The following is a 72,089-nucleotide window of genomic DNA, read 5'->3' on the forward strand; positions in this document are numbered from 1 at the left end:
GCAATGGTTTTACAATGGCATATTTCAGTCTATCGGGGAAAACACCCTGCTCCAAAGAGGTATTACATACGTGGCTGAGAATCCTACTTATCTGTGGGGAACAAGCTTTAAGTATCTTGCTGGAAATGCCATCAATTCCGTAAGAGCTTTTACTTTTCAGTGAGTTTATTATTTTACTGATTTCAGAGGGAGAGGTTCGTGGAAATACAGTTGTTTCAAACTGCACAGGTATGGCCTCTTCTATTAGAAGCCTTGCCTCTTCTGGTGAAGATCTATATCCTACTTTCTCCACAACATTTAAAAAATGATTATTGAAAATATTTCCAAGGTGAAACCACGTTCAGACGCCGTTGGGCTGGGCGGCCACCCCTCATTACAAATGTCGGACGCCGTAGGATGGGCAGACTGGTAAAACAGGATAGGCTACGAACTGTTACGGAAATAACATCATACTTTAATGTTGGGCAGGTTACAAGTGTGTCTGAACACACAGTGCACCGAACACTCCTAACGATGGACATCCACAGCCGATGACCCATGCATGTGCCAGTGTCAATACTACGATATCGGCAGCTACGACAGAAATGGGCACGTGACCACCGGCACTGGATTTTGGTGCAGTGGCAGATCCTGATACGTTCTTGATCATGCAGATGGGAGGCCCGAGTCCACCTTCCAGGGGAACAGCTCCTTGACACCTGTATTGCGATATGGAGATAAGCTGGCGGCGGCTACATTTTGCTAAGGAGAACATTCACGTGAGTATCTGTGGGTCCAGTAGGGCTCGTGCAAGGCACCTTGATGGTCAAGGAGTATTGTATGCTGGTTTGCGGACCACGTACACCACTTCCGGATGATCATGTTTCCCAACGGTAGTGGCATTTTTCAGCAAGATAATGGTGAGTGTCCCAAGGCCAGACGTGTGATGGAGTGGTTCGAGGAACGCAGTGGCGAGTTCCATTTGGTGTGCTGGTCCGCCAGCGTGCCGTATCTGAACCCAATCGAACGCATCAGGGATATGATTGAATGTGGGGTCAGAGCTCATCCTCTCCCTCCCTGGAATTTACGAGTACTGGGTGACTTGTATGTGCAGATGTGGTGCCAACTCCCTCCAGCGATCTACCCAGGCCTCATTGCTTCTATGCCACGACTCGTCGCCGCTGTTATTCGTGTCAAAGTGTGCATACCGGCTGTTAGGTCGGTGATTACAATGTTTTGGATGGTCGGTGTAGTTGTTACTGTGGTAGGCATTTATATGTTCCTTGCATCTTGTTGGATCATCTGGTTTGGCCTACAAAGAGGATTTTGCAACTAAATACTGTTTTATAGATGCCTGATTGTGTTTATATGTGCTAATACTGTGTCTCAGTGGGTGTTACAGTTTGTTACGTGTTGTGAAGACGATGTTAAATATGTGGTCTGAAAATATTTGTTGTTTTGTAGGAGAGTTTGCCTCTGAAAGGGATGCAAGCTGTGAATTTATTTTTCATTTATTGTGGAAGCTGGTTTTTCTACATACACTGACAAAAATGTGAAGCACCTAGAAGTGGAAAGGGAAACAAAATCAAACTTCACGTATTGAGAGAGTCTGTGATGTTGTTTCAGTGATTACAATATCGAGTCAAATTGGCAATGGACTTGGCAGTATTAGCTCACTTACCAAACTGACGTTACATCCCCTATGACCTGGATGCATGCACAGTTTCGGTTGGGAAGGATGTCATAAAGCCATTGTTTGCTCACATGAGGCAAGCTGGACCATAAATGTTGAAATAAGTCCTTGATATCCTGGATACCGCCAATGGGACGAAGTTGACGTCCGAGCTGGTTTCACACATGTTCTCTGGAGGACAGATAAAGGAATCTTGTTGACCACGGCAGTACCTCATCACGCAGACAGTTCATAGAGACACGTGCCATGTGAGGACGAGGCTGGTCCTGTTAAAAAATGACACCAAGATAGTGTCGCATTAGAGGCGACACAGGATGACCGTGAGATACCACTGTGCCGCCGGTGCTGCCTCTGTCACTATCTTAAGTTACACACGATGCCTCCTCACACCATGAAGCTAGGTATAACATTTCTGTGCCTCTTTCAAATACTGAAAGAATGGGACCTCTCCCCATGTCGCTGTCCATGTTTTCCGAAGATAGTCATTCGGACAGTACAGAACAACGACCCTTCGCTGAACACGGTGCTATGGCGTTCATCAGCTATCCATGCCGGCTGGTCGTGCTTAACGTCAGCCTACACGTAGAACAGTCATTGCCTAGTCCGGCTGCAGTCAGACTTCGATCAATAGTGCAGAATGATAAAGAATGTTGCAGGGAGAGCATTACTTGTTCTGGGATGACAGACGCACATGTTCTTGATGTAAAATACGGCGTCCTCAATTGTCGTAATCAGATGTGGTTCATCAGAATTTTAACGACGAGTATTCATGCCCTCAGGTTCCCGTGGAGTCCAACATTGGGACATTGTCACACCCGATCGCCCTACAATTATGGGTATTGCTCGATCGTTCAGGCGCACAAGTGGAGGACCACAATGAAGCAACTTTCAAACTCTGTCAAGTGCTGATAGCGCTGTCCTGCACGAATACACAGCATCACAGCATCTCCGGTCATTCATAGCGATCACTCAACATCTAAGGATGTTCCCATCTCTTATATACCATACTAGACCTGATAACTGGACAATTAAGACTAGTCGTCAAATATGGGGTGTCTAGAAAACCTGCTTTCTCGGATCGCTAGAAAACATTCAAACAAATCGTATTAATGAGTTTTATTACAAAATAGAATTCTTAATTTTGTGTTATATAGATGTGTCGCAAGCGAAGGGTGACAGACAATATAAGAAATGTCTTCAGTATAACAATTCCCAAGTCTGTGCTAGATAGACAGTACAAGCAAGTGATTAGAGTTGACGCTTCTATCCAAGTTGCTAGTCTTGAAGCTGCTGCAGAATTGGGCCGCTACCAGTCGGGTGCGGTGCTTATGTCCTCTTAACATATGGGCTGCTACTGTAGTGTTGTCGTCCTGGAGAAGGGTCGTTCTGCGTGCAATTGGCTGATGTCTTCTCATAGCCATGTCTTCTCTCTCGATCACGATTGGCGGGCTGGCGCTTGACTTTACCCCGTAACAGTAACAACCCGTCTGCTGGGATCATCATCTTTTTTTTGGTCAGGCAGTGTATATTAACTTCTAAAAAGAAATAAAAAAGAAACTGTGCACACACACAAAAGTAGTGGTGGTCAGTACGCATATAAAACTCGCTCGTGACCATACTCGTGATCTGGGCAGCTGCTCAGGGGTGGGGTAGCGAGAAGCTCATGGCTTGAGTACTAACGCTCATGAGAGAGAGGACTCGAGCGTAATCACACCAGAAGGAAATCGATGAAAAGTGATGCTGAATGACATACAATGAGAACTGCACACACGACACGTACATGTTTAACGAACATATTATTGTATCACCATAACATACTGTTCAGTTACAGTAATGTGACCAACTATTAAAAGCCTGAATAATCACCTTTTGCCACGTGGACCACTGGGAGATGTGCACGAAGACGGTCAATGAGGTTCTGCAACGTACGGGTGGGGATGTGGAGCCATGCCGACTTCAGTGCACCTGTGGTAGCTTTCTCGGCTGAAGATCCATGGTCCGTACAGCCAAACTGTGGTGGCCCCACAGATTCTCGATTGGATTTATATCCGGGGAGTTTGGTGGCCAATGGAGATGCTCGTGGAACTGTGCACGTACACTGTACGTTTGTGACACGTTGCACTGTTCTGTTCGTATATGGCATCATGCTGAGGGAAAAAACTGTGTATAGAGGTGTACACAATCCACAATGATACATGCTCACTTCTGGTGATCCACTGTACTTTCTAGAATGTCGAGATCACCATGGGGATGCCACGAAAACGTTTCCCAGGTCATAATCATTGCAGTGTCTTTGCCCTCAGTTGTTCCACGCCTTACACGCCGGCGGCCATCTGCCCGTTGGAGCATAAAACCTGATTGATCCGAAAAGGTCATCTGTGCCATCCAGTTGCGCTGTAGGCGTGTGTATTCCAGCCTTCGTCGCCGGTGAACAGCAGTCAGCATGTGTGCATGAATCAGGTGCCTGCTGCGGAGGCCCACACGCAGCAACGTTCGTTGAGGAGACACTGTCGCTAGCCCCTATGTTCATATGAGCGGTCAGTTGCTCACCCGTTACACGTCTTTCCGCCCGTAGACGACTCCGCTGCCGACGTTCACCCCTGTCACCTATGGCCCGTGATGCTCCACAGCTGTTTTGAATAGCGCAGTTTTGCCGTGCACAGTACACTTTTAACCACGGCGAATGGCGAACTGTTTACAAACTTAGCCGTTTCAGAAATGCTTCCATCATTGGCCCAGAAGCTAATGATCACGTCGCTCCGTATCCGCATTATGACAACGACCGCACAGTTTCTCGAGTTCCCAGGAAGCGCTTTATATACCCTCCACTGCTAGTGTCGCCATCTGACGTCTGTGAATGGTTATTGCACGTTCAAGTCGAACATAGGCGGTGGTGTTATTAGGCCGTGTATTTTCGTCTTAGCATTTTCCTCTTCTTGCCCACAAACATCATAGTACAATAAAATAGGAGCACTTTTCGTTCATTGTGCATGTGTCTGTAAGCTAAATTTTTGTCCGCTACTGTCACATTCAATTTATGGAGTTATTTCATGAATGTTCAGCAAATAATCAGTAAGATCTAGCAATGGATGAACACCTCGCATCCCTCTCTTTGGCCGAGAACGTAGCTCACATGACTACAAGAATTTCTTTCAGCTACTATCGCGAATTAAAAATAACATTAGTACTCATGGTTAGGGTTCCGTGCCTCAGTCTCTAAAAACGGAACCCTTGTACACTGAAGAGCCAAAGAAACTGCCATCGTGTAGGGCCCCTGGGAGCACACAGAAGTGCCGCAACACGACGTGGCATGGACTCGACCAATGTCTGAAGTACTGCTGGAGGGAATTGACACCATGAATCCTGCAGGGCTCTCCATAAATCAGTAAGAGTACGAACGGGTGGAAATCTCTTTTGAACAGTACGTTGCAAGGCATCCCAGATATGCTCAATAATCTTCATGTCTGGGAAGTCTGGTAGGCAGCTGAAGTGTTTAAACTAAAAAGAGTGTCCCTGGAGTCAGTCTGCAACAATTATGGATGCGTGGGGTGTCGCATTCTCCTGTTGGAATTGCTCAAGTCCGTCGTAATGCGCAATGGACATGAATGGATGCAGGTGATCAAACAGGATGCTTACCTGTCAGAGTCGTATATAGACGCATCAGGGGTCCCATATCAGTCCAACTACACACGCCCCACACCATTATAGAGCCTCCACCAGCTTGAGCAGTCCCCTACTGACATGCAGGGTCCATGGATTAGTGAGGTTGTCTCATTACCCGTACTCATCCGTTCGCTCGATACGATTTGAAACGAGACTCGTCCGACTAGGTAACATGTTTCCAGTTATCAACAGTCCAATGTCGGCGTTGATGGGCCCAGGCAAGGCGTAAAGGTTTGTGCCGTGCTGTCATCGAGGGTACGCGAGTGGATTCCGAAAGCCCATATCGATGATGTTTCGACGAATGGTTCGCACGCTGACGATTGTTAATGGCCCAGAATTGAAATCTGCAGCAATTTGTGGAAGGGTTGCACTTCTGTCACGGTGAACGATTCCCTTCAGTCGTCGTTGGTCCCATTCTTGCAGGATCTTTTTTCCGGCCGCAGCGATGTCGAAGATTTGATGTTTTACCGGATTTCTGGCATTTACGATATACTCATGAAATGGTCGTACGGGGAAATCCCCACTTCATCGCTATCTCGGAGACGTTGTGTCCCATAGCTCTTGGCACCGGCTAGAACATCACGTTCGAACTCACTTAAATCTTGATAACTTGCCATTGTAGCAGCAGTAGCCGATCTAGCAGCTGCCCCAGACACTTGCTGTCTTATATAGGCGTTCCCTACCGCAACGCCATATTCTGCTTGTTTAGATATCTCTGTATTTGAATACACATGGCTATATCAGTTTCTTTGGCACTTCAGTGTAGGACCGTTTTCTTGTTCGTCTGTCTGTCTGTCGGTCTGTCCGATTGTTAAGAACACCTTTTCCCAAAACGGGTAGACGTATCAAGTTCAAATTTATGACACACTAATGTCTATGGTCCCTTGACGATGGAAAATTTTAAGTTTCTAAATTAATTTAGTCAAAAAAATAAAGCCTTTTATGTCACAAATTTTGATACGCAACGACTCACTGATCAAAACGTCTAGTGTGCTCCCAGGAGAGCTAGAATCACGAAATTTTGCTAGAAGAAGAGTTTCACAGAACAAGTGAAGGGAAAAAATCGGAAATTGTTAATTTATTGTTACGTAACACGAAAAAATATTTTTTGGCATTCTGTATACATATCTGTTCGTCTGTGCATCTGTTAAGGCTGCTTTTTCTCTGGAACTGGTAGGGGTACCAAGTTTCAATTAAGAGTACGTTCTAAAGTCTAAGGTTCCACGGTGATGTAAAAAATTTAAGTTTCTAAGTCAGTGCGATGGAAAGATTCGGCCATTTATGCCGCATGTTCTGAAACGTGCAGTCATTAACAAAACCTGTAGGATACTTCCCGTTGACCTAGAATGATGGAATTCGGCAAGAAGCAAGGTTTCACAACGGAAGTAAAGTAAGAAGTCTGAAGCTTACTAAACTGTAATTAAATCACATGAAAATATCGTTTTGCCATTTTAATATACTTTGGATTCATCATCCGAACTTTACTGTATGTAAATATAAAATGTAAGTAGTGTCATGTTTTAGTGACTAAGTAAATAAAAAATGTTTCATTAAATCTTCTGTCTCTATGTATATAAATTAAAGGCTCATGCTTGCTTCTATTTGTATGTCTAGGCTACTCGGAGAGTCTACTGTAGAGATTTTTGTACTGTCTTGGAATTCCCGGGACCATAATCATGCCGATATCGATAACTGATAATAGCCTAAATCGTCAAGATTCTAAAATCCTGAGTGAAATTTGGTGTATACTTGCTTCGGTAAATAAATAACAGTCACATTTTTCTATAAAATAAAATTAAAGTTTTTTTCAATATCTGTTATCAGAATTTGGTTTACGTTCCAGCTTCTATTTTAACGTTTTTAACGCTACAGCCGGAGATTCCTGAACATTTGTCCGTAATTGAGAACTACCGAGATTTATATTTGATCGAGATAACTTAAATAGGCTGTAGAGTGAAAGAAATGCACCCGCTTTTTAATTATTTTAGTTCAGAAACTGGAAGATGTTTGAAAATATACTTAGGCATTCTCATTTCAAATGGCTGTAAAGAGTGAACCAGGAAAACTTCAGGAAAATCCAATAACATCGGCTTGGGCACCTCGTTGATCTGGCACTAAATGACACAATTTCTTAATAAAACTAAACAACTGTTAGCTTGAATTCGTATCAGCTGGAGCTACCTAGCTCAATCCGACTCTGTTCAGTAGAACATACTCCCGTTTATCAGCTTTATAGACCGTTCTTCTTTGTTGTCTTAACACTATGACATACGGCACTCAATTGTCAACGAGTCATAAAGGGGCCCTCACACGCCTAATATTTATTGCACAATAATATTGTGGCAATATATTGCACGGAGGCACGAAGCCAAGAACGGCACAATACTAATGGTAGAACTGTGCCTTCCTAGCGAATATGTCAACGGAGCTCGCATATATACACTGCTGGAAATTGAAATAAGAACACCGTGAATTCATTGTCCCAGGAAGGGGAAACTTTATTGACACATTCCTGGGGTCAGATACATCACATGATCACACTGACAGAACAACAGGCACATAGACACAGGCAACAGAGCATGCACAATGTCGGCACTAGTACAGTGTATATCCACCTGTCGCAGCAATGCAGGCTGCTATTCTCCCATGGAGGCGATCGTAGAGATGCTGGATGTAGTCCTGTGGAACGGCTTGCCATGCCATTTCCACCTGGCGCCTCAGTTGGACCAGCGTTCGTGCTGGACGTGCAGACCGCGTGAGACGACGCTTCATCCAGTCCCAAACATGCTCAATGGGGGACAGATCCGGAGATCTTGCTGGCCAGGGTAGTTGACTTACACCTTCTAGAGCACGTTGGGTGGCACGGGATACATGCGGACGTGCATTGTCCTGTTGGAACAGCAAGTTCCCTTACCGGTCTAGGAATGGTAGAACGATGGGTTCGATGACGGTTTGGATGTACCGTGGCGCTCACCTGTACTGCGCCAAACACGCATACGACCATCATTGGCACCAAGGCAGAAGCAACTCTCATCGCTGAAAACGACACGTCTCCATTCGTCCCTCCATTCACTCCTGTCGCGACACCACTGGAGGCGGGCTGCACGATGTTGGGGCGTGAGCGGAAGACGGCCTAACGGTGTGCGGGACCGTAGCCCAGCTTCATGGAGACGGTTGCGAATGGTCCTCGCCGATACCCCAGGAGCAACAGTGTCCATAATTTGCTGGGAAGTGGCGGTGCGGTCCCCTACGGCACTACGTAGGATCCTACGGTCTTGGCGTGCATCCGTGCGTCGCTGCGGTCCGGTCCCAGGTCGACGGGCACGTGCACCTTCCGCTGACCACTGGCGACAACATCGATGTACTGTGGAGACCTTACGCCCCACGTGTTGAGCAATTCGGCGGTACGTCCACCCGGCCTCCCGCATGCCCACTATACGCCCTCGCTCAAAGTCCGTCAACTGCACATACGGTTCACGTCCACGCTGTCGCGGCATGCTTCCAGTGTTAAAGACTGCGATGGAGCTCCGTATGCCACGGCAAACTGGCTGACACTGTCGGCGGTTGTGCACATATGCTGCGCAGCTAGCGCCATTCGACGGCCAACACCGCGGTTCCTGGTGTGTCCGCTGTGCCGTGCGTGTGATCATTGCTTGTACAGCCCTCTCGCAGTGTCCGGAGCAAGTATGGTGGGTCTGACACACCGGTGTCAATGTGTTCTTTTTTCCATTTCCAGGAGTGTAGGACTGAGTTGTTTGTTTTACAGAACAGAAGCACATATTATGGGGGACGAAGAAAATAAACATAAAAAGCTTCCAGTAAACATTTTAGTGGGGCAGGGACTCATTCACTGCAGCACAGATACGTAAACCATAGAAATAACTCATTACAAACTACATAAGTGAATTGTGTAGTTTATCGTGGTTATGTGCTGTTTTCTATGAATTTCTGTACTTTAACAACAGTTACAAAAGAAATGAAACATTTATTTACCGACTGAAAGCTTACATGGCCTAATGTCCGTGGTGTGACAACTGTTTCAGGTGTGGGGGGGAGGGGGGAGGGGGGGCACGGGGGTATGTATGTTGACTGGTCAGCTGACCTGATCATATTTGCCAATTCCGGAAACTGCTACAAGTAAAATAAACATTTCTGCTTAGTGTCATGACACTATGATTTCTGTTTCCTCTGCTTTTGTGGAGAACGATGTATCCGCCGTTTCCTAAACGGTCAGGATTTTCTTTCTCGTCGTGGTAACGCATGGTGCCTCAATATACATCCTTCAGCACAGTCGCAAATTTTCTGTCGTTTACTTTTTTCCGTTCTTTATGAAAATTCGTTAGGAGCGAAATAAATTTCCCTCGGTCTCGGCGTCAACTGCTGTTTATTGCGCAGTACTGCAATGCTCAGAATTGCGCAATAAATGTTGACCGTGTGAAGGCCCATTTACGAGCAGCAAGAGTACGGTCCGACATTACAGGCTCGCAGCCCCAAATATTCTTTTGGTCAAATGTTTGTGCGAAGCGGAAACAAGGACTCTCTATAAATTAAACAATGGATTTTTGTCCAAATTTTCGTAACCAAATGAAGAACGGGATATGGACAGACAAGTATCAAATTGACCAGCTTGATGTCTAGATTTGTAAAAATTATTTGATCGTAATTTCTGGTAGACTAGATCTTCATGCTAGACTGGGACACGAACCTGGGCCTTAGTCTTAGGTAGGCCAGTACTACTGACTGAGCGATCCAAGCTCGAAACACTATCTGCCCTCACAGCTCTACTTCCACCAGTGCTTCTTGTTCTACTTTCCAAACTTCACAAAAGTTCTCTTGCTTGCCTTACAAGACTAGCTCTCCTGGAAGGAAGGACATAACTTTGGCAGGTAGAAGACGAGTTACTGGCGGGTGTGAAGCTGTGAAGGTAGGTCGGGAATCGTGCTTGGATACTTCAGCAGGTAGATCTCTTACCTCTTAAAGCAAAGGCCCTATGTTCGAATCCCGGTCGTGCAAACTCTATTAATCTTCTAAGAAGTTTCAAATGAGCTCTCAATCCGCTCCAGAGTGAAAATCAATTTCGAAAAAATCCGACCAGGCTATGGCTTAGCTATGTCTCCACAGTATCCTTTCTTCCATGAGTGCTAGTTTCTCAAGGTACGTAGGATAACTTCTGTGAAGTCTGTAACGTAAAACACGAGGTACCGGTGGAACTACTGCTGCGAGTGAGGGGGGGGGGGGAGGGGGGGAGGGGGGGAGGGGTTAGTGAGTCGTGCTTGGATAGCTCAGTCGTTTGAGAAACTGTCGAAGAAAGCCAAATGTTCCAGGTTCGAGTTCCGGTCCATCACATGGTTTTAATCTGCCAGGATCTTTCAAATCAGCGCACGCTCTGTTGCAGTTTGGAAGTTAATTATGGAATAGTTTTAATTGCTCGTAAGTAATCATGGCGATTAAGAATAATCCATCACACAAATATCCTTTAGTACTCTTTAAAATTCTAAGTTCAACATTGAACTTGAAATTCTCATTTGAGACCTCATTTGACTTATTTTCATCTACATACCGATCGATATTTAAATATATTCCATGCTTTCTGAACAAACATAAAAATTAAATTTGTCTAAAATAAATAAATAAAATAATTAGAAAAACATTTTCCATGCCTTTGAATGATGCTCGAAATCATCCACATCAAATTTCAAATTTTGTGTCCATTGAAGATTGAAATTTTAATTGAAGATTAAAATTTTAAAGAGCATCAGAGGATGTTTGACTGGTGGATTATGTAGATCGTGCAGTCTGCTGTTGTTTGGCCTTGACGTAATTCTGTCTTCTATGCCTGAAGGTGTAAAAAAGTTCAAAACATTTTTTTGATCTCATAGATTTGTAAATAAAGCGGCAGGAAAGAGAATGCGTATAGTTCAAGAAGTAATGTCTCGCTTACAAGTGCTGTCGAAATCCTTGTTCTTGCCCATTAACCTTTTCCGATAAAAAAATGAATATAAAAAATGGAACGAAATGGAACCGTAAATTAGAGAGTAGTTCCAATCGAATTGCGGATTCTAGTTAGTGCCCTTTCCAGGTAAGTATCACGGAGGAGCGTTCCCGCTTCTGCGGTACTTTGTGTATGATTTTGAATATTTGATTTGCTAAGCAATGTCAATCAAATTTTTAATTTAGTATTCGAACTGCTGCACATGATTCCGAGCATCATTCAGTGGCGCGTCAAATGTTTCTCTGACCTATATTATTTCTACCTTTCAGGCAAAACATTTCACAAAACATTAAACAGTATTATCCAAAAATTTTATTTGGTCTTCACAAAAAATGTATTTGGTCTTCACTTTGGGTACACTATTTAGCCGTCAACAAATGCAGTGCTTAGTCTTCAATTACACTAACAACAACAACAACAAATAAACATGTTTTTGAAAACATGTAAACGTTTATTTATTTAAAAATAAATTATGTATGTTTCTATCGTCTTTTGTGACTGTAATAAAAGTCTTATTAAGGCCATATACGTTTCGCTTTATTTTAAACCATCCTCAGTTATTCCGTAATAATATGGGTTATCTTACAATGATGTTCGCTAGGATCATGAGCAGTTCCCATGCCTAACTTACTGCTATAGACAGTACAGATCATTGTTATTAACCACGATTTTTTCTTTCTTTATTGCATTTTTAATGTTGTTCTGCACAAATGCGTTACATGTCGGTACACGACACTTTCACTGCCATGAAATATATTTGCGTTTTTATGTTTTTTACGTCCACTGCCATCTCACTATTTCGTGACTTTAATACTATTTATAATAGTAAGTTAAAGCGTGAGAAGGGTTCATGACGCTAGCAGTCAGAATCGTAAGATAAACAATATTGTTACAGTGACCACTGAAAACGCTTTAAAATTAAGCGAAATGCGTATGTTCTTCATAAGACAGTCACACAAGACGGTGTTAACATATACAATTTATGTAACTTCGACTGCGGAAAAGGAGGCCGAAAAACAAAGAAGGCACCATGTTATTTAAAAATAAGCGAGAAAGGAAAAAGTGATAATTAATTTTTCTTTATACAAAAATGTTTATAAACAATGCCTTACGGTCGTTGCTCTTTGATATAGAAACAGTTACGTTATTTAATCACGGAAATGGTGGTTACCCTATCGCTATAGATCTGTGTTCAGATTATAAAATTACTGACGAAAATAAACCTTACCAAATCTCTAAGATCTGCCCTATCGTTCTGTGGTAAAAGACCAGTACTGCGCCCTGCGCTTTCTTAGCTCTACGAAGAACTGTTTTCTATGTTTCTGTGCTTTGGAGCATGGGAATACGAAATGAGTAATATTTCCAACGTCTGAATATTGCAATCACAAGTGTATGAATTTATTAGGCATTAAAATGACGAGAGAAACAGCTGTGATTAAATCTCATCTGAAGGATTGTAGAGAGAGTTCTGCGGTGTACTGACAAGTTATGACACCAAGGTGCATGAGGTTTGAAGGGTTGAATTCAACCATCAAATTTTCCATTATTTAAGTTGAAGGTTTCTCATTCTTCTTTTCACTGGGATTTCTATTTTTACTTGATGTAAGAAGTCGGTGAAAGGCAACTGGATATCAAGGTAAGCTCTAGATGCAGTAACTTTCTTGGCCAACTCGTCTACGGTTTCATTACACAAAATTACGTGCGTGTTTATTTATCCAAAGCATATAAATATATTTATTTCTCCGAGAGCATTCTGTTACTTCATGTGTTATATCGATAACAGATTTACTACTGTGTTTTCCCCAGTTGCTGTGGTCTATGTCATTGTTGATGCTTTTTTAAATCAGAAATAATCAAAATGTTTTCGTTGTGAGTTAAAGAATACTTAATAGCCTTAATGACTGCCACCGCTTCTGCTTGTGAGTTAAAGAATACTTAATAGCCTTAATGACTGCCACCGCTTCTGCTATGTGATGGTGAGAGCTTATAGTTTTCGTAGCGACCAGTTCTAGGACAGAAGAAAGAACACTCGTCATTACATTTTGACGCATTCTTTGAACCATTAGTTTCGTTTGTAGAGCTTCCTGCTGCATAAGAAGTGGGTGACTATGGGGACTTACACTATTCGTAGTGAACAGTTCTTGTGCAGAAGAAAGCATTGCCATCATTACTTTGTGACGCGATTCTTGAACAATCAGTTTGTATATGTAGAGCTTCGCTCCATTTTTCACGGCGATATGTGCCGGCTATCAAGTTGAGATGCTACCAGCACGGACACTAAATTGCGAGTACCGCACTCGAGCGGAAGACATGCAAAGGAGAAAAGACCATTCATATTTAGACAGTCTCCTCACTTTTATGATAATTTTGCATCGACTTTTGAAGTATGAAAACTTCTGAAAATATCTGAGTATCGATGTAATGTTCTGTTACCCAGAAAAGTGTGTAGCATTTCAAATTTCTCAGCGACTAGATGAGTCGTCAGGGTAATCCTTCTCACCACATATTTACTGGTAAACCATTTGGGTCTAAAATGAAGAGAGATTTCCAGTGTCTCTGCTAACAGCGTTTTCGTGGGAGTTGACGTATGCAAGTCCGGTTACAACTGTTGTAAAATATCTAACTTGCGGATATGCTTAACGCTAGCATTACCGTGCACAGCACAATCATACTCGAGTCTTGTTCTAATTAATGTGTCATATATCCTAAGTAAAACATTGAGACCCTGGTTAATGATTCGATGAAATTCGTGACAGGAGGAGAAGCTTTGATAGTGGGCTTGTGAGGAACCCAGCTCAGCCTTGAATCGAACAACATTGCAAAGAATGTGGCTGACGATTAACATGGAATAAATGATTTCTTGCGTGAAATTCAGTTCGGGACACATGTCGCCTTAAAAAAAATAACGAAAAATGGTCAGAAGTGATTTTAGCTCAGTTTGCGAGCAACCAATGGTCCACATTTATTACTGTCTCGATCATATTGCCGATTGCGGAATCCTCCGTGAAGACAGATGAGTATGAGCTTATATCATGAGCATATTACTGTATTTGAACACTGGAAGGAGTAGTTTCTTAGAAATCCCTACAGTAAAGTATGTACAACTAGTATCTAAGGATCGCTCCCTGGAATAAATCTCTGGGAAGGATCAAAGGTCATATAAATTGTTTCTGGTATCTTACATATACCGTTCTTTTCGCGAGGAAGGTACTAAAACCATAAATCCAGCTGACTATAAGTACAAATCGCCTCAGTTTTTCTACAACGGCGTAGATTTGGATATCGTAAGCTCGAGTCATTTCTGATCATGATGATATTACGAACTTCTTTTCTTGGAAAGCTGAGAGTATGCCAGTGCGCAGAATTGTTATGTTGTGCATCGTTCCTCTATCTTTAACGAAGTCAAACTGGAAGTGAGGTAGTAATTCAGTAATGCAGAGCCACAACTCAAAACGATTTTTGATAAGTGTTCCAAAAAATTTCATCTCACGAGAGACAAGGCAATTGGTCTATTTTTTTTTGTAAAGTGAAAAAACCGCACAACAGTTGCCGAGTCAATAAATTTTTATTGCATACACGGCAGGTTTCGAAACAGTTACAGTTCCATCATCAAGTGTAAACTGCAATAATGAAAATTTTTTTGTGTTACAAGACAATGAGAGGGAAGCCTCAAGTTAAAAAAAAATAGCTCAGATAAGCTCATTTAACCATCTGAAGTCATCCTCGCCCCAGTGTTACTATGAAACAAAAGTTGAGTACAAGAGTAAAAGGGAGGACCTCGAAAAATCCGAAAAAAGCGACATTAAGACCAGACACCGAAAGTCGCGAGAATCATAAAACATGTAAGATGCGATAAAAGGGGGGAGAGAAAACACATTTTTATGGCATTACTTTCACATATTCTGTCCCCCTTCCGCCCCGATCTGGAACACCAACAGGAAAACTATGCAGTAGTAAATACTTGCTAGCTGTGAGCATATAGAGGGCGAACACGAGCCAAACGTCGGCGTGGTATGAAGTAGATACGTGACTGACGAACTGTTTGAACCGAAAAAGCGGGAAGTAACAGCAGGCAGGAAACGGAACCATCTCAACATTAGGACGGAAGAGAGCATGCACATTTGGAAGCAAGGAAAACTATGTTACTAGCAAACCTTAACTTAGCCGAGTAATGTCATAATTAACTAAAATATTTTTGTGGCACAGGACAGTGCGTTCATTAATCGCGTCAAGAGGATGTCGACCTTTCTCTGCAGAATTTAAGACAGTTAGTTTATCGCTAACCTGCTGCAGCTGATGTTCGTTGTCGTCAAATGCGTTCTCAAAGCTGACCTGAAATACACGATTTAAAGAAAACAAAGCCCTGGTCAATACCTTTTCCTTCAGAATGCTATAATGCGTATCATATGCTCCAGGATTCTATAATAGAGGATCGTCATCTGTATTGACAGATAATTTTCAGTGAAACATGTGACAGCGATGTTCCATAGGTTTGAAACTTCATTTTCACAAATGACGCAGAAGGAGAGGCCTATAACTATACTGTTTCTTTATTTGACTTTTAGAGTCAAGTGGCATGCTATTATCTTACCAGTGACCGCAGGCTGACAGCGACAAGCCTGGAAACTTACAATGGGCTGTCGTTAATGAGTGGAAACTCGTATCTCCTAAATGATTGAGGGACAATAGTTTTCTATCCCTGTTGCGACTTTAACAGACCTACAATCGTTTGTGATGTGTCTGTTACAACTTTCAAACAGTGTTCGATCTCTTCTTACAACTACTGGAACGAGCGGAGTTCAGGGACAATGGAGCTGAATTTTCAAGAGTTTTTTTGCGTCTCCTCAAAATGCTCAGTTATTTTCTTCGCCTCAAGGACACTGATATTGCAATAATGAAAAACAAAAGGCCATTATACGGGCACCATAAAATTGGCAGACACCGTTACGATAGGATCAAATATGTATGATACCAAAAGCGAAAATCAGTTTATCAAGGTCAGTTCGCGAACAAATCGCCGTTTCTGTGAAACTCTCCGCTCAAAGTTTAGACTGAAAACAGTCTGCTGCACTAATGAACGCTGACTTAGGTTGTGCCTCATAATGCATGTCTTAGGTACACTGCCCAACATCAGTGCACGGAATACTGTTATATGCCTATAATTCATTGCCTGTATATTTTACTATACCGCAATTTGAAACGAGGTTTCATTTGATTTCACTAATACTCGTACCAAATTCTTACGCTCCTCCTTGAGTCCAGGTGCTAACGCATCAGCACAAATGCTACGGGTAGTGGTATCGCTTTATGGGAATTATTTGAACGATTCTTTAAACGGCTTCCAACAAAGATTGTCTGTTTTATGTACTTCTCTGTGACACGTATTTTTAAAGCAGCTGGTTTTCCAGGTATTCTGTAAATGCCTAGTATCCGCAATTCACTATTTGTACATAGATTATCCAGATTAAAAGTAATCATCACCATTTGAGGTGTAAATTTTTATATTTTTAAAGTAGTTATTTATCGAAACTTACTGGGAGATTAAAGCCGTGTGCCTGACCGGAACTGGAATCCTTTCGCGGACAAGTGCTCTACCCACTGAGCTATCCGAACACGACCCGCATCCGTCGTCAGAGCTGTGCTTCCTCTAGAACCTCACCTCATTTCTTTCAATCTTCACAGAAGTTCTCTTGCATGCCTTGGGGGACTAGCACTCCTGGAAGAAAGGATATAACTTTGGAAGTTAGAAGACGAGGTACTGGCGGAATTAAAGCTGTGAAGGTGCGGTCTGAGTCGTGCGTGGATAGCGCAGTCTGTAGGGCACTTACTCCGCGAAAGACAAAGGACGGGAATTAACGAGTCCCGGTACGGTGCACGGTTTTAATCTACAGGAAGTTTTATATCAGCGCTCACTCTATTGCAGAGTGAAAAATGCATTCTAGGTATTTATTTTTCAGATACGTGAAACAATATTGGTGATCGTGACCGGTTCCTTCTGTAGAGGCCATCTTGTTATCGACGAAAGAAAAAAAAGTGAATAGAATGATTTAAGGTGTCCTGCGCTATGATTAAATATGTTCAGAGTGTTTCTAAAAGGGCTTAACGACATAGAAAATTTATATGACTTGCCGACGTCGTGTTGGAGTCACTATTTGGCAAATGAAAGCAAGTTTTTATCTTACAGTTAAAACAGGTTTGTGGGGCGGCGAAGAAATTGTCGAATGAGTTGTTTGAATGTTCATTTCACGTAACAGACTATTGCCGATGCAACATATGTGGGACGGCGAAGAAGTCGTTGTTTAATGTTGAATGAAAGTTGAACATTGCCACCTTAAATCACGCGAGCCTGGCAACTAATTTGGTGGCCAGTCAGAAAGCGAAGGGAAACTTACTGACCTTAGTTCCCAGTCTGCATGGCCACATTCCTGTACAGCCCAGCTAAACGAAAAATATCCATAGTTCTTCACGAGATTAGGGCTGCTTCAATAAAATTTAAAGTTCCAAACAAGATTTTATTATCTTAAAGGCTCACACAAATTACTCGAAACTTCTGAAAATGCTAAAGACATTAAATATTGTTAATTCAGCCAATCGTTTAATATTTCAGAGGCGACTTCTACAGCAAGTTCCTCCCGAATAGTTCATTACTCTAACTAACGGTGCTCTATTAATAGTTCGCAATAATGTTAAAAAAAAAGATTAATGCTCGCCTTAAAAGTGGAGTTAGTCACCACTTGCCACGCGGAATTATACTTCACACGGACGGCACAATAACAGTTTGTTACCGAAGTCTAAACGATCCAGGACGGTGTACAGTCCTCGCGATTTTCAATGTCCGTTTACATTGCTAAGTACGCGCATGTCACAGCCCGCTATGACGTCACCCGAGGCGAGGCGCGATCGGACGTTAAGCTCGCGTGGACTAGGCGTTGGTCTAATGCGGAGTGAGCTTACTACTGCCTCTGCCGCTCTTTTTATATAGCTCCGGCGCGTACCGCCAAGAGAGCATCTGTTCTTTCCGTTCCTATGCAGATGCCTGCAGTCTCCAAATGATCGCTATCTCAGGCACATAATCTTAAATATCACATTTAATAATAGCTTTACAAACTTCTCAATTTTTGTATACATACATCTGAGCAGTACAGAAGCACGTAGAAAATCTCAGCCCGCTAAAATTAAAACTTTACTCTCTAGAATTTTTACAATGGAACTAACGGTAGATTGTTACCTCTGAACCATAGCTTTATCAAGACTTGTATCAGCTGTTAATTATGCTACAAGACTAAAACTTGGTGTAGCTTTGTTAATTGTCCTATCTGATCATTGGTCTTAAAGAATTTGTTTTATCATTAAAATTTAAAGTACTTAATCTATAATGCTTATGTACATTTTACTCACAAAAGTAGTTTTTACTAAATTACTAAAAGACTAGAAGAGGTAACTGATTGTGGAATTTCCATTATTATTATTAGGGTGAACTGAAGCATCCTACCAATTTTCAATATTGTAGCTCTATTATTTCGCGCCTCTGATTTTTCCGAAAAACGCGGATTCTGGAGTCAATTTTAGTTTTATGGTTTTGGAAACCAGCACCACTCATTAATGACTTCTTACTGCACCTTCTCACCAAATTTTGGCTTCCTAGCGTCATTATTTAGCGCCTCCTATTTTTCTTTCAAAACGTGAATTTTACGTAAACTACTAATTTTATAACATTAAGATTTGTTACCTGAAACATTATTACATAGAACTATACTTTAACAAAGTTTTACACACAAATCTTAATTTTTACTTTTATGTTAAATGTGGTGCAATACTATATGCAGGCGCGTTACGATGACGTGACGCTACTAGCAGTGAACTAGGGTAAGTCCCGTGCACTCGCTCGCCTCTGTATCTTATACATGATACAGCGCTTGTTTTGCTTCATCACCCCCTTTTTAATTTTCGTGAAAATCTATTTTTGAACAAAATTAAATTTCTAAAAGAACAAACAAGCGATGGATTACTTTAGTATACCTCTTTCAACTTAAGTTGCTTCTTCTTAGGAAATTCCTTATTACTACATACACAAAATAACCATACTCATATACACATAGAAAACCTAGTACAGAAGACATTCACAAATTATTTACATACATTTACATGGAAATATAAATTTTTCAATGGTTACAAAATAGTTATTATTTTTTTTTTTAAATCAGTCTCTTCCTGAAAAAGAAAATACACACGACTTTTATCACTGCAACGCACTCACATTTTTCTTTTACTATAATACTCGGCACTGTGGTGGGTGTCCTATTGTAACACTCATTTAATTTCACTGATTGACAAAATTGTGGGAGGAAGTTGTATTCACTGTGGTTTGCGTCTCTACTTCCAATCTCCCTACCGCTTGTTGTCAGTCATTCATGCAGCCTGCATGTCCCTGAGAAACAGACAATACAGTCTAAGTTTCTGTTTTCAACTTATATCTAAGGTAGGACAAAGTACATTTTATAGTTTATATTCTGGCACTATTTTACTAATTGTGAAGTTGTCAGAAAGACATTTAGCACTAAGTCGTATCTGATACAATAGCTCCTACTTTCTTCTTTCATAAATAATCTTTTAGGTTCCTAAATAGTGAAAATTCTTTTAGCAAATTAATATATTAAGATCTTGCTTCAACTTAGAAAATTGAGTAACCTTTTAGTTTTAATGTACTCTGGCTTAATTATCGTATGGATTAGTTCATCAAAGAAGTCATTTGCTGACCAGCACTTTGCTTTATTGTATGAATTACTAAAGAAATTAGTTATTTTCAGTATACCGATTCCAAATTTCTGCATTTTCCAATATTTGTGTGTTTCTGTTGTCTGTTTAACTATTTATTTGCCTCAAGCAAGATTTAGCGTTTTTCACCATTTCACGAGACGTGAGGGAATTATTCTTTAATCCTACATCATTTACTTCAATTTACTTACTTCACTTCTTCACCTTATTCATTTTCTCCCTTTTCTTCCAGATTCAAAATACTTCATTTCTCCACTTCTTTCTCCCTTTTCCTTTTGTCAGCCTATTGACGTCCTGTTTCTATATATTTGGTGCGATCCTCACACCACTTCCACACATCTCCATTTATTTAATTCTAAAACGCCATTGCTTGCCTCTATGAGCATTACCTTCTTACGCTGTTTTCCTTCAGACAACCTTATTTCTAGCAACATACTACCTTCTGCATAATCTCATGGATTATTCATATTCATACCGTACTTCGTATACTGCAAAGTGTCTCTCTTAGTTGTAGTTTCTAACCCTTTACAATTACATGAAATATTTTAATTTATTTATTTTAGCCATGTTTGCCTCTTATTGGTACTCAGACTTTTGTTTTGCCATTCACTAGGTAGATCCTTACTAAGAATACTTAAAACCTAATAGCATATATACAACATGAAGACATATGTGATTCTTACCTGTTATGATAGACCAGAAGAAGGGAATGAAACTTGAAAAGGAAATAAAGTTTCACCCAGCTGGGACTGCACGGTACGCCAAACCGTTTATCCGCCAAAGAGTGGCAGACTCCCTACAGTAATTAATTACTGTTAATTTTAAATTCCTTTAGATCCACAATATTTCTTAGACCTAGTTCTCTCTTACTCTTTGGATATTCCAAACGATAGGCATTTGCATGAGGTTTACTTACTATTCTAAATGGTCCATGATATACATGCATAAACTTTTTAGTTTCTGCAGAAATTTTCTTTGATTTTTCTTTTGTTTTGACCAGCACTAGCTCACCAATTTTAAAACTAGTGGGGGAAGCCCTTGCATCATGCCTCTTTTTCCTATCTAAAGCTCTTTTGCGTATATTTGCCCTGGCCTGTGCTTTCTTCTCACCAAATGTACTCTGACTTAGAACTGGAAAGTCAATCATACTCGGAATGATATTATGTGGTTCCTGATTGAACATCAGCTCACATGGAGCAAAACCTGTGGCATCGTGTTTCAGATTATTAATTATCTCTTCAAAATACTTAATATGATCAGCCCATGTTGAATGCTTCCTTGCAACATGTATTGGATAAGGCTTCTTAAAAAATACCTTCCCAGGCTTGATATTCAAATGGCATTCATAACCTTTAACTTCACCAGGTGCGTTTGAGAATACATTACTATGCTTAGTTAACACACTCTTTAACTCTGATCTTTGTTCGTCAGCAATTTGCTTTGTTGATTGTACCTTTTCCTCTATTTCCTTTAGGATGTGTCTCTCTTCAACCTTAGCACTTTCCTCATTCTCACTGAAAACCAAATTTTCCTGCAAGTATCCTTTATTCTTTATTACTCTAATAGGCAGTTCCCAAGTTTCATTACTACCGCCTATATGACTTCCTATAAAAGACTCTCTTATCACTTTAGAGTCAGGTAAAGTTAAAATTAAGTTGTTCTGATCAAAATTGATCTTTCCCTGGTACTTTGATAAGAAATCAGTACCAATCAACATATCAACACTTAAGCCTAGCACAATCAAACAAGGATGATCTATTACTACGTCATTTATACCAATGGGTATCAAAGCTTCGTGTTGAACTGGTCTAGAGACTTTTCCAGTAGCACCTATAATCTTTAAGCCACTCACTTTCATAACTGTTAACTTCTCTTTATTGGGTATGGTGTCAAAAAATGTTTGTGATAAAGCACTTGCTTCACTGCCACTGTCAAGCAGACAACGCACAGTGACTCCTGATATGTTTACTTTGATAACAGGGTGAGTTATTTTACATTGAACAGGTTGCTCACACACCTCGTCTAATAAATCTCGTTCTATGTTCTTCCAGCTAAAGTAATTCTGATCAGTTGCAATTACATTTACATTTACATCCTGGGGCTCATCATGCTCTATAATCCTAGCTGCTTTCTCTAATCTGTCCACTAACTTTAAATCGAAGCATCTGACGACTTTTTCTACTTTTGTTTGCTGCACAACAGCCAAACTATCCTCTACCTCTGAGCAACTGCGTCCCTGCGCAATATTGCTGTTCATAAGAATGTCGTCACCTTCAACCATTTGTGGCACGTTTACACAGCTACTAGATTCTTTCACCTCGTTACTATTTCTACCCCCTTCATTCATCATTTCCTCCTCTCTAAAGTTTTGCAGTACTGATTCTACTTCTGCTACTTCTACTTCAGCTTTTAGATTGCCATTTTCATCGAAGATGTAAGCTTTTACTTCATCATTATTCCCATCAGACTCAAACCCATTATCTATTTCTTCCCCATTATCTACCTTGAGTTCCTGTTCTTCCTTGACCCATTTTTCTAGTGTATCCAAAATACTATCCACTATTTTGTGAGAGTGGCTTAACACATCACTGGTATTATCTGTATTTATTTCGTCATCCATGTTGTCTGTCTGTGTATGTTGGCTGATTGTCTGTATTTCCGTTACTGGCTGTGTTACTGTTACCGCCTGGTGAGCGCCAGTTTCCTCATATACGGGATTTAGTTTCCCACACGCGGCCTGTTGTGTTCATCTGCGACACCACTAGATATAGTAGCATCATGACTCCCTTCTTGTCTTAATGGCATAGTATTTACTTCTCCACTTTCGTCATAGTAGTTGTTACGAAAGCGTGGTGAGTATCTACCCCCTCTTCCTCTGCCACGGCTTTGGTTTCGATAGTTTGTTTTGGTGTGCCTAACTTCCATATTTCTAACGTTCACGTTTCCATTATTTTGTACGTGATTGTTAGAAGATTTGTTATTCTGCTGCCCCTGCTCCTCAGCAGCAGCTACTCTTTCCACTCTTTCCAGATATTCAATAAATTTGTCTATATTATCTCTAGGGGCGGAAATGATCCTCTTCTGCCAGTACCACGGCAGCTTACCTTCTAAACCCATAATGATCATATCTGGCTTCATCTTTTCTGTCAAATGTGACAGTCTTGAAACCCACTTCCTAGCGAAATCCTTTACTGATTCACGCCCTGGGAAAAACTTCTTACCACTCCAGAATTCCCTTAACACATCATTTTGTTTGTTATGTGACCAGTATTCGTTGAGAAATGCAGACTTAAATTCAGATAAAGTTTTACATTTGATCATTACATCCGCTGACCATCGCAAAGCATCACCTGACAAATGACTTCTTATAAATGAAATTTTTTCTCTTTCTGACCAAGTGTTGGGGAGAACATCCTCAAAGTCATTCCAAAATTCAAGAGGGTGAAGGTACTTATCAGGATCAAAGCGCAACAACTGTCGACACCCTATGAAAGCGGCGTCAACTGAAGTCACATGCTGTACAGTAGAATGACTAGAATTAACAGAGGTTACTCTATTTTCTAGGTTAGCAATGTTAGTATTTAATTCCTCTACTTGTGACTCTACTGCTTCTATCCTGGCAGAACATCTTTGTTCCACTGCACCACGAATTTCGGTACAGGTTTCTTTTACTTTCTCAATGTTTTTCTGACAAGTATCTACTTTAATTTGTACCTCTTTAACTTTGTCAGAGCAAAGTTTGGACTCGTTGCTCAATCTTTCGGACAACCTCACTTCCAAAAGTTCATCTGCCTCTTGATAATTTTTTTGAATTTGATCTATTTCACATTTGAAAGTACTATGCATTTTAGTTAACTGTTGCCCTACTTTTACTTGAATGTCATGATGAATAGCATCTTATAATTCAAACTATTCCATTTTGATTGCAGTTCTTCTTTTAGTTCTTTATTACTATCCTCAATTTTAGCCTCAATTTTATTTTGGTTTGATTCGAGTTTGGCAAACAGTATTTGCATCCAATTCGGAGCTTCTACCTTGATACTTTGTATCTCTTGACTTGACTGAGCTGGAGATATATTGAGCTCAGTTTCACTACCTGACAAAGTTAGCAACTCTACTGGCTCCCTTTTGTCTTCTATTTCACTTATTGATTGCATCCCTGCACTCTCATTTAAATTAAAGTCATAATTTACTGGTGACAAATTACGTTCTAGTTCAATATTTGAGGGATTAATGGAACCATCCTCATTAAACTCAATTCCTGATCCTGAGGATTCTTGGTCAGAGACCGGTTCCCTTCTGAAATGTACACTACTTTCCATATCTTTTAGTTTGTTAGCAGCAGTTAATAAATATTTTAAAAGTCTTTGACTTAACTTAAATGCTTGATTTCGACGAATGATGTCGTCGCGGTGTACCAGCAATCGTGATGCGACGCGTCGCGACGTATTGAAGGCAGCAGCAGCAGCTGTAGCGTCGAGTACCGCCACAGGAATCGCCTACTGCAATAGCTCCAGGGGGGGGGCAGCAAGGCACCGTTGACCGCTCGGCGCAGCCGGCAGCTGTCTCGCAGATCAGCGCAGCTCCGCGATGACGCACCGTCTTCCTTTAGTCTCAGCGCCGTCGGCAGCCGCGATCCAGCATCGTCGCCTTCCTCACCATCGTCACTAACCAACGTACAGCGGTAGACACTTATTGTTTATACACTACACCCGCCTTTACTGGTAACACTGTTCCCACACTAGTTCAATTCAGTGTCCTGTTATTGCCTACCGAGTTCGTTAATTTATACCAATCGCTTTCACACATCGAGCACTTTTATTTGCTTTTAATTCAGTTTTCCCGGCCGATGCACCATATGTGGGGCGGCGAAGAAAATGTCGAATGAGTTGTTTGAATGTTCATTTCACGTAACAGACTATTGCCGATGCAACATATGTGGGACGGCGAAGAAGTCGTTGTTTAATGTTGAATGAAAGTTGAACATTGCCACCTTAAATCACGCGAGCCTGGCAACTAATTTGGTGGCCTGTCAGAAAGCGAAGGGAAACTTACTGACCTTAGTTCCCAGTCTGCACGGCCACATTCCTGTACAGCCCAGCTAAACGAAAAATATCCATAGTTCTTCACGAGATTAGGGCTGCTTCAATAAAATTTAAAGTTCCAAACAAGATTTTATTATCTTAAAGGCTCACACAAATTACTCGAAACTTCTGAAAATGCTAAAGACATTAAATATTGTTAATTCAGCCAATCGTTTAATATTTCAGAGGCGACTTCTACAGCAAGTTCCTCCCGAATAGTTCATTACTCTAACTAACGGTGCTCTATTAATAGTTCGCAATAATGTTAAAAAAAAAGATTAATGCTCGCCTTAAAAGTGGAGTTAGTCACCACTTGCCACGCGGAATTATACTTCACACGGACGGCACAATAACAGTTTGTTACCGAAGTCTAAACGATCCAGGACGGTGTACAGTCCTCGCGATTTTCAATGTCCGTTTACATTGCTAAGTACGCGCATGTCACAGCCCGCTATGACGTCACCCGAGGCGAGGCGCGATCGGACGTTAAGCTCGCGTGGACTAGGCGTTGGTCTAATGCGGAGTGAGCTTACTACTGCCTCTGCCGCTCTTTTTATATAGCTCCGGCGCGTACCGCCAAGAGAGCATCTGTTCTTTCCGTTCCTATGCAGATGCCTGCAGTCTCCAAATGATCGCTATCTCAGGCACATAATCTTAAATATCACATTTAATAATAGCTTTACAAACTTCTCAATTTTTGTATACATACATCTGAGCAGTACAGAAGCACGTAGAAAATCTCAGCCCGCTAAAATTAAAACTTTACTCTCTAGAATTTTTACAATGGAACTAACGGTAGATTGTTACCTCTGAACCATAGCTTTATCAAGACTTGTATCAGCTGTTAATTATGCTACAAGACTAAAACTTGGTGTAGCTTTGTTAATTGTCCTATCTGATCATTGGTCTTAAAGAATTTGTTTTATCATTAAAATTTAAAGTACTTAATCTATAATGCTTATGTACATTTTACTCACAAAAGTAGTTTTTACTAAATTACTAAAAGACTAGAAGAGGTAACTGATTGTGGAATTTCCATTATTATTATTAGGGTGAACTGAAGCATCCTACCAATTTTCAATATTGTAGCTCTATTATTTCGCGCCTCTGATTTTTCCGAAAAACGCGGATTCTGGAGTCAATTTTAGTTTTATGGTTTTGGAAACCAGCACCACTCATTAATGACTTCTTACTGCACCTTCTCACCAAATTTTGGCTTCCTAGCGTCATTATTTAGCGCCTCCTATTTTTCTTTCAAAACGTGAATTTTACGTAAACTACTAATTTTATAACATTAAGATTTGTTACCTGAAACATTATTACATAGAACTATACTTTAACAAAGTTTTACACACAAATCTTAATTTTTACTTTTATGTTAAATGTGGTGCAATACTATATGCAGGCGCGTTACGATGACGTGACGCTACTAGCAGTGAACTAGGGTAAGTCCCGTGCACTCGCTCGCCTCTGTATCTTATACATGATACAGCGCTTGCTTTGCTTCAGGTTGACTGTTACTTCCATTCGTTGTGTGGCGAACATCCCATCTGGATTCGAATTATTGCCAAACTCGTTAGAGCACCTCAGACGTAAATTATTCATTTATGTCGTAGATTTTTGCCCTGAGCTTTGCTAGAGAAACGAGTAAGGATGGCACAAACACGGCATCCTGATGAATCCCCACAAGAACAAATAATGAGGTTTCGTGGTCATTGGTGCCATTTAGTCGGCACACTTCTATCTTCAGAATAATACTAAATACAAAAAAAACTAAAGGTAATTTTGCGACCTTTTAAAAGTCAATAAAATTAATTGGCTATGTGATGTTTATAAAAAGAAAGTTTTTTTTAAAAAAAAGTCTTCTGTTCCACAAAAAAATTTCAGTTACATGATATTGTGTTCAACACAACATCGATGTCTGGATTAGAGATTCGAAGAAAGAACTAGACACTGTTGTTTTCCTTGTTGTCTTCTGTCAGGTAACTGGTTTGATGCAGCTCTCCTCGCTTATGCGTCCCGTGGAAGCCTCTTCATCTTTACGTACCTACTGCAGGCTGTACCCATTGGAACCTGCCTTTTGCAGTCCGGCGTCGGCCACCCTCTACAAGTTTTACTCCCTGCGCTTCCCTCCGTTTCCATATTGATGACTTATTGATGCCTCAGAATATGTCCTATTAACTGCTCCTTCGTTTAATTAAATTGTGCCATAATTTTTTTTTCTCTTCAGTTGAGTTTGGTATCTCTTCATTTGTTATACGATCTACTCATCCAATCATCAGCATATTTGTGCAGCAGCTCATTTCAAAAACTTCAGTTGTAGTCTTGTATGTACAGTCTCCCGTTCACGTTTCACTTATGTTCAAGAAAACATTCCAAACAAATCCATGTCTACTACTTGACGGTTAAAGCGGTCATCTGATACTATTTGCAAGTTGCCTATCTAAAGTCTTCCAAGGAAACAAAAATTTCATTTTCACAATTTCATATAATTATTGGCCGAATTTAAAAATTTAAAATGATGTTATAATTTACTCATTAAGATGTGTAATCTTACATTAAAGGTTTAATACAATAAGTTAAGCATTAAAGTTAGAAACATTGACTACGTTTTGAGTCAGCGTAGCTAACAGCATATTTAATTAACTCATTTGTAAGTAATCAGATTTTTGAAACTGTTTTGTTTATGAAGTTCGATTCTTTGAGGGGAGGGGGGGGCGGACTTGTGAGCGTTACTAATGGGAAGATGATAGAATTTCTTAAAAAATGGATTGGAGGATGGTCGAATGGTCGATGATTTCCTCAAGGGGTACGCAGATCCAAACAAGTTTGAAGGTAGCTCCTATAAATGTGTTCGTCCACCGGCAAGCAATGCAGTGTTAACTACCGCTGTTCGCTCCAAACCGGCCACAGTGGCCGAGCGGTTCTAGGCGCTACAGTCTGGAACCGCGCGACCGTTACGGTCGCAGGTTCGAATCCTGCCTTGTGCATGGATGTGTGTGATGTCCTTAGGTTAGTTAGGTTTAAGTAGTTCGAAGTTCTAGGGAACTGATGACCTCAGAAGTTACGTTTCATAATGCTCAGTGCCATTTGAACCATTTTTTTGTTCGCTCCAGGAATCGTCAGGCCAATCACAAAGCGGCTTTTGTTGTACCAGCGCACATCTGTCCTCTTTGAAGAATGTGCCTTCTGTAAGTTGTTTTGTACAAACACTCAGACATTTCCTTCAGTAGGGGCTAGAGCTACTCTAGTATCTTCAGAAAAAATACTAATTAAATTTATATTCGATGTAAAAAAATTTCTTTTCCCACAAATTTTTTTTCTTGGTATTGCTAATTTACGTTTTGTATCCACTTTACAATTCGCAGTGTCAGTTACTTTGCTACCGATATACCAGAATTCACTTGCTATTCGACTGCCTCATTTCCTAATATACTAGATGATGTTTTTAAAGTAAGTACGGTTATAAAATGTAACAAGAAATAACATTATTACAGCATCATTTTATGTGAAATCCTGCACCACTACGTACTTTTCAAAATAATTTCCACCTACATTAAGACATTAATGGTATCGTATGCTCAGCCTGATATCCACCGTTATGGAAATGTGCAGCTTGATTTTTTTAAGTAGTGCTATACTGACTTTTTGACATCGCCATCTTTATCGTAGCACTGACCGGCAAAGAGTTCTGTAAGCGCAAGAACAAATGATAGTGACTAGGGCCTAATGACTACGTGGTAGTTCAGAGCTATACACAGAGTGATTAACTAGTGTCCCACCATACGATGTGACGACATTTTGGGAGCGCTGAACCACGTGGGGGCTGACATAGACTTGCAGCAAAACGAGCTCTACCCTGAGAATGCCACGCCTTTTGTTTTACATTGCACAGCGTAGTTTCATTAAGAGCTCACAATAACTTTCTGCATTGGCTGTCCTACCTTGAGACAAAAACTCGAATAGCAAAACATCCTGCCTATCACGAAACAAAATCCACATAAGTGTTCGGGACAAAATTATGTGCTGGAATTTTAGTTCTCTGGAGAATGTTGAATGTCTCCTCTAAGAACTGTTGTTTTGATTGCGATAACATGAGCAACACATCTTTCGTCGCCATCCTTCATCGCCTTAAATTTTAGTGCTTAAGGCACAGTACCTATGGCGAAAAGCCACTCCACTGGCAAAACGATTGGTTTTGTGGAACTAAGTCAGCGTTTTTGGATCCGAACATGAGCACAATTTCCGACACTGTGTGCGTTCTGCCACAGTTCCATACATAACGCTTCTTGAAACGGCAGGAAAAGTATGAGATAATGATGAAACCATGTAACGTCACGGTATATTGATAATTTTTACTTATGAACCGTCTGACAGCAACTGAATAAAACACAATTTTAGTGCCATAAGCGTTTCGCCTATATTTTCTGCAAGGCATCATCAGTGGCAGGTTGCGTGGACAATTTCTTACATATTACGCTCCTTTTGCATTTATGGTGTTGTTCTTCTTCTTATGAATGCTAGTTTGCTGTTTTTTCCCCACATTCCACAGCACTATGAACTGAACGGTTGTTTCAATGCAATCATAGTGCTGTGGAATGTGGGGGGAAAACAGCAAATTGGCTTTCTTAAGAAGAAGAACAACACCAAAAATGCAACAGGAGCGTAATATGTACGAAATTGTCCACACAACCTGCCACTGATGATGCCTTGCAGAAAATAAAGGCGAAACGCGTATAGCACTAAAATTGTCTTTTACAGTTGCTGTCAGACGGTCCATAAGTAAAAATTATCAATATACGGTAACATTACACGCAACTGAGGAAGACGGGACTACAAAAGTTGAAGATGTCCGTGTAACGTCCGTGTTTTCAAATTTTTCGTCGACTTTTATTATCAGGTCATCAGCAATGACGGGCGGCCGGTCACGTCACTTTCCGGCGTACACATTTGTGTGTCCATCTCTAAATGTTCTGCACCAGGTCCTAACAATTCCAACGCCCATAGCGTTTTTCTTATACACTTCACTAATCTGCTATGAATTTCGGCAGCTTTCACGTCCGCATTTAAGAAACGAATAACAGCGAGTATTTCACAATCTGTGGCATTTTCAATCTGCTGTGCTATTTGAAACACACTTAAATAAAGTTTAATGCAGGGGAAGCTACTATAATTACGTTTGTGGGTATCCACCAATCGAAGATATTTTATGAGCGTGCAACCGCTGACCGCAAAACTGCCACGGCCGTGTTTCAAAATGATACTTATTTGGAAAACGCACCTCGTATTTTCCGAAGCATCGCCTGATTTCAGTAGACTAAACTCCATTACCCTTGTTTCACTTCTGTTGATATTCATCATGTAACTTCTTTTCAAGACACTGTCTATTCTTTTCAACTGATGCTCAATGCCTTTTGTTGTCTCTGATAGAATTACAACGTTGTCGGCCAACATCAACGTTTACATTTCATCTCTCAGATTTCTCTATTGTTTCCTTATATTACTTGCTCAAGGTATGAAACCTGAATATAATCGGGTATAGGCTACTAACCTGTCTCTCTGTCTTCTCATCCACTGTTTCCCTTTCATGTCATTTGATTCTTGTAACTGCTGTCTGGCTTTGGAATTGATTTATATGACAATTCGCTCCACGTATGTTATCCGTGCTACCTTCAGAATTTGTGTGAATGTATTTCATTCAACATTGTCAAAAGATTTGCCAGACAGGCAAAAACCATAATTAGCGGAAAATGAGAAGCTAAGGTTATAACGTCAGAATTGAAATTCAAATGCATGAGTCCTATGATCAGTACAGATGGTAATAAGAAACTAGACCAAAAGTCTGGGTAGAGGACTGTCAGATTCATACAATAAGATACGAATAATGAAAGGGGCAGAATTAGCTGTACATTGACCTAAGGTTCGAATCTTCGATACGGAGTAAGCGATAAAAAGTCAGATTCAAGCAGCAGAAATGAGATACCCCCGTAAAATAGTGAAAGAGATTAGTGGGCTTAGGACCCCCATTATTAACACTAGCAATGCAAATCCTGAGGAGCAAAAGTGAAATGGTTCGGACATCCAGAAAATTTCGAAAAATATACTTTCAAAATTTATGAAGAAAGTATGGTAAAGTATGGTTGGTTAAGAAAAGAACGAAGCTCGTCAAAAAATAAAAGAAAATAGAACAGAGAGACACAGCAAGAGAGGCCACTGCCTGTGAGACAGGTACTGTGGTAGCTGCGACTGCCTACTGGAAGAGGTGCAGCTCCCTCATTTCCCTATCACCGTGAGGTAGATGTGGTTTGGAAGAAGTCAGTAGATATCATCATCATCATCATTTATTGCATTAACGTGCCTTTAAGGCCTACAGCAGTAATCAAACAAAAAAGCGACACTACATAACGAAAATAATAATGGTACACTCTAAAAGATATGAACGGACACAGTACAAGAGGCACAATAAAAAAGGAAAGTTAGTCAGTCTCAGCAGAGAAGATACTATATCTACTGCAAATGGTAGTCCATGGTTCCCGGTCTCTAGCTTCACCTTCCACCACTGTCGGATCCACTTGTTTAAGGACTTTTAGAACTTGATCCTTCCACAGCATCTTTGAGCGTCCCATTGGGCGTTTTCCAGAAGCTACACAGGGCGATTCAGCTGCCGCTACCTGCGTGTTTTATGTAGCCCTGAACGCCTTCAAAAACCACGTACGAGATTTTCATATTCTCTCGCTCGCTATGCACGAAGTGTTAGTCGTACGAGAAAATGACGAGAATGTTTTTGTAGGAAATGTAATGTTATTTCATTCTGCACTGGAATACACTTTCGCTGGAGGTCAATGTTTTAGAGTCATTCAAGAAAAACGTGTTTAAATGTCAGTTTTGTTCGTTGTTCTTGAATAATTAGACAAATACAGCCTCCAGGATGACGGATCCCAGTACAAAATGTAACTATATTGAATTTTCTACCAGAAGGTCCTTTTCATTTTTTTTCTATAAGACATAGCTTGCACATAGCGAGCGAGAGGATATGAAAATCATATGCGTGTCATTTGAAGGTGCTGGAGGTTGCGTAAAACGCATGGCTAGGGGGAGCTGAATCACGCTGTATATGTTATCTTTCCGAGTTATTCAGCACATTATGTTGGGTTTCCGAGATATTTAGCACTGACGTTAAGTCAATCAGGTAGTAGCGCACAAATTAAGCAACCTGCCAGAGGCAGTGCCGCCAAACATGTTCTTTTTTTGGTTTCCTCAATCCAAACAAACGTAGCTTTTACACACGTTGCTTAATTTTGTCACTTCCGAAAAAGGCACATTTTAAGCGGTAATGAGCATTTCACAAGTGGTAAATCACGAACTCACATATGTCTGTGCGTTACCGTATTTTAGCACGTGTAAGTGCTTGAATTTGTGCGTGGAACGACTTGACTGGCTGACTTCAGTGCTAACTAACTCGGAAACGGCTCAAAGTATCGAAGTTTTTTTTATAACAGTTATTTCTCAGCACAAACTTTTCTGCAATACCCTTGCAAACTTTTCAGACTGTATCTGACCATCCTGTTTTTATATCTTTTCCTCTCTTGAAACTAAGGTAACTTATCTGCTCTCCTAATGTTTATAGCAAGTAGTCGAGAATCTCTGACCCTATTCTGTGTGTATTCCTAACAACTCATCAAGATAAACAAACAACATTCATACAAAGCAACATGAGACATTTTGCTTACATCTCGTTGCTGGTGACAAAAATTAACATCAAGAAAAGTAATAATTAAAGTACAGTCAAGCGGAGTACCTTCACTGATTCAATGCCAAAAAAATTAGGCCGCTCAGGATTAGCCGAGTGGTCTAAGGCCCTGCAGTCATGGGCTGTGCGGTGATCCCAGCGGAGGTTCGAGTCCTCCCTCGGGCATGGGTGTGTGTGTTTCTCCTTAGGATAATTTAGGTTAAGTAGTGTGTAAACTTAGGGACTGATGATCTTAGCAATTAAGTTCCATAAGATTTCACACACATTTGAACATTTGAAAAAATTAGTACACCCTGTCAGAAGTTTCCAATTCACTCAAGATTTATTTTGCTACAGTACATATAGAGTAAGTGATTACATTTACAGATCAATAGGCCAACTAGTTCTGAGGTACCAGGTATCGAACAATGTTGAAACACACATACCAGTACATGGTGTAGCCTCCACAGGCGGCAATGCAGGCACTGACTCTGGCATCCAGTCAATCGTACCGATGCGGAATACTGGCCTGGAATAAACTCTCCAAAATTGCCTGACCTGTTCACGTAGCTCTGTGAGAGTTGTTGATGAGTCGCACGAGTCTCTTCTCGTCCCATCATATCCCACACATGCTAGACTGGAGACAACTCCAGAGATCATGCTGGCCAGGGATATTCCTGCACGTCTTGCAGAGCACGTTGAATTTTGTGTGCAATGTGTGGGCGAGCATTATCCAATTGGAACAACACATGGACTTCCTATTGAAAGAATGGGAAAACAGCAGGTCTAACAACAGACTGAACGTATCGAGTGCTGGTTAGTGCCCCTCCAGAAACACCAAAGATGAATGAGAGTCGTAGCTTATCATACACCAGACCATAAGGCCTGGGGTGGGGTCAACGGAGTTTTGGACGAAGGCACTCTAAGAGAGAGAACTCACCAGATCTACGTCGTACGCCCAAACGACTCTCAGTTGCGTGCATGCAGAATCTGGTTTCATCGCTGAAGGCCACGGCGCGCCATTCCATCTTCCAAGTAACCCTCTGAAGGCACCAGTCGAGCCGTGCATCTCGATGCTGTCGTGTGTGGGGAGGACGGGCTAGAGATGTGTGTGCCCGTAGTCCCACTGCTAATAGCCTATTGGCCACAGTTCGTGTTGAGACGTCGGGGCTCACAAGCCCTCTTATCTGTGCTGTGGTAGCTGTACGATCTGCAACTGCTGCCCTTACAATATGACGATCCAGGCGGAGGTCGGCGCTGCGTGGACGTCCAGAACCTCGTCCACAGCTGTGAGAATGTTCACGTGACTACTGATATGACCCTCGTTGCATAACTGATGCAGCCCTTCCAACCTGTGTGGCAATTCTCCGAAAGGACCATTCCGCCACTCGGTAGGTCACAATTTGACCCCTTGCAGACTCGCTCAGTTGACTGTACAAAGCAAAGTGCATTTCCGTGACACGATTGCCTGCTTGCTTTACACGTTTGTACCACACTGAGCCCTCTGGCTGTAAGGATTCCCTATTAAAAGGAAGACACAGATGGCGCTCTGTTAGCTGTGTCTCTACGCTATCTGATTTCGGACGACATCGAAACCAATATGAGTACATCTACTATCCCCATGAACCATGGATCTTGCCGTTGGTGGGGAGGCTTGCGTGCCTCAGAGATACAGATGGCCGTACCGTAGGGGCAACCACAACGGAGGGGTATCTGTTAAGAGGCCAGACAAACGTGTAGTTCCTGAAGAGGGGCAGCAGCCTTTTCAGTAGTTGTAGGGGCAACAGTCTGGATGATTGACTGATCTGGCCTTGTAACACTAACCAAAACGGCCTTGCTGTGCTGGTATTGCGAATGGCTGAAAGCAAGGGGAAAATACAGCAGTAATTTTTCCCTAGGGCATGCCGGTTTACTGTTTGGTTAAATGATGATGGCGTCCTCTTGGGTAAACTATTCCAGAGGTAAAATAGTCCCCCATTCAGATCTCTGGGCGGGGACTACTCAGGAGGACGTCGTTATCAGGAGAAAGAAAACTGGCGTTCTACGGATCGAAGCGTGGAATGTCAGATCCCTTAATCGGGCAGGTAGGTTAGAAAATTTAAAAAGGGAAATAGATAGGTTAAACTTAGATATAGTGCGAATTAGTGGAGTTCGGTGGCAGGAGGAACAAGACTTTTGGTCAGGTGAATACAGGGTTATAAATACAAAATCAAATAGGGATAATGCAGGAGTAGGAATAATAATGAATAAAAAAATAGGAGTGCGGGTAAGCTACTACAAACAGCATAGTGAACACATTATTGTGGCCAATATAGATACGAAGCCCATGCCTACTACAGTAGTACAAGTTTATATGCCAACTGGGTCTGCAGATGGTGAAGAAATTGATAAAATGTAGACGACATAAAAGAAATTATTCAGGTAGTGAAGGGAGACAAACAATTATTAGTCATGGGTGACTGGAATTCGAAAGTAGGAAAAGGGAGAGAAGGAAACATAGTTGGTGAATATGGATTGGGGGAGAGAAATGAAAGAGGAAGCCGTCTGGTAGAATTTTGCACAGAGCATAACTTAATCATAGCTAACACTTGGTTCAAGAATCATAAAAGAAGGTTATATACATGGAAGAATCCTGGAGATACTAAAAGGTATCAGGCAGATTATATAATGGTAAGACAGAGATTTAGGAACCAGGTTTTAAATTGTAAGACATTTCCAGGGGCAGCTGTGGACTCTGACCACAATCTATTGGTTACGACCTGTATATTAAAACTGAAGAAACTGCAAAAAGGTGGGAATTTAAGGAGATGGGACCTGGATAAACTGACTAAACCAGAGGTTGTACAGAGTTTCAGGGAGAGGATAAGGGAACAACTGACAGGAATGGGGGAAAGAAATAGAGTAGAAGAAGAATGGGAAGCTCTGAGAGATGAAGTAGTGAAGGCAGCAGAGGATCAAGTTGGTAAAAAGACGAGGGCTAGTAGAAATCCTTGGGTAACAGAAGAAATATTGAATTTAATTGATGAAAAGAGAAAATATAAAAACGCAGTAAATGAAGCAGGCAAAAATGAATACAAACGTCCCAAATGGGATTGACAGGAAGTGCAAAATGGCTAAGCAGGGATGGGTAGAGGTCAAATGTAAGGATGTAGAGGCTTATCTCACCAGGGGTAAGGTTGGTAATGCTTACAGGAAAATTAAAGAGACCTTTGGAGAAAAGAGAGCAGCTTGTATGATTATCAAGACCTCAGATGGAAACCCAGTTCTAACCAAAGAAGGGAAAGCAGAAAGGTGGAAGGAGTATATAGAGGGTCTATACAAGGGCGATGTACTTGAGAACAGTATTATGGAAATGGAAGAGGATGTGGATGAAGATGAAATGGGAGATATGATAATTCGTAAAGAGTTTGACAGAGCACTGAAAGACCTGAGTCGAAACAAGGCCCCCGGAGTAGACAACATTCCATGGAACTACTGACGGCCTTGGGAGAGCCAGTCATGACAAAACTCTACCATCTGGTGAGCAAGATGTATGAAACAGGCGAAATACCCTCAGACTTCCAGAAGAATGTAATAATTCCAATCCCAAAGAAAGCAGGTGTTGACAGATGTGAAAATTACCGAACAATCAGTTTAATAAGCCACAGCTGCAAAATACTAACACGAATTCTTTACAGACAAATGAAAAAACTAGTAGAAGCCGACCTCGGGGAAGATCAGTTTGGATTCCGTAGAAACACTGGAACACGTGAGGCAATACTGACCTTACGACTTATCTTAGAAGAAAGATTAAGGACAGGCAAACCTACATTTCTAGCATTCGTAGACTTAGAGAAAGCTTTTGACAATGTTGACTGGAATACTCTCTTTCAAATTCTAAAGGTGGCAGGGGTAAAATACAGGGAGCGAAAGGCTATTTACATTTTCTACAGAAACCAGATGGCAGTTATAAGAGTCGAGGGGCATGAAAGGGAAGCGGCGGTTGGGAAGGGAGTGAGACAGGGTTGCAGCCTATCCCCGATGTTATTCAATCTGTATACTGAGCAAGCAGTAAAGGAAACAAAAGAAAATTTCGGAGTTGGTATTAAAATCTATGTAGAAGAAATAAAACTGTTGAGGTTCGCCGATGACATAGTAATTCTACCAGACACAGTAAAGGACTTGGAAGAGCAGTTGAAGGGAATGGACAATGTCTTGAAAGAAGGATATAAGATGAACATCAACGAAAGCAAAACGAGGATAATGGAATGTAGTCGAATTAAGTCGGGTGGGGAATTAGATTAGGAAATGAGACACTTAAAGTAGTAAAGGAGGATTGCTATTTGGGGAGCAAGATAACTGATGATGGTCGAAGTAGAGAGGATATAAAACGTAGACTGGCAATGGCAAGGAAAGCGTTTCTGAAGAAGAGAAATTTGTTAACATCGAGTATAGATTTAAGTGTCAGGAAGTCGTTTCTGAAAGTATTTGTATGGAGTGTAGCCATGTATGGAAGTGAAACATGGACGATAAATAGTTTGGACAAGAAGAGAATAGAAGGTTTCGAAATGTGGTGCTACAGAAGAATGCTGAAGATTAGATGGGTAGATTACGTAACTAATGAGGAGGTATTGAATAGAATTGGGGAGAAGAGGAGTCTGTGGCACAACTTGACCAGAAGAAGGGATCGGTTGGTAGGACATGTTCTGAGGCATCAAGGCATCAAAAATTTAGCATTTCAGGGCAGCGTGGAGGGTAAAAATCGAAGAGGTAGACCAAGAGATGAATACACTAAGCAGATTCAAAAGGATGTAGGATGCAGTAAGTACTGGGAGATGAAGGAGCTTGCACAGGATATAGTAGCATGGAGAGCTGCATCAAACTAGTCTCAGGACTGAAGACGACAACAACAACACTATCCCCCTCTCCCCCCCCCCCCCCAGATTGAATATGTTGTCATCAGATCAAAACCGGCGTCGTCTTTCTAGGTGTACTGATTTTATTTTTCGGCGGTGTATTTGACTGATTCCATGAGTTTCTGCCTAATATAACTAAGTACGTTTTACTGGTCAACGAATGTACAACAGAACCGAAAATAACATGGGTCGTGGCGTGAAGACTCCTAATGTTATCGGTATATACCAACAATTCATCAGATTGAGTCACAGCAAATATCAGATTGTTCACTGAAGATACTTTTTCTGGAAGTATCGTCGTTTAGCGATTGCAGGGAAGTGCAGGAAGCCAATATGTCGACATGGCGTAGTGAATATCACCTTTCTTTAAATGTGCCTAAGTACGAGGAACTGCAACTGGCAAGAAGTATGTAAGCGACGAATATCCGGAGCAGGTTACATCGTTAGAATACATTGACCAATAAAGAAACTGAAATATCCAGAATGGGAGGAGGAAATGAAATGAGACTTAACGGGTTGAAAGGGTTTGTGATGTCATTTCAGTGATAACAAAATCGAGTCATATTTACAAACAACTTGGCAGTATGAGACCGCTTATCAGTATACCGTTGCATCCGATGCGGCTTGGACGAGGAAGCTTAATCGGTTGGAAAGGATGCCATAAAGCCGTTTCATCTCTTCTTGAGACAGGCTGACCCACAACTGTTCTAACTGGTCCTTTGTATTCTGGATACTACCACTGTATTGGAGTTGACTTCCGAGCTGGTCATACTCAAGTTCTATTGGCGACAGATCTGGGGATTTTGTTGTCCAATGGAGAACCTCACTTCACGCAGACAGTTCACAGAGACGCGTTCAAAATGGGGGAGGCTATTTTCCTGTCGAGAAATGGCACCGCGATCCTATTGCGTGAGAGGTAACAGTTCAGGATCCAAGACGGCCGTGACGTTCTGCCTCGCCGTCTGAGCTTCCGCAACTACTAGCGGCCGGGTCCTGAAGTGTTACCCGATGGCTCCCTACACCACGACACCAGGAGTAACAAGGCTGTGCCTCTCCAAAACATTGGAAGAATGTGACCTCGCCCGAGTACCATGCACTACTTACCAACAATAGTCATCCCAGTTAGCACAGAACTGCGATTTATGGTCGAGCACAATACGACGTCATTCATGAACGGCCCGTGCTTCCCGGTTACTGTACCACTCCAAATGCATCCATTTGTGTTGTGTTAACTGCAGCCTAAGCACAGGACGGTAACTCGATAGTCTGGCAGCTGCTACTCTCCGAACTATGTACAGAATGACACACAGTTTTGCAGGGAGTCCATTGCTTGTTTTCGGATGGCGGGCGCATGTGTGAAAGAGTTACGATGTACGTGATACACAGTACGGCTATCCTCCCTTGCGGTGCTCAGGCGTGGTCCACAGGAACCTTGTCAAGAGTATGCCTGCCCTCACATTTTCATGCAGCCCTCCATCGGGCCACTGTCACATCCGAATGCGCCACAAATGTGGATATTGCGCGATTCGATCAAACTGAGACACAGAATGAGGCCCCTTTAGAAACTTATTCAGGTGCTGATAACGCTGTCTCACACGTGTACCAGTCAGCTTCGTGTTCTTCACAGTGACCACGACATACGACACTATTCACGCCCTTGGTACACCCTATCAGTCTAGGTCAAAAAACAAATCGCGAACAACACTAAATCACTTTGGTGGCCTTCCTACATGTCACAAAAATGGTTCAAATGCCTCTGAGCAGTATGGGATTTAACATCTGAGGTCATCAGTCCCCTAGAACTTATAACTAGTTCAACCTAATAACCTATGGACATCACACATATCCTTGTCCAAGGCAGGATTCGAGCCCGCGACCGTAGCAGTATGTCAGGACTGAAGCGCTTAGAACCGCTCTGTCACAGCGGCCGGCTCCTACATGTCACCGAGAACTGCAGCTCTAATCATTTATATAGCCGTAGATGTTGTGTAAGTGCACGAGGTTTCAGTGACGTCCGACCATGTCTTCTGCCTACGTTACTCTTTTGTCGAGCAGTGTATTTAGGGATAAAACAATAAGCAATTTGAGTGGAATGAACGCGTTAAAGCACTGTTACGGTAGGTGGAATTGAAAAATTAGATCTGTTGGAAGGGTTCTTGGGAAGTACGGTGAACTTGCAACAGAAATCGCACACGAGACACTAATGCGGCCAATTTCGTACGGTATAGGTCGTACGAAAGTGTAATAGAAATGGTCGGCAAACTTAAATGGTGGTCTCCGGAAGAGAGGCGACGTTGTTGCAGCGAAATTCAGTTGGGTAAATTTAGAAAAGGTGTGTTCGAAGAAGAGTATGAGTCCATTAAGTTGCCACAATCGTAAATCTCGTGTAGGGATTACGAGAATAGGAGACTAGACGTTTGGTAGCGTACATGAGTAGTCATTTTTTTTGTCGCTCAATACGAGAAAAGAATGGGATAAAAACCGCCAATGTTGGCATGAGGTACGTTACACCATGTTTGTAGATCGTATTTGTGGTTGTAAAAATCAGAGCACAAGGACTATGAATGTGTCATTTTCCTCGTAAATAAATTACATTTACTAATATTATTTTATTGAAAGGTGCTCCACCTTAGAATATTTGCTTGAAATTTACGCGACCGCAGTATTGGGTACCGTGAAAGAGTCAGGTGCTACAGCGTGATTCAATTGGAATAAGAGCGGGAAACGGAAGACGTAGCGGAGGCCGGGACGGAACTCACGTGGTGTGGTAGGCGGTATGGCGCGACGCCCGGAAAGTGCGCGTGTGATCTGCAGTCACGAGATGCTGAGTCAGCGCGGAGCCGCGTGTCTGTCGCCGTGTGGTCTGCAGCCGGAGCGACGGAGCCACTGGCGATCGTTGCGGCCTCCGTACGCAATCAAACGATTTGTGAAACTTTAATACATTTGCCAAATATTTGATCGGGTACGGTGTTGTTTGATATTTTTGTCAAGCATAGATCGTGGTTGACGTATTTGCGATAAATTTTGATTGAGGAAAATTTGACCAGTTGGCGGACGTTGTTTCGATGTTTCGCCATATACATTTAGCGAAAAATATTTTTATTACAAATTTTCTCACTGTATCGTAAATTACGAAAACTGCGATCAAGGGAAAAACTAAATAGCACTGACAGTTACCAAAATGGTAAATGTGTCACATCTTTCCCAGAAATAAGTTATGAAGAAAATCAGTATTCTACTTATAACATACAAGTGGGACTAAACGAAATTTAAAAAAGAATCCAACTTCTCCGTTTCTTCCACGGACGATGTGGGTTGTATGTCCACAGGCTGTGGTATTTCAATGAACAATTATTGGAAAACCGAGTAGAAGAGAACAAATTTTCGCATTCCTTTCCAATGTGAGGACGAAGTAACTCTAAACAATTATTAAAAGTTTCACTGTCAGTACGCAGGAAGGTGACGTAATCATCACGTTCCGAGTGTAACATTTCCATTAACAGGCTCTCATTTGTATTTTCTTTCTTATTTTAAATCATTCCCTGGACCAGCGTCTTGTTTTCTTCTTCTTCTGAAAGCACAGTGCAAGAGCCAATGTCAGAAATGCTTATCTGCTTTTGTAGCCATTCCCACTAATTCCAAAACGCAGTACACGCGGAATGCGTCTGCTTCAAAAGTAAGGTTAAATTGACAAGCTTTGTTGGTACATGTAGGGGCTTGTTTGGCACATCCGCGGCCAGATAACAGGGGCTTTGTCAGACAAGTTTGCTATTTTAAGACGGCCTTAACAAGTTATTGAAAATTTTACTGTCCATTCTAAGAAAGTTGACGTAATCCTCGGGTTCTGAGAGCAATATTTTCTTTAGAAGATTTTCATGGGTAAATCTCTCTCTCGCTTTAAGCCATTCCCTGAACCAGTGTCTTCTTCTTCTTTAAAAACAGTACCAAAGTCAACGCCAGAAATGCTTTGTCTGCGTTTGTGACCAACCCCCCACTACGATAAAAAGTACTCACGAGCAAGAAGGGCGTCTGATTCAAAGTGAGGTTAAATTGACAAACGTTGTTTGTACGTGTAAGGTTTTTTTTTTGACAAATCCGCGGCTAGAAAGGGCGACTTCGACAAGCAAGTTTTCTCATTTACGGGGGCCTTCAGAGGTCCTCTGCGGAGGGATATGTCCAAAGTTTCCTTCCCCCTGTAATCTCTTGCATTAAATGGCAATACAGAGCAAGTGACATGAGTTGCATTATCGTCGGACCTGACTCTTAGAGAGCGTAACACACTCAGAGCAGGAACACACATACGCATTGATGGTGCAAAGTTAATTCAGAGGTAGGGAGAAACAGAGAACCAGAGAGAGAGGAGACGAGGGGACGGCCATTTTGATTTAGGTATTTCGCGTTGTTCCCAAATTGCTTAAGAGTGATACAGCCGATTTCCTTCCACGTCGTTTATCAGTCCGCTCCTGAATGACTGCTGCAATCTACATCCATTTGATACTGCTTACTTTACTGAAGTCTTGGACTGCGTTTAAAATTTTAATCCGACAATCTTCAGTCCATTATCAAATTTACGTTTCCTTGACGCCTCAGGACGTGGACTAACAACTAATCCCTTCCTCTAAGCAACTTGTGCCACAACCTTCTGGATGCCAAATTCTTTTCCGCACCTCCTTATTAATTATTCGATCTACGCATCTAATTTTCAACATTCGTGTGTAGCACAACGTTCCAAAAGCTTCTATTCTCTTCTTATCCGAACTGTTTATCGTCCACGTTTCATTTTCTTACATGGCTACACTCCATACAAATATCTCCAGGAAATACTTTCTAACACTTATATTTCTATTCCATGTTAACAAATTTCTTGATTTCAGAAACTGTTTTCTTGCTATAACCAGTCCACATTTTATATCTTATCTTGGTCGACCAGCGTCACTTATTTTGCTACCCAGACATCAACACTCATCGATTACTTTTAGTGTCTCATTCAGTAACCTAAATCCCTCAGCATCTCCTGATTTAATTCGACTACATTCCATTTTCCTTATTTTACTATTGTTGATTTTCATCTTATAAACTCTTTTCAAAACATTGCTCTTCAAAGTCCTTTGCTGTCTGTGACAGAATTTAATAGCATCGACAAACCGCAAAGCTTTTATTTCTTCTTCTCTGTCATATATACAGGGTGTTTCAAAAATGACCGGTATATTTGAAACGGCAATAAAAACTAAACGAGCAGCGATAGAAATACACCGTTTGTTGCAATATGCTTGGGACAACAGTACATTTTCAGGCGGACAAACTTTCGAAATTACAGTAGTTACAATTTTCAACAACAGATGGCGCTGCAAGTGATGTGAAAGATATAGAAGACAACGCAGTCTGTGGGTGCGCCATTCTGTACGTCGTCTTTCTGCTGTAAGCGTGTGCTGTTCACAACGTGCAAGTGTGCTGTGGACAACATGGTTTATTCCTTAGAACAGAGGATTTTTCTGGTGTTGGAATTCCACCACCTAGAACACAGTGTTGTTGCAACAAGACGAAGTTTTCAACGGAGGTTTAATGTAACCAAAGGACCGAAAAGCGATAAAATAAAGGATCTGTTTGAAACATTTCAACGGACTGGGAACGTGACAGATGAACGTGCTGGAAAGGTAGGGAGACCGCGTACGACAACCACAGAGGGCAACGCGCAGCTAGTGCAGCAGGTGATCCAACAGCAGCCTCGGGTTTCCGTTCGCCGTGTTGCAGCTGCGGTCCAAATGACGCCAACTTCCACGTATCGTCTCATGCGCCATAGTTTACACCTCTATCCATACAAAATTCAAACGCGGCAACCCCTGAGCGCCGCTACCATTGCAGCACGAGAGACATTCACGAACGATATAGTGCACAGGATTGATGACAGCGATATGCATGTGGGCAGCATTTGGTTTACTGACGAAGCTTATTTTTACCTGGACGGCTTCGTCAATAAACAGAACTGGCGCATATGGGGAACCGAAAAGCCCCATGTTGCAGTCCCATCGTCCCTGCATCCTCAAAAAGTACTGGTCTGGGCCGCCATTTCTTCCAAAGGAATCATTGGCCCATTTTTCAGATCCGAAACGATTACTGCATCACGCTATCTAGACATTCTTCGTGAATTTGTGGCGGTACAAACTGCCTTAGACGACACTGCGAACACCTCGTGATTTATGCAAGATGGTGCCCGGCCACATCGCACGGCCGACGTCTTTAATTTCCTGAATGAATGTTTCGTTGATCGTGTGATTGCTTTGGGCTATCCGGAACATACAGGAGGCGGCGTGGATTGGCCTCCCTATTCGCCAGACATGAACCCCTGTAACTTCTTTCTGTGGGGACACTTGAAAGACCAGGTGTACCGCTAGAATCCAGAAACAATTGAACAGCTGAAGCAGTACATCTCATCTGCATGTGAAGCCATTCCGCCAGACACGTTGTCAAAGGTTTCGGGTAATTTCATTCAGAGACTACGCCATATTATTGCTACGCATGGTGGATATGTGCAAAATATCGTACTATAGAGTTTCCCAGACCGCAGCGCCATCTGTTGTTGACAATTGTAACTACTGTAATTTCGAAAGTTTGTCTGCCTGAAAATGTACTGTTGTCCCAAGCATATTGCAACAAACGGTGTATTTCTATCGCTGCTCGTTTAGTTTGTATTGCCGTTTCAAATATACCGGTCATTTTTGAAACACCCTGTAAAAGGAAATAATCACGAAGTGGATCAACGTACGAGAATACCACACCTATACCTTCTACTTATCAAAAATCTTTTTGTATGACGTAGAAATCCAACATTTGCCCAGGACATTTCCGTCCTCCAAATCAGATCGTCACAACAATATTGGAACGTATTGATGAGGAACTCGTTTTCCAACCGGCTGGCAGAAGTTAAATAACGCGACGTTTCGATGACATACTCATCATCTTCTGGCGATGTGCATTGAATGGTCTTGCACACAAATGCGGCTTTTCTTCACCCAGATGTAAACGTGTCGAATCTCCAAATCGATAATAAATTATAACGTACCGAAGAACAGACTTTTTGCAGGTGATGCAACTATCTGCAATGAATTACTTTCTGAAAAAAGCCTTACAGGAATGCAATCAGATCATGACAAGACTTCAGAGTGATGCAAAGATTTTTAACTTATTTTTAAGGTTCAGAAATGTAAAACTGTACTCTTCACTAAACGCAGGAAAGTGGCACGTTATGATTACAGCATCAATAAGTGGATGTAAGAATCTGTAGAGGTATTGAATAGAAAGATGACGTTGGTTCAGTCTAAGTAAGGCAGATGGCTGGCTTCGGTTCATTAGCAGGATACTTGGAAAATGCAGTCAGTCTACAAACGAAGACTACTTACAAATCACTTGTGAGTCGCACTTCAGAATATTGCTCAAATGATGGGACCCATATAAAAAAGAACTAACAGGGGATACTAAATGTATACAGAGAAGGGCGACACGAATTGTCACAGGTTTCTTTGATTTGAGAGCATTACGGAAATGTTATAAAACCTGAATCGGTAGATGCTTGAAGAGAGACACCAGTTATCCTGCGATGTTCTCATTACAAAATTTCAAGAGCCAATGTTAACTGAAGACTCTAGAGATATCGTTCAACCCCCTGCATATTGCTTTCTTAGGAAACGCGAAGAGAAAATTGGAGTAAGTATACCAAGCTCAGAGTTATTGAAACAATCATTCGTTCCGATCTCCATGCACGATTGTGACGGTGAGAAACCCTAAGATCTTGTATCATGCTAAGTACGCTCCACCATGCGCTTCACAGTGGTTTATAGAGTATGTATGTAGATGTTGGTGTAGAACATAACATGGCTCCATGACGACCCCTTCTCTGTAACGTTTCTCCACTCAGCGTTACTGACCGCTTTTGGATGCTCTGGAGACGTTTGGGCGTTAATCATTGCTCTCACCACGTCCAATGATTCGGATTCAACACTTTTCTGAGACGCTGCACCAGTTTAAATCATTTCAATAGAACTCGTGACTCTCGGAGATTTCGCATGTCAGTCGCAGGCATAGGTGAGCGGAAAGGTCTTTTTTTTCTTGTCCCGTAGCGATACGGAGCGGTTGCACTCCAAGGTGTCGAGGCCACTACATTCTTCACAGGATGTGGAAGTATGTATTCGCTGATAGCATCGTTGTTATGGCAGCGTATTTTACAGAAATCTTTGTTTTTATATTTCACCCTTTTATATGGAAAACATTTTAGTTACGGGTTTTATTTCGTCGATTTAATTTCGAGGACTTATCTACAAAAAAATTACTCAGCATTTGTGTCCTTGGGAGATCGAGAGTATGTTGATAGATTTTGGATTACTACATTTATAGTACATTAGCTTTACGAACTTCCATCGGTGTGAAGTACGAAACAATTTGTTCCCAATAATTAAGGACAAACTAAGCCGGAAAAGGCTTATAACTCTAATCAATCTTTATGAAACAATGCGTTACAATTTAATTGGCCAACGACAAACCGCGCTATAAGCATCTGAAGTCTATCTGAAGACATCTGATGATAGTGTGTCAACTCAGACAGACTGAACAGCTGAAGTACAAGATTGGTCACGAGATGCCGCTTTACACGGCCTACTATATTCTTACACTCACTGCTGTTCTAGTTTTACTTTTTGTCGTGTATTTAATTGTGGGTTCGGCCAACCCTCTATCTTCTTTCACACAGAAGACAGTTTCTAAAATCGTATGAATTTATTTGAAACTCCCTGCATTTTATCCGAATCCTTTCAGTTTCTAGCGGTAAATTGCAATCTATACGTGTTGTAAATTGAATTCCACAATCTTTGTTTGTCAAGGCTACTCTCTGGAAGTACTATATGGATTTTGATACAGCTTTAACTAATAGACAAACTGAATCCTGAGGAAGGCTTGTGTATGTAATTACCGTTACACCAGACAAGTGGTCCTGCCATAGACGCTTACAAGTGCATCATCAGACCTGTTAATCACGCATTTGGATGAGTCTTACGTCTGTCGTAAGGGGACCTGTGCACGACCGCCCCCAGTTTCCGACAAAATAGACATTGAAGTTTTATCCGTACCTGCTACACCCGTAGTGTAAACATGTATCGACTAAGTCAGCGTAGCGCAGCGACTGAGGTTCACGGCAACTACTCTGGCGGGAACGGTTCAAATCCTGGCCGTGCACTTTTTTCAGTTTCACCGAACATGATATTATTAAATAGTATTCATCGTGCAAGATTATTCAAAAATAGTCATTATCAAAGGAATAACTGTATTTATAAATCAATTAGAGAATTTGGTCTTAAATCAAAATTAGCAAATATAATTCGTGAAACACTAACAGGTACAATGTCTAAAGTCATATTTATGGGAGAAGTATCTCAGCCATTTGAAATAAAAACTGCTGTTAGACAAGATGATGGTTTATCACCTTTCCTGTTTAATTGTGTTCTAGAATAAATTGTAACGATCTGGAATTCGGAGCTAAAAAAATCACAAATTTGAACCTATAACTCTGGGAAGGAAAACTAGTGGAATTAAAGTAAACTGCTTGGCTTTTGCAAAAGATTTTGCAATACTTTCAGAAAACCTGACAGAAGCAGTTATTCAAATAAACCTTCTGGAAAAAATAGCAAACAGAACTGGTCTCAAAATTTCAGCTGAAAAAACCAAATTCATGACAAATATAAAAAATGTGTCAAAATTCATAGAAACACAAATAGATAAAACAGAGCGAGTAAATAAATTTAAATATCTTGGAGAAACTATACAACAGAATGGACTAGCAAAATCTACAATAGATTTAATAATTAACAAAATGAAAAGAGTATATGGTTTGACCAAAAATATTTATAACAAGAAACGTATATTTAGAAAAACAAAACTAAAACACTTCACCAGAGTGGTACGACCAGAATATTTATATTGATCTGAATGCGTAGCGATGAACTATAAGATGGACAAACTAGAGGTACTGGAAAGAAGGGTTATTAGAAAAACAATGGTTGCAGTAAAAACTGCAGAGGGTTGGAAAATAAGACGTAATGAGTAGCTCTACAAAAATATAGAGAAAATATCTGAAGTAATGGCCAAACTAAGATTAACCTTTCTCGGCCACTTCTACCGAATGGATGGCAACAGACTAATAAAACAAATCTACATCTACATCTACATGGATACTCTGCAAATCACATTTAAGTGCTTGGCAGAGGGTTCATTGAACCACCTTCACAATTCTCTCTTATTCCAATCCACCTATATCTTTACGTACGAGCTCCGATTTCCCTTATTTTATCGTGGTGATTGTTTCTCCCTATGTAGGTCGGTGTCAACAAAACAATTTCGCATTGGAAAGAGAAAGTTGGTGATTGGAATTTCGTGAGAAGATTCCGTCGCAACGAAAAACGCCTTTCGTTTAATGATGTCCAGCCCAAATCCTGTATCATTTCAGTGACACTCTCTCCCATATTTCGCAACAATACAAAACCTGCTGCCCTTCTTTGAACTTTTTCGGTGTACTTCGTCAGTCCTATCTGGTAAGGATCCCACACCGCGCAGCAGTATTCTAAAAGAGGACGGACAAGCGTAATGTAGGCAGTCTCCTTAATACATCTGTTACATTTTCCAAGTGTCCTGCCAATAAAACGCAGTCTTTGGTTAGCCTTCCCCACAACATTTTCTATGTGTTCCTTCCAATTTAAGTTGTGCGTATTTGTAATACTAGGTATTTAGTTGAAGTTAAGGCTTTTAGATTAGACTGATTTGTCGTGTAACCGAAGTTTAACGAATTCATTTTAGCACTCATGTGGATGACCTCATACTTTTCGTTATTTGGGGTCAACTGCCAATTTTCGCACCATTCAGATATCTCTTCCAAATCGTTTTGCAATTTGCTTTTATCTTCTGATGACTTTATTAGTCGATAAACGACAGCGTCATCTGCAAACAACCGAAGATGGTTGCTCAGATTGTCTCCCAAATCGTTTATATAGATAAGGAACAGCAAAGGGCTTATAACACTACCTAGGCGAACGCAAGAAATCACTTCTGTTTTACTCGATGATTTTCCGTCAATTAGTACGAAGTGTGACCTCTCTGACAGGAAATAAGAGCCATAACGGAGACGATATTCCATAAGCAAGCTATTTCACTACAGCACTCAACACTTCATGTGAATAAAGATTTAGTAGTTTTTCACAGGAACGATGATTTCTTAAAACCCATGTTGACTGTGTGTCAATAGGCAGTTTTCTTCGAGGTAATTCATAATGTTTGAACACAATATATATTCCAAAATCCTGCTGCAAATCGATGTTAACGATATGGTCCTGTAATTTAGTGGATTACTCCTACTACCTTTGTTGAATATTGGTGTGACCTGTGCAATTTTCCAGTCTTTGGGTAAGGATCTTTCGTCGAGCGATTTCTGAAGAAGAAATCGACAATAGCATGGATTACAGAAGTAAGGAAAGATCTAGAAAGAAACAGTATCAAAGAATCAGAAATAGTAGAAAGAAACCATTTTAAAAATAAAAAAATAAATTTGGAAAGCTTTCAAAGCAGAAGAAATAAAAAATGGGGAACAACTTGGACAGAAGAAAGGGAGAAAATGAGGGAATACTGGAAAAAATAGAAAATAATACCAAATGAAGAAGAGGAACTGAAGTTGTTATAGTGATTGTAAAAAAAAAAATAATAATAATTAAACAGCAAATTTTCTTCAAATGTGTGTTCTGTTTGTTACAGAATAAATTACAGGATCGACTTACTCGCTACTGCTTGCATCGCTTTCTATGCTAGACAGAATTCCAGATGGTATTTGTCGTACAAGAAGCCAAAACGCAATTTCGTAGAACAGCAATCACATTTAATGAAAGCTCCTCCCGAGCAGATGCGCGGAATATGAGAAGGCGATGTCAGAAAACACACTTCGTTTAAATTCAAAATGATGTTCTTTCTTCGAGCAACTTCGATGCGAACCATGTGTATTTGATCATCCCTGTCGTAAACAGGTGCTCCAAACGGATGCAGAATTAATTCTTTTGATGGAGTCTTCCTTCGAAGCGATTTCTCTGTTACTGTTGAGCAAGTCGGAAGCATTATGCACGTTTCGTGAAAATTTAAACTTCCCTGTAAAAATAAACATCACAGGGATAGAAAAGTGGAGTACATTTAGGTGGGACAATTTTTACGGTGCAAGTGCGTGATTTCCCTTCATCTTCAAACCTTTGTCCGACCAGTCTGTGCTCGCTACTAATCAATAATCTCTATACCTGTATATAACAGGCAACGTGGCGACTGACTCATTCACTCACTGACTCATCATCGTCTCACTCACTGACTCATCATCGACCGACCGAAACAACTAAGGACAGAAACTTGAAATTTGCGGAGGAAATTCATTTTATTCAATAGGCGTTGTTTAAGAAAGGTTTTGGAAACTCCTTCCGTAAGGGGGCGATAGGGGATGAAAGGTTTTATGAGTACATGGCAATTTTGAAGCTAGACCTACGAAAATCGGTATTCGGTTTCTCGGTCAGATGTAAAGAAATACGTGTTTCGGAATTTTTTTGAAATTTAACCTCTATGGGGGTAAATAGCGGGCGAAAGTTTTTTGACAATAAATTGTTATTGAGCAGCTACTAAAGTATTTTTAAAGCTATATCTATGAAAACTGGTATTTGACTTCTCTGTTAGAAATAAAAAAGTACGTGTTTCAATGTTTATGGAAATTCAATCCTTAAGGGGGTGTTTTACGAAATATTTCATTATGAAAGCATTTTTAAAGCTAAATCCATGAAGATTTGAATTTCGCTTCTTGGTTAGAAATTAAATAATACATGTTTCAGTGTTTTTGGCAACTGAACCCCTTTGGCGATGAAAGAGGGGATGAAAGCTTTTATGGAAATATTTCATTATGGAAGCATTTTTGAAGATACGTCTTTAAAAAATTTGTATTTGACTTTTCTGTTAGAAATAAAAAAATACACATTTCGCTCTTTTTGGATACTCAACATCTGCGGGTCTGAAACAAGGGGCTGCAATGTTTCATGGAAACATTTCATAATTCAGCCCTTAAGTGGGTGGAATAGGATGAGACTGATTTACTGACTCATCATCGTCAGTCCAAACCGCTAAGGGTAGGAACTTGAAATTTGGAGAGGGTGTGGATCTTGTACTATAGACATCGTTTAAGAAGGGAATTTCGAAATTCCACTCCTAAGGGTATGAAGTAGGAAGTGGAAGGCCTTTTTGAGAATATTAAGGCAATTTTGAAAGTAGAACTGCGAAAAATGGTATTCGATTTCTAAGTTAGAAATAAAAAAATACGTGTTTCAGAAGTTTTGGAAATTCAGACACTAAAGCGGTGAAATAGGGCATGCAAATTTTGAAGAAAATCTTGGTTTTGTTAAAAAAAATTAAAGGTAAATCTATGAAAATTGGTTGTTCACTTCTCGGTTATGAATGAAGTTTCTATGGAAATACCACCAAAAGAACGCAAAAGGCATGATTAACATAAGCCTTGGTCTCCAGGTACCAGAATCGCTTTTTGGTCAGAAATACATGCTTCTATGACATCATTTAACCTGAAAAGTTTAGAAGGTTTGTGAACAACATAAAAATTCGATTAACGAAATTTAAAAAAATCTGTACTGACCATATTGTCTACGCAAGCGGTACAGCGGGCTCTAAGCTATTGTAAAATAAATGTATGCAGGAAGGATTCCAACCGGTATTACCAGTGTGGTTGCCGTGACCTTAGACGCTACACTGCACTCGGTTGTTCGAAACACGACTAACGTTACAGTTACAGAAGCTACGCATAAAAATCAACGTCGATTTTCTCCTAAGCTAGGCGCCGTCGCATAAAAAATCTCTATCCGGGTACTCAGGACAGATCCCTCTACAGCATTCCAGAGACTCATCAAAACCCAAGATTAACTGGCCTCGTTAGTGCTACCAGTGCGAAGTCGGGGCAGGTCGGTAGTTATTAATATTTACAACGATAAAAAGTGGTGAGCTTAGACACATATTTCAGATACTTTTTATAGCTGTAGAAAAACAAATTGTTTTTCAAGCGTCTTCATCCTACGGTTTAATACCTCAGTAACGAGCTATTTGAATAAAGATATGGTGAAGGTTCCCAGTGGTGTTTCCAGTAGCAAGAAGAAAGTCTGTTGGTTCTCGAGAAAAGTTTCCTAACGACGATGAAGCTGAGTGCATCTGAATGCTGATTAACTGGTCACTCTTCTTTTCGTTCTCTGGTAATGGCGTTATTGTGTGCCAATGATTTACAGGTTACGAAAGGTGGTCTACGGAGAATCCAGTGCCTGCGGCCAACGAGTTGTGTCGCCTCGAATCTTCCGTCGTTCACTCTTACTTTACTCCAGCTCTTCCGTTTCAAAACCGTTCGTTCCATTGGATCCGCTTTTGTGAACAGTTTTCTCTGCTACCTGTTAGGTAACGCATCTGCAACTTAGAAGTGGTCATACCCGTTACAATTTCCACTTGGGTCAACGCTGCTGTTTGTACAGTTAAGGCACTGTCTTCTTATTCTGACGGAGTAGAGCTTAGGCCTCAGTCCAAAATTTCCACGGTCTTTCTAAACTATTTCTGGTGAATACTTGAATGGAGCCTGTCATCGATGATGAGCTCATTAGACACGGACAGAGCGAGGTGGCTCGGTGGTAGATTACTGGCTCACATTCATGAACACAGCAGGGCAAATTCTCGTCCGGCCAGCCAGATTTCGGTTTTCCCTGAATCGCTCCTGGAGAATGCTAGGATGGATCCTTTGAAGAGGGATGCTGATTTCCTTCCTCATCCTTTCGTAACCCGACTTTATGCGCTGTTGACGTGACACTACTCTTTCTTCTGTTTCCGTCTCTAAAGAGGTGGTGACAGGAAAGGCATCCAGCCGCTCTCTACCATTATCATTGCGAAATCCAGTTTTATATGCCGACCGCCTGAAGGCATGGGCTAAGGGCCAGGAGAAAGGAAAGATACTTAAAAGCGTAGAAGAGTACTTTTATACGTTTTAGATTTGTATTTTTCTTTATCCTTTAAACTTCCTTATTTTTCTTTACTTATTGCTAACTATTTCCTCCCAGCTTCACTCACGTATACTTTTGACACATATACAGGGTGTTACAAAAAGGTACGGCCAAACTTTCAGGAAACATTCCTCACACACAAATAAACAAAAGATGTTAGATCTCATTTTAGTTTCGTCCACCTACGCTTAATTGAGCACGTTATCATGATTTCATACGGGATACTCTACCTGTGCTGCTAAAACACGTGCCTTTACAAGTACGACACAACATGTGGTTCGTGCACGATGGAGCTCCTCCACAATTCAGTCGAAGTGTTCGTATGCTTCTCAACAACAGATTCGGTGACTGATGGGTTGGTAGAGGCGGACCAATTCCATGGCCTCCACGCTCTCCTGACCTCAACCCTCTTGACTTTCATTTATGGGGGCATTTGAAAGCTCTTCTCTACGTATCCACGGTACCAAAGGTTGAGACTCTTCGTGCTCGTATTGTGGACGGCTGTGATACAATACGCCATTCTCCAGGGCTGCATCAGCGCATCAGGGATTCCATGCGACAGAGGGTGGATGCATGTATCCTCGCTAACGGAGAACATTTTGAACATTTCCTGTAACTTTGAAGTCACGTTGGTACGTTCTGCTGCTGTGTTTCCATTCCATGATTAATGTGATTTGAAGAGAAGTAATAAAATGAGCTCTAACATGGAAGGTAAGAGTTTCCAGACATATGTCCACGTAACATCTTTTCTCTCTTTGTGTGTGAGGAATGTTTCCTGAAAGTTTGGCCGTATCTTTTTGTAACACCCCGTATAGGACACATCTCCTCTTTCGCACTCTGTGTCCACCTACCCCGTATAGGACACATCTCCTCTTTCGCACTCTGTGTCCACCTCTTCCTTCACTATCTCTCTGTCCACCTCATCTTCCCACCTCTTTCTATCAATCATCTCCTCTTTTACTCTCTGTCTGCCCATCTCCTTCTCCCCCTCTCTCAGTCTGTCTCCTCCTTCCCACTCTGTCTCTCCATATCCTCTCTCCTGTTCTTCTCTTTGTGCACCCCCTATGTCCCCACTCTCTCCGTGTCCTACTCCTTGTGCCTCCACCACACTGTCCATTTCCTCTTGCCCTCTCTCCCTACCAACTCCTCCTACCCCACTCTATACTCACCTTGTTCTTCGCACTCTCTCTGTACACCTCCTCCTCCCCCCTCTCTCTGTTTGTCCCCATGTCTTATCTCTCTCTGTATCCTCTGCCCTTCTTCATTTTCTCATTGCTGGTCACTGCATTACTTCAAAGTCCAGGCTTCACAAGGATCCCTGCTGACGCCCGCCACAAAGTTTCTGGCATTAGAATGAATTCAGCACCTCAAACGTATGCAGCGGCCACCACATGGTGCAACAGGATCTGTTGAGTGTACTGCGTGGCGGTAAGGCGACTACAGTCAATGACAAGACCCGTGAGGCTGTCAACACTGAAGCCTCCCCACAATATTACAGAACCTCGGAAGTCTGTCGATTTCAGGGATAACATTTCGCAGGTTTCGTACACGAAAACGGGCGCCACCTTCCATAGGGTATATGAACTCCTCTGTGACGAATTTGCTAGTTGACTTGGGAACGGCAGAACTGAAGGCGATCTGGAAGATGTTGTGTCGTGCGGGGTAATCGAACATGATGTCTGGATCGCAAGTTCCTTTCTCGTACCCTTTTCATTAAAGCCCGACCCGACACAGAGGTTTCACTGGCGCTTCTGATATCGTCTTGCAGTGCTGTGGAGTACCCACACGATGCGGTAATGCAGAGATGGCCAGATGTAATGCGTCGGCGACTTTGTCCAACTCTCCTTGTGTACTGACCAGTTACCCTAAAGCGTCTCCGCAACCTGTTGATGACACGTGGAGAAGCATTGGCATCTGCAATAACACGACCGAAAGTCCGTCCTCTATGGATCAAACAGATCGCCCTTGCAACTTGCGCTGCATCAGGGTGTCACATTGCATGTGCGTAGCCGAGTACAACGTCCACGAATGAGAACTGCTATCTGTGTTACTATCACTATCACTTGAGCCTTGTCCCGCAGTTATGCACGGCCAGCCATCATTAATTGGAGTAGGCATGTTAATGTTTAAGGGGTGGCCGGATCCCCTTCCTGCCGCCACCCCATACACCCCGGGACGGCATTAGTGTACCCCAACTGTCTGCGTCGAGTGTAATCCATGGAATAGTGCGAAAGTGTTCAGATGTCTGTGAGCCCTGTAACTGAGGCGAAACAGGGGAGCCAGCCCAGTATTCACCTAGCGGGATGTGGAAAAATGCCTAAAAACCACATCCAGGCTGGCCAGCACATCGGCCCTCGTCGTTTATACGCCGGCGGATTCGATCCGGGGCCGCGCCTACCCGAGTCCAGAAAGCAGCGCGTTAGCGCTCTCGGCTACTCTGGCGGGTCAACTGCCATCTATGTATCTCACTAGAAAACGCTGGGGCACCAGTATTCACTTCCTTCTGTCGGATCACCTGACACTGTAATCCATTACACAGATAATAGGTAGCTAATGATTTTAATTGCTGCCTACATTGTAAGCGAAGATCTGAAGCTATGCAACAAGACCACAGGTACTACCCGTATAAAAAAGGATTTAACAAAGGGACGTTGATACACATCTTCAAAAAAATGGTTCAAATAGCTCTGAGCACTATGGGACTTAACATCTGAAGTCATCAGTCCCTTAGAACTTAGAACTACTTAAACCTAAGGACATCACATACATTCATGTCCGAGGGAGGATTCGAACCTGCGACTGTAGCGGTCGCGCGGTTCCAGACAACACATTTTCCCCTAAGTCTTTAGAACAATGTAGTTTCTTGTTCTTGATTAAGTAGACATTATGTGCAAATTTTAGTGCTGGAGACGTTCCTCTGTACATTATCATTATTTTAAACTGATTTTTTTCCTATCAGATATACACGTTTTTGTAAACGTGTACTCACCTGTAATTTGCAATCGTTGTATTCATGAGTAGCATTAATGTGTCATCCTCAGCAATGGAGGGATGCGGTATGGAGGCTCAAATGGTTCAAATGGCTCTGAGCACTATGGGACTAACCTTGATTGCTCCAATGAGCTCAAATCGCAACCGCGCTGACAACTGCTTGTTTTTTTTCGTAATTGCCATTGTTAGTCAATAGTACTACGTTGTCAGCCCCATAATTGATTTATACACGTGAGAATTGAAAAGAATTTACAACTGGATTCTGCTTTAAGGACAGAAAAGGTAGGGCAGGTAGATCTAAAGTTAATTCTCAACAATCAACGTTTTTAAAACTTTTATACAAGAATAAATCAAAGACTGAGTAGTCATTCAGAGTTTCAAACATTATTGCACATAATAAGAAGTTGTACGAGGACGGTGAATTAACCAGAATTACACTTATAGAAGCTGCAAATACAGTAATATGGAGGGTTGAGGTTATGGATTCTGACGTTACTACTGAACTTAAGACTGACTTAGATCGGTGCAGCTATTTGATTTCAATGGTGGTTTGTGCAAGATTTCAACAATATGCATACTTCAGCGATATTACACTGCAAGGCGGCTAGCGATCACTGTTTTGTACTATGTATGTGTGCGTCAAGGTGGCACATTTGTGGAACGTCAATATAGCATATCTGGAACTTTTACAAGGACGATGTTCTACTGTGAATAATGTTATTCGTAATAACCTTGGAACAGTGAGTCAGCCGCGTCGAGTGGCCGTGCGGTTAGAGGCGGTATGTCATGGATTGCGAGACCCCTCCCGCCGGAGGTTCGAGTCCTCCCTCGGTCATGGGTGTGCGTGTTGTTCTTAGCATAAGTTAGTTTGAGTAGTGTGCAAGTCTAGGGACCGATGACCTCGCAGTTTAGTCCCTTAGGAATTCACACACATGTGAACAGTGAGTCCAGCCATCACAACTCTAACGTTTTTGTAAGTAAATGACATAAACTACAGTCTATGTTGTACATCGTAGAGGAGTTTATTAACAGCAAAGACTGCAAACCATATTATCATCGATAAATACAAACTAATTTTTGAGGTCGCATACATTAGACGTCTAGCTGTAATCAACGTGTAAATCAATTACGTTCCCAAAACTGTAGCTGATAATATTTGTGTATTCCATTTTGTTTTATAAATAAATTTGGTTGCTGTAGTTTCAAGTTGTCTGTTGAAATAAAAATTTAAAAGGTGGTTCTTGATCATTAAAGAAAACTGAAGAACTTTAATGGAATGACAGATACTTTAATAAAGGTTGAGACTGAATTGAGGAACTTGTGATAGGATGTGTTGAAGACATTCTCATTTGGTTTCAAATAAGTCATAAATTTAAAAATAATGTTGTAGTAGGACAAAGATGGATATTGTCATTGGAGGTTCGAAGCCATTTGACTTTATAAGTTATTCACCCTGCAAAAACCAGGTGGTGGTTATATTCCCAACCCACAGACACTAACTGCGGACAGGTGACTCCCCTAAGATCTACCCTTTAACTTTCAATTGTGTGCAAAAGTTAAGAGAATAACGCAAAATTACAGCCTTCGCCATAGATCTTAAAGTGGGGAATTTGGATAAATATGAATGTGATCGACGCTATCTGAGTGGAATAATTTATTTGCATATGATCTACATCTACATAGATTCTCCACAAGCCGCCTTACAGTGGGTGGCGGAGGGTACCTTGTACCATTACTAGTCAATTCCATTCCTGTTCCACTCGCGAATACAGCGAAGGAAAAACGACTATCTATATGCCTCTGTGTGAATCTAAATTTCTCGAATCTTACCTTCGCGGTTCTTACACGCAATGTATGTTGGCAGCAGTAGAATCGTTCGGCAGTCAGTTTCAAATGCGGGTTGTTTAAATTTTCTCAATAGTGTTTCTCGAAAAGAACGTCGCCTTCCCGACAGTGATTCCCATTTGCCTTCCGTAAGCGTCTCCGTAACACTTACGTGTTGTTTGGACCGACCGGTAACAAATTTAGAATCCCTCCTTTGAATTGCTTCGGTGTCTTCCTTCAGTTCGACTTGGTACGGATCTCAAACATTCGAGCGCTATTCAAGAAGAGGTCGCACCAGCGTATTGCACGTTGTCTCCTTTACAGATGAACCTCTCTTTCCTAAAATTGTCCCAATAAACCGAAGTAGACCATTTGCCTTCCCTAACACAGTTCTCACATGCTCGTTCCATTTCATATCGTTTTACAACGTTACGCCCAGATATTTAAACGACTTGACTGCGTCAAGCGAGACACTAGTAACACTGTAACTCAACATTACATTGCTCTTCCTAATCATCCGCATTAACTTACATTCACAACTAGCTGCCTTTCATCACACCAGCTAAAAGTTTTATTTAAGTCGTCTTATATCTTCCTATAGTCACTCAGCTTCGACACCTCAGCATCATCAGCAAACAATCTGTTCGCCAAATCATTTATGTATATAGTGAACAACAGCGGTTCTATCACACTTCTCTGGAACACTTCTGACGACACCATTGTCTCTGACGAACACCCTCCACGAAGGACAACATACTGGATTCTATTACTTAAGAAGTCTTCGAACCACTCACATACCTGCAGACTTATTTCATATGCTTGTGCTTTCGTTAACAGTCTGCAATGAGGCACCAAGTCAAATGCTTTTCGGATATACGGAAAATGGCATCTGCCTATTGTCCTTCATCCATAGATCGCTATATATCATGTAAGAAATGGCAAGCTGAGTTTTGCACGAGCAATGCTTTCTAAAACCACACTGATTCGTGGGCATAAGCTTCTTATTCTGAAGAAAGTCCATTATGTTCGAACCGAGAATATGTTCAAGGATTCTGCAGTAAACAATTTACTGAGACTGAAAGTATCTCTCCGAACACTGGTTACTTGCATATAGCTTGATATAGAGAAAGTAACAAACAAAAATACTGATTAGTTGTCTACTCATAGTTATTCACAAGTTCATCAGTTAATGACTTAAAGTCAACTATGAAAATCGTAAGAATTCTTTTTCCAAACTCAGGTGTAAGTTTAAGTGGCTAGCAGTGTTACTTGCCCATCTGTGAAATTACTCCTAGCTCATTTAGGAATTAACAATCACAGTACAACGGTAATTCCTGGCTGGAAGTAGGTGGCTATCCCCCAAAGTTCACATATCCATTCAAATTTGATGTATTGAGAAGGGCGATCGTTCTGGATTCCGTAGGTGTGAAATGGAATTGAACTATTCTGCTGGTGCTGCAAATTATGTTCACCATGCGATGACTGTGTTGCGACATGCTGCTAGCTGCGGAAGTCTTTGCCCTTTATAAAAACGAGGTCGTCAGCACCCTGTCGCAACAGGAATATGATGCATCTCCTACCACGATGCAATGAAGTCAATCCATTCTCTGTAGTTACAGTTCACTGTTCAACTTGGACTTCTCCATGGCCAAAGTGCGTTTCTGGATGAGGTATCGAATATACTGCTTCCCCCTACTTATACCTCCCGTGGAGATCACGAATGTAAAATTAGAGAGATTCGAGCGCGCACGGAGGCTTTCAGACAGTCGTTCTTCCCGCGAACCATACGCGACTGGAACAGAAAAGGGAGGTAATGACAGTGGCACGTAAAGTGCCCTCCGCCACACACCGTTGGGTGGCTTGCGGAGTATGAATGTAGATGTAGATGTAGAAAGTACAAAATGACATGGCCACTTTCATGTCCATGTGGACTCTTCCACACCCAAATGCATAGTCGATGCGGACTCCCGCATGTCTAAATGCATAGTCAATACGGACTCCTCCACTTTCAAATGCCTAGTCAATGCGGACTCCTCCACCTCTAAATGCCTAATCGATGCGACTTCTCCATGTCCAAATGTATAGCCAATGCAGACTCCACATCCAAATGCATAGGCAATGCGGACTGCTCCATGTCCAAATGCGTACTCGATGGGGATACCCCCGTGTCCAAACGCCCAGTGCCTTCTCCCGAGGCACTCACTTATGCCCTCGTCATTCCTTGCAACCAAAACAGTGTTAACTGTGAATATCAAAACAGTGTTAGCTGCGAACTGTAACATTAAGAAGCACTGCTGACCAGTTCCCAGGATTCTCTCCAACTAAAGAATCTCGTCAAAATAGGATATCTCCTTCAGATGGCAATAACAATAAGAACATCTCCCCCACTGCCAAAAAATGTTGACTTCAGAACTGCGCTCCTGACATCATACACTATTGCGCAATCACGATTTAGTATGGCGAAAGGAACTTTGCATCGCAATTGAGAATAACACAGGCACTGCTATATTATATTTATCCGCCGACACTAGGCATTTGACTCTCAGGTAAAATGTCTCACCTGTGCTCGAATATACGTAATTGATGTACGAGTACAGGTTCCAGACGCGTGGTTGACGACCTACGGGAGGTTGGGTCTGGCCGTGAGTTCTGCACGGAAATCCAAGTGCTAAGGCGACCGCTAGCGATAAGCGGTAAACCTGGGTTCGAGTCCCCATCCGGCACAACTGGTCATTGTCGTCATTCCACTCTACAGCTGAAGGTTGTCCACATTCGCTATTGCGAATACATTTAATGTATTTCTTAACGGCTGTACTCGCCGCGGTGCCTCTTCGTTTGTCCAAAGAATTCAGAATAAGACAGCACTGCAGTATTGTATTGAATGCAGAATTAGCTGCGGCATTTCAACACATCGTTAAGATTCTTCTGCTCTGCAATAGTGGACCTTCATTAAAAGACTGAACTGTGCTTTGTTAGCAAAGAGTCAATACATTATATTAGGATTTTAAATCGTTTGGCAGTTGAGTGAAGTTATCATATTGCCAAATAAAGAAATATTTAATTGAGAATATATGTTATAATTTGCAAGAAACTCTTTTCTTGCCTAATTTTGTAGACCAAATGCTATTTGTATGAAGGCCTCTCTAAAGCAAATTATGTACAAAAAATAGAAACAGTTAATGTGTTACCAGAATTAATGAAAAACATGGGCCTTTTTAAGATTCTCTTTAACAGATCAGACAATATCTTTGGTAAAACCCTGGTTACGTCATTGGCTGGTGAAGATTATGACACAAACTGGACACGCTACAGGACAGGACATATTTTGAGCAGTTGCAGACCTCATCAGCTCTGAAAAAATTCCTGTAAAGAAGTTAATGGGCCTAGTAACTGCTGAAACTCTAGCAATGATAGGCGGAGAGAAGAGATTTATAGCCTTGTGTCGTAAAACCAATAAATTTCTGAAATTTCTGTCTTACCATTTTGTAATGCAACAGCAGTTATTGCGTGAAACGTTTTTAAGGGTGAACAATGTAATGCAATGAACAAAGATAGAGTATTTCCCATTCAGAGGTGTTTGTTCAGACCACCGACTGATAAACTAGATTGTGAGTATGGTGATCTATTGCTTCATACGAAAGTTCGTTGTCTGTGTACAGGTAGAGTTTTACAACGTTTTAAGCAGTTGCTTCCTGCATTAGAAGACTTTTTGAAAGAACGGCGCAGATCCTTCTGTGAACTACACTGTTCTTGTTGTTGTGGTCTTAGTCTAGACACTGGTTTGATGCAGCTCTCCATGCTACTCTATCCTGTGCAAGCTTCTTCATCTTCCAGTACCTAATGCACCCTACATCCTTCTGAATCTGCTTAGAGTATTCATCTCTTAGTCTCCTTCTACGATTTTTACCCTCCACGCTGCCCTCCAGTACCAAATTGGTGATCCCTTGATGCCTCAGAACATGTCCTACCAACCGATCCCATCTTCTAGTCGTATTGTGCCACAAACTCCTCTTCTCCCCAATTCTATTCATACCTCCTCATTAGTTATGTAATGTACCCATCTAATCTTCAGCATTCTTCTGTAGCACCACATTCCGAAAGCTTTTATTCTCTTTTTTTCTAAACTATTTATCGTCCACGTTTCAGTTCCATACATGGCTACTCTCCATACAAATACTTTCAGAAACGAATTCTTGACATTTAAATCTATACTCGAGGTTAACAAATTTTTCGTCTTCAGAAACTCTTTTCGTGCCATTGCCAGTCTACATTTTATAGCCTCTCTACTTCGACCATCATCAGTTATTTTGCTCACCAAATAGCAAAACTGCATTACTAGTTTGTCTCATTTCCTAATCTAATTCCCTCAGCATCACCCGACTTAATTCGACTACATTCCATTATCCTCGTTTTGCTTTTCTTGATCTTCATCTTACACCCTCCTTTCAAGACACTGTCCATTCCGTTCAACTGCTCTTCCAAGTCCTTTGCTGTCTCTGACAGAATTACAATGTCATCGGCGAACCTCAAAGTTTTTATTTCTTCTCCATGGATTTTAATACCGACACCAAACTTTTCTTTTGTTTCCTTTACTGCTTGCTCAATATACAGATTGAATAACATCGGGGAGAGGCTACAACCCTGCCTCACTCCTTTCCCAACCACTGCTTCCCTTTCATGCCCCCGACTCTAATAACTGCCATCTGGTTTCTGTACAAATTGTAAATAGCCTTTCACTCCCTGTATTTTACCCCTGCCACCTTCAGAATTTGAAAGAGAGTATTCCAGTCAACATTGTCAAAAGCTTTCTCGAAGTCTACAAATGCTAGAAACGTAGGTTTGCCTTTTCTTAATCTTTCTTCTAAGATAAGTCGTAGGGTCAGTATTGCCTCATGTGTTCCAATATTTCTACGAAATCCAAACTGATCTTCCCTGAGGTCGGCTTCTATCAGTTTTTCCATTCGTCTGTAAAGAATTCGCGTTTGTATATTGCAGCTGTGACTTATTAAACTGATTGTTCGGTAATTTTCACATCTGTCAACACCTGCTTTCTTTGAGATTGGAATTATTATATTCTTCTTGAAGTCTGAGGGTATTTCGCCTGTTTCATACATCTTATTCACCAGATGGTAGAGTTTTGTAAGGACTGGCTCTCCCAAGGCCGTCAATAGTTCCAATGGAATGTTGTCTACTCCGGGGGCCTTGTTTCGACTCAGGTCTTTCAGTGCTCTGTCAAACTCTTCACGAATTATCATATCTCCCATTTCATCTTCATCCACATCCTCTTCCATTTCCATAATACTGTTCTCAAGTACATCGCCGTTGTATAGACCCTCTATATACTCCTACCACCTTTCTGCTTTTCCTTCTTTGGTTAGAACTGGGTTTCCATTTGAGGTCTTGATATTCATACAAGTTGCTCTCTTTTCTCCAAAGGTCTCTTTAATTTTCCTGTAAGCATTACCAACCTTACCCCTGGTCAGATAAGCCTCTACATCCTTACATTTGACCTCTAGCCATCCCTGCTTAGCCATTTTGCACTTCCTGTCAATCCCATTTGGGACGTTTGTATTCATTTTTGCCTGCTTCATTTACTTGGTTTTTATATTTTCTCTTTTCATCAATTAAATTCAATATTTCTTCTGTTACGCAAGGATTTCTACTAGCCCTCGTCTTTTTACCTACTTGATCCTCTGCTGCCTTCACTACTTCATCTCTCAGAGCTTCCCATTCTTCTCCTACTGTATTTCTTTCCCCCATTCCTGTCAGTTGTTCCCTTATCCTCTCCCTGAAACTCTGTACAACCTCTGGTTTAGTCAGTTTATCCAGGTCCCATCTCCTTAAATTCTCACCTTTTTGCAGTTTCTTCAGTTTTAATATACAGGTCATAACCAATAGATTGTGGTCAGAGTCCACAGCTGCCCCTGGAAATGTCTTACAATTTAAAACCTGGTTCCTAAATCTCTGTCTTACCATTATATAATCTGCCTGATACCTTCTAGTATCTCCAGGATTCTTCCATGTATATAACCTTCTTTTATGATTCTTGAACCAAGTGTTAGCTATGATTAAGTTATGCTCTGTGCAAAATTCTACCAGGCGGCTTCCTCTTTCATTTCTTAGCCCCAATCCATATTCACCTACCATGTTTCCTTCTCTCCCTTTTCCTACACTGGAATTCCAGTCACCCATAACTATTAAATTTTCGTCTCCCTTCACTGCCTGAATAATTTCTTTTATCTCATCATACATTTCTTCAATTTCTTCATCATCTGCAGAGCTAGTTGGCATATAAACTTGTACTACTGTAGTAGGTGTGGGCTTCGTATCTATCTTGGCCACAATAATGCGTTCACTATGCTGTTTGTAGTAGCTTACCCGCATTCCTATTTTCCTATCCATTATTAAAGCTACTCCTGCATTACCCCTATTTGATTTTGTGTTTATAACCCTGTAGTCACCTGACCAGAAGTCTTGTTCCTCCTGCCACCGAACTTCACTAATTCCCACTATATCTAACTTTAACCTATCCATTTCCCTTTTTAAATTTTCTAACCTACCTGCCCGATTAAGGGATCTGACATTCCACGCTTCGATCCGTAGAACGCCAGTTTTCTTTCTCCTGATAACGACGTCCTCTTGAGTAGTCCCCGCCCGGAGATCTGAATGGGGGACTATTTTACCTCCGGAATAGTTTACCCAAGAGGACGCCATCATCATTTAACCAAACAGTAAACCTGCATGCCCTAGGAAAAATTACTGCTGTATTTTCCCCTTGCTTTCAGCCATTCGCAATACCAGCACAGCAAGGCCGTTTTGGTTAGTGTTACAAGGCCAGATCAGTCAATCATCCAGACTGTTGCCCCTACAACTACTGAAAAGGCTGCTGCCCCTCTTCAGGAACCACACGTTTGTCTGGCCTCTCAACAGATACCCCTCCGTTGTGGTTGCACCTACGGTACGGCCATCTGTATCTCTGAGGCACGCAAGCCTCCCCACCAACGGCAAGATCCATGGTTCATGGGGATAGTAGATGTACTCATATTGGTTTCGATGTCGTCCGAAATCAGATAGCGTAGAGACACAGCTAACAGAGCGCCATCTGTGTCTTCCTTTTAATAGGGAATCCTTACAGCCAGAGGGCTCAGTGTGGTACAAACGTGTAAAGCAAGCAGGCAATCGTGTCACGGAAATGCACTTTACTTTGTACAGTCAACTGAGCGAGTCTGCAAGGGGTCAAATTGTGACCTACCGAGTGGCGGGATGGTCCTTTCGGAGAATTGCCACACAGGTTGGAAGGGCTGCATCAGTTATGCAACGAGGCTCATATCAGTAGTCACGTGAACATTCTCACAGCTGTGGACGAGGTTCTGGACGTCCACGCAGCTCCGACCTCCGCCTGGATCGTCATATTGTAAGGGCAGCAGTTGCAGATCGTACAGCTACCACAGCACAGATAAGAGGGCTTGTGAGCCCCGACGTCTCAACACGAACTGTGGCCAATAGGCTATTAGCAGTGGGACTACGGGCACACACATCTCTAGCCCGTCCTCCCCACACACGACAGCATCGAGATGCACGGCTCGACTGGTGCCTTCGTTCGTAATTTTCACATCTATGAACACCTGCTTTCTTTGGGATTGGAATTATTATATTCTTCTTGAAATCTGAGGGTATTTCACCTGTGTCATACATCTTGCTTACCAGATGGTAGAGTTTTGTAAGGACTGGCTCTCCCAAGGCTCTCAGTAGTTCTAATGGAATGTTGTCTACTGCGGGGTCTTGTTTCGACTCAGGTCTTTCAGTGCTCTGTCAAACTCTTCACGCAGTATCATATCTCCCATTTCATCTTCATCTACATCCTCTTCCATTTCCATAATATTGTCCTTAAGTACATAGCCCTTGTATAGACCTTCTATATACTCCTTCCACCTTTCAGCTTTCCCTTCTTTGCTTAGAACTGGGTTTCCATCAAAGCTCTTGATATTCATGCAAGTGGTTCTTTCTCCAAAGGTCTCTTTAATTTTCCTGTAGGCAGTATCTATCTTACCACTGGTGATATACGCCTCTACATTTTTAACATTTTCCTCTAGCCATCCCTGCTTAGCCATTTTGCACTTCCTGTCGATCTCATTTTTGAGACGTTTGTATTCCTTTTTGCTTGCTTCTTTTACTGCATTTTTATATTTTCTCCTTTCATCAATTTAATTCAATATTTCTTCTATTACCCAAGGGTTTCTGCTAGCCCTTACCTATTCGATCCTCTACTGCCTTCACTATTTCATCCCTCCAAGCTACCCATAATCCTTCTACCGTATTTCTTTCCCCCATTCCTGTCAATTGCTGCCTTATGCTCTCCCTGAAACTCTGTAAAACCTCTGGGTCTTTCAGTTTATCCAGGTCCCATCTCCTTAAATTCCTACCTTTTTGCAGTTGCTTCAGTTTTAATCTACAGTTCATAACCAATAGATTGTGGTCAGAGTCCACATCTGCCCCTGGAAATGTCTTATAATTCAAAACCTGGTTCCTAAATCTCTGTCTTACCATTATATAATCTATCAGATACCTTTTAGTATCTCCAGGGATCTTCCATATTTACAACCTTCTTTCATGATTCTTAAACCAAGTGTTAGCTATAATCAAGTTACGCTCTGCGCAAAATTCTACCAGGCGGCTTCCTCTTTCATTTCTTAGCCCCAATCCATATCTCTCGAATTGCAGTCACCCATGACTATTAAATGTTCGTCTACTTTCACTACCTGAATAATTTCTTTTATATCATCATACATTTCATCAATTTCTTCGTCATCTGCAGAGTTAACCGCAGTGTTGTACTCCACCGACCGCGTACCGCTCGCTTAATATAACGTGGATATTTGATGCAGAGTACTATATATTCTGGACATGATGAGAGTTTGTATTCTTTATTCAGATGTGTTATAAATTAATGTATATTCTTCAGTTGGCTTCTTCCATTGGCTTAAATGACCGTGTTAATCGGCGAGCCTACACCTCAGACGAATATTTCTTGGTAATCTTACATCCCCCCCATGAACCATGGACCTTGCCGTTGGTGGGGAGGCTTGCGTGCCTCAGCGATACAGATGGCCGTACCGTAGGTGCAACCACAACGGAGGGGTATCTGTAGAGAGGCCAGACAAACATGTGGTTCCTGAAGAGGGGCAGCAGCCTTTTCAGTAGTTGCAGGGGCAACAGTATGGATGATTGACTGATCTGGCCTTGCAACATTAACCAAAACGGCCTAGCTGTGCTGGTACTGCGAACGGCTGAAAGCAAGGGGAAACTACAGCCGTAATTTATCCCGAGGACATGCAGCTTTACTGTATGATTAGCTTTCGAAATGTGGTGCTACAGAAGAATGCTGAAGATTAGATGGGTAGATCACGTAACTAATGAGGAGGTATTGAATAGGATTGGGGAGAAGAGAAGTTTGTGGCACAACTTGACTAGAAGAAGGGATCGGTTGGTAGGACATGTTTTGAGGCATCAAGGGATCACAAATTTAGCATTGGAGGGCAGCGTGGAGGGTAAAAATCGTAGAGGGAGACCAAGAGATGAATACACTAAGCAGATTCAGAAGGATGTAGGTTGCAGTAGGTACAGGGAGATGAAGCAGATTGCACAGGATAGAGTAGCATGGAGAGCTGCATCAAACCAGTCTCAGGACTGAAGACGACGACAACAACAATCTTACATCTTTCGCAGTGGAAAATGGAATCCAATTTCTGTTAATGCATATGGGGATCGTTTAGCCTGCCTAGTTGAAAAGGGACTGTCTTTTCAATTTCAAATAAATCGTCATCGTCCTGTAAGAACTGCTTTTTCCGTTTCACAAAACAGCGACACATCGCGTCGTTAAATCGCACAGATACTATTTGAGAGCACTGCCACGTAACATCAAAATATATACTTTAAACTACTTTCTCCTTAAATCTCAGCTCTTAGCCTCGCTTAACTGATAAAAATCATCATTAGTGATGAATGTCCGTTGATGATGGCTTTTATCAATTGAGGAAGTCTGAGAAATCTGCCTGGCCACATGAACTGTTACTCTGCGGCATTTCGTAACAACTCCCCATACCATATGATACAGCATTTATAATCACCATAAGATCCACCTTTCAAGTTGCGAAACTGGTTGTGTTGGTGTTTAATCGATATAAATAAGTACAGTTAAAGCGGGCTATTGGAATTTCCATTCAGCGTTGTATTTTAATAGTTATAACATCTGTATGTATAAACACCTGTTATACTGTATGTACTGGCCAGTCAGTAATGTATATCTACGTCCAGTTTACTTTCAAACACACCTCTAAGTTGAAACTATTAGTTAGTAAGCTTCACAGATTCTGTTTCGAGAAGTGAAGTTCGTATAACCGTATTATTCTGACATTCATCCCGAATCATCACCATGACAAAATTTATACTCAAGCAACAAAATGAAATCATTTCTTTGTATTGTTCAAAGTTAGTTACTTTAAAGAAATTAAATTTAAATCAATTCCAGTGGTTCAAAATCCTATTTCAAACACTTTTTCTCAAATAGAGGAGACTTCAGTATATATTACGAAGTGACTTAAGTTTCCAAAAATTACTTGTTCACAAATAACTTTCGAAGTAGAGTTCAGTCAGCAGGAAAAAGTTCGAGTTGAAGTCCTTTCCCTCAGTTATACATGAGGGGGGTTCAATAAGTAATGCAACACGTTTTTTTGGCTTCGTACGGAAATCCCATACAACCAATTATTCCCCACTTTTTTGGCTACAAAAAGTAAATTTCATTCAATGCGATGGCCTTACGCCACCTTAGTGGAAGGGTCTGTATGCCCTCATGTACCACTTTACTGTCGACGTAGGAGCCAACGTCTTGCTGCATCAATACCCTTCCCACCGTCCACGTATTACTTCTCGCGAAGTGCATCATTCATTAGACCAAATAGATGGAATTCCAAATGTGCGAGATCTGGGCTGTAGGGTGGACGAGGAAGAACAATTCAATGAAGTTTTGTGAGCTCCTCTCGAGTGCGAAAACTTGTGTGAGGACTTGAGTTGTCATGGAGAAGGAAAAGTTCGTTTCCATTTTTGTGGCGACGAACACGCTGAAGTCGTTTCTTCAGTTTTGTGTTGGTAGCACAATACACTTGAGAGTTGGCCATTGCACCGTGAGGGAAGACATCGACGGGATAACTCCGCCTGAGTCCCAGAAGCCCAGCTAAGAAGTGAGGTGTTTGACTGTGATACGTCGATCACCACGAATGAGACTGTCCACACGTTCTACCACTGCAGGCGTCACAGCTGTGTTCGGCCGGCCAGCACACAGGAGGTCGGACAGGTTTGCACGACCTTGTAGCGATGACAAAATCGCCCGGCCACACGACTCGCCGTGCTTCTGTTCACTGCCAGGTCTCCGTAGACATTCTGCAAGCATAATATGTCCCTCATTTTCAACCGAAATTGACCGAGGAAAAAAAAGTGTTGCATTACTTATTGAACGCCCCTCGTACATCAATCATAATCCTTTCAATGTTTTCCGAAGTAAGTAGATTGGAAATAATTTCTGTCGTACGTTGGTACAGTCACTACGCTTCTCAATCCTCATAGATACCACACATTTAAAATAACATTCTTTTCATTTACAAGACGTTGAAATAACATACAGCGAAACCTTTTGTGTAGTGATACATTATCAGGATGATACTTGTACGCTTTCGCTATCACTTGGAGTTACACAAGGTGTTACGTTCTGCGAGTTAGTTGTCTAATTCAATTGCTCTCAGAGGAACAGCTTACAGGAAGAGTATTTTTTTTCTGTGTCAAGTCTAAAATTATTCTAGATCTTGAAAGACGAGGAAGTAGCGGTCTGTTAAATACACTACAGGCCATTAAAATTGCTACACCAAGAAGAAATGAAGATGATAAACGGGTATTCATTAGACAAATATATGATACTAGAACTGACGTGTGATTACATTTTCACCGAATCTGGGTGCATAGATCCTGAAAAATCAGTACCCAGAACAACCGCCTCTGGCCATAATAACGGCCTTTATACGCCTGGGCATTGAGTCAAACAGAGCTTGGATAGCATGTACAGGTACAGCTTCCCATGCAGCTTGAACACGATACCACAGTTCATCAAGAGTAGTGACTGACGTATTGGGACGAGCCAGTTGCTCGGCCACCATTAACGAGACGTTTTCAGTTGGTGAGAGATCTGGAGAATATGCTGGACAGAACAGCAGTCCAACATTTTATGTATCCAGAAGGGCCCGTACAGGACCTGGAACATGCGGTTGTGCATTATCCTCCTGAAATGTTGGGTTTCGCAGGGATCGAATTGAGGGTTAGAGCCACGGGTCGTAACACATCTGAAATGTAACGTCCACTGTTCAAAGTGCCGTCAATGCGAACAAGAGGTGACCGAGATATGTAACCAATGGCACCCCATACCATCAAGCCGGGTGATACGCCAGTATGAGGATGACGAAACACACGCTTCCAATGTGCGGTCACCGCGATATCGCCAAACACGGATGCGACCATTATGATGCTGTAAAGAGAACCTAGATTCATCCGAAAAAATGACGTTTTGTCATTCGTGCACCCCGGTTCGTCGTTGAGTACACCATCGCAGGCGCTCCTGTCTGTTATGCAGCGTCAAGGGTAACCGCATCCGTGGTCTCTGAACTGGTAGTCCATGGTACTGCAAATGTCGTCGAACTGTTCGTGTAGATGGTTGTTGTCTTGCAAACGACCCCATATATTGACTCAGGGATCGAGACGTGGCTGCACGATCCGTTAAAGCTATGCGGATAATACGCCTGTCATCTCGACTGCTAGTGATATGATGACGTTGGGATGCAGCACGGCGTTACGTATTACCCTCCTGAACCAACCGATTTCATATTCTGCTAACAGTAATTGGGTCTCGAACAACGGGAGCAGCAACATCGCGATACGAGAAACCGTTATTGCGAAAGGTTACAATCCGACCTTTATCAAAGTCGGAACGTGATGGTACGCATTTCTCCTCCTACACGAGGCATCACAACAACGTTTCACCAGACAACGCCGGTCAACTGCTGTTTGTGTATGAGAAATCGGTGGAAACTTTCCTCATGTCAGCACGTTGTAGTTTTCGCCACCGGCGCCAACCTTGTGTTAATGCTCTGAAAAGCTAATCATTTGCATGTTCTTCCTGTCGGTTAAATTTCGCGTCTGTTGGACGTCATCTTCGTGGTGTAGCAATTTTAATGGTCAGTAGTGTATTCCCTTGAATCATTGATATGAGATACCTTCAGCATTATCATCTTCTAAAGACTATGTCTTGCCCACTCTTTGGTATTTTTACTGTCTTCATTTCTTAACAATTCTGGCATTTTGTAACCCCCAATCGATCTACAACTTTCTTTTTTGGCCTTCCCCGAGATTTCTTCAGTCAATATTTTGTTAGAAAAGTATTGTGAATAAATAAATCCCCATATTTGTAAAGCTACAGTGAGGTTTCTTTGCTCATTGGTTTGTTTTAGAACATCATTTTTGGTTTTATTTTTGTCCTTATGTTCGTCGTTAGCCTTCTCCGAAGTCCCACTTCCGTCGCTTCTAGTCGATTTCTGTAATTTACCACGGTGCCCACCTTTCACAGCCGTGCAGGGGCATACTCCAGGTGAACGTGTTGACAAATTGCTTTTTATTTTCTAGATTGAACGACTTCTTCACAGGGAGTTGTCCTTTTGAATTGTAAGCATGTTATGCTATTGCAATTGTTTTTTTGTTTTCCATACAGAATCGGTTGAGTCCTATAGTTAAGGTACCTAAGTAAAAAACTTTATCAATTATTTTCTGTTTTATTTCATACAATTTCTACGTTGCTGGCAGTAGAATTCTTCTGCAGTCATTGTTTCACGAAAACAATGTCTTCTTCGAGAATGAACTTCCACTCTGCAGCAGAGTGTGCGCTGATATGAAACTTCCTGACAGATAAAAACTATGTGTCGGACCGGGACTCGAAACTGGGATTTCCGTCTGAGTTCACGGAAAGTTTCCGTAGTACTTGCGTGTTTATCGGGTCTAACGGAGACAAGTCTAGCACGGAGCGCCACCTCCCGCCACCTCCTTTATCAATAACCACATGAACCACCAACTTAAAACGGGCGTGAAATGAAACTGCTGGTTTCGATGAATAAGTTAAAATTGTAGGAGATGTAGCCTTGTGGTGCGTGTTCGGAAGTTTTCCCGGCGAATATGCTGCTTGCAAGACTCTTGGTCATATAGCCCCAATTGATTGATCGTTCTAGAACGAATTTTCGACGGAATAAAGTATCATCATCGTCAGATTGTGTATATATATATTG

Source organism: Schistocerca gregaria, chromosome 1 (genome assembly GCF_023897955.1).
Source record: "Schistocerca gregaria isolate iqSchGreg1 chromosome 1, iqSchGreg1.2, whole genome shotgun sequence".
NCBI lineage: Eukaryota > Metazoa > Arthropoda > Insecta > Orthoptera > Acrididae > Schistocerca > Schistocerca gregaria.